Raw genomic sequence first — 63,328 nt, 5'->3', positions numbered from 1 at the left:
AAGTGCTTATATAAAAATAATAAAGGACCACATGCATAAATATTTCAACAACATTAAAGTTCTTCAATATATAAGCACTAATAACTTCGAAATTACCACTTTTTTTGTAAATCAAGCCTACCATTATTAGTATCTGCAAGAAGAAATCGATGGGGCAGTTCTCTCTGATGTCGTACCTAGCCACATTCCTACACTGTGGTATTAGGATCTTGTATGGACTTTCATACGTCCAACCTCATATGCAGGATCATGTCTTGACGACTCATATTGTGGGGCTCGCCATTGAGATAGTATTTCTAAATATATTTATATTGTACCCAGAGACAAACAGAAGTTTATGAAAATTTTCCTCATTTTTTTAGGTGAAGTCGTCTTCTTTATTTCACTTACCATTCTAGTGTCTGTGATTCATACTCACAAGAAACAGTCTGTTGGTTTGTATACCATTTCCATAGTGACGAACATTTTGATGTATGCTTCTCCTATGACTATCATGGTAATGTTTTACGCCATTCTTTTACTTAATTTCTTATTTTGGGGGAATAAGAATACAAAGTTTAATTTAAAAGTTTATTACATTGTGCCACTGCAAACTATGGTGATAAATATAAAGAGTGTGGTGACATGTCCTTCTCCCTCTCTTTCTTTTCCTTAGTATGTTGCTTCACCTAGGCTGCTTTTGCTCTCATCCGGTTTGATATTTACATTCTTGTATGTTTATTCCATAGCCTTCTCTTTTTCAACTTTTTATCTTGTTCATTTTATAAACTTTAGTTATTTGTTTCAGATACCTGCGATAATTGGAATAATTCTCAACCTCATTCAGTTGTTGCTCTATGCTATATAAAACAAGTCTACAAAGAGGCCAAAAGCAAAAAAAGAAAAGCTCAAGGAGAACAAGAATTGACACAAGCAATAATAATACTTGTACTTAACAGAATGTTTTTTCATGCATTCTGGTAATTTGGACATTTTCAATTGTTTAAGTGTCACGACTCTAAAACTGACCCAATCGTGATGGCGCCTATCGTAAAATTAGGCCAGCCGATACAAACCCAAAGCTAACCAGAAAATCATAAGAAGTCATTTTAAGCCATTAATTAACTAAAATCCCATAATATAAGTTTAAATAAGCAGTGCGGAAACATAACACAAGCCCGACATCAGGGTGTCACCAGTCATGAGCAACTACAAACTATTCTAGGAACAAGAAAGGCTAACATAGTACGAAAATAAAATACTAAGACAAGTTGAGAAGATAAGAAGGAGAAGTGCAGGGCTGCGAATGCCAAACAACTACCTAGCCAACTTCGGAAACCTGCTGGAAGACTGATCAGCACTCACAATCGCGTCCTGAGACTCCTGGATATGCACACAAGGTACAAAGAGTAATGTGAGTACGCCAACTCAGTAAGTAATAAAAGTAAAAGCAGTTGAGCAATAAGAAAACAGGTAATTCCACGTCATAGCACTACAGCAAAACAGTATATGTCCAAAACAATAAACTAAATCAATTAACTCGTAAAAACAACTCAGTTCAGTAAAACCTTTTTAAAACATCTTTCAATAGTTTCAAACGAGTGATGAAAACAGTAAGTAAAAGGATAGAAACGTAAACAGGCGCGCGGGCAATATATGTACCATAAACCGCCCTTCGGGCAAAATATCAACAGAACCAGCCCTTCGGGCTACCTCACAATCACTCGTAATCATCCCCTTGAGTAACAACATGAAACAACAATAGCCCATGGGGCGATGTTACATCTCTCACACTAGGTACCCGCGCTCATTGGGGGTGTTCAGACTCTGGAAGGGCTCCTACAGCCCAAACGCTATCACAATCCATCTCGTGGCATAACAAATCAGGCCCTCGGCCTCTCATATATCACAAATTAGTACACATGCTGCGGCGCGCAGCCCAATCCCATAATATCCTCACAACACAGGCCCTCGGTCTCACTCAGTCAAAAACCTCTCAAGCCACTCGGGCAATAGTAAAGCATGATGCTCACCTCAAAATATTATCTAAATTATCAAAACGGGGTAAATACGGTTGAAGTATGAAATCAGTAAGATACAGCATTACTAAGTACAGATATTAAGCCAAAACAGTATGGAACAATAGTAAAAAGCCCTTATGGTTCCAAACAGCTGGAACGAGGCCTAAATATAGTATTCAACCAAAAACATAGTAATATTTTCCTAACACACAATGATATCAAACAGTTTTCAATCAAATACGCAACTTAACAGTCGTACGGGATGGACCAAGTCACAATCTCCAACGGTGCACGACCCCACGCTCGACATCTAGCGGGTACGTCACCTCAAAGTAGTACAACGATTTGAAAATATGAAGTTTCATACCCTCAGGACAACATTTACAATCAATACGTACCTCAATCCAGTTCAAACTCTAGCATGCGATGCCCTTGCCTCTCGAATCGGCCTCCAAATGCTTCGAATCTAACCAAAACCAGATTCATATTATTAATACACACTAAAGGAACAAAGCCCAAGCGAAAATAATCAAATTATATCAAAAATCCTGAAATTGACCAAACTCGACCCTCGGGCCCACATCTCGGATTTCAGTAAAAATTACATCACTAGAATCTCATCCTCCCAAGAGTCTATGCATGCCAAGAACATCAAAATCGGACCCCAAATGGCCCCTCAAATCCCTAATGAAAACTCTCCCATACCAAGCCCTAATTCTCCAATTTTAACCCTTAATTTTCAATAATTTCAAGCCTAATCAGTAAGATAATGCCATATAATCGAGTATTGGGTTTAAAAATCTTACCCCCCCCCCCCCCAAGCGTTATCCCTTGAATCCCTCTTCAAATCCCCTCAAAAAGCTCCAAACACGTCTAAAAAATGGAGGAGATAAGCTGAAAATTGCAAAGGAATGCTTATATAGCTTCTGGCCCAGGGAATCTGCACCTGCAGCCTCAAACACGCACCTGCGGTCCAATAGGTCGCACCTGCGAAAGTCACTTATCCGCCCAAAATCGCATTTGCGGTCAATTATCTGCAGTTGCGCCATCGCAGGTGCGTTCAGTTAATCGCATCTGCGGCTACTGCCCTTCACCACCTTGGTCGCATCTGCAGCCCTTTTTTCGCTTCTGCGGGCCCGCACCTATGGTCCCCAATCCGCATGTGCGGTAATGACAGGAACAACAGCTGAAACTGCCCATACTCAATTCCAATCTTTTCGACAACCTTCCGAAATCATCCGGAGGCCCCCGGATCTCAACCAAAAATACGAACAAGTATATATCACCATTCAAACTCATACCAACCCTCGGAATACTCAAAACAACATCGATTCACCAAATCACCCTCGGATTCAAGCCTATGGATTCCAAAACTTCCGAATTCCGCAAATGATCAAAAAGTCTATCAAACCTCACCCGAATGACCTGAAATTTTACACACACGTCCCAAATGACACAATGGACCTACTCCAAATTTTTTGAATTCCATTCCGACCCCTGTATCAAAATTTTCACTACCAATCGAAAAATGCCAAAATTTCAATTTCGCCAATTCAAGCCTAAATCTACCACAGGCTTCCACAATATATTCTGATCATGCTCTTAAGTCCCAAATCACCAAGTGAAACTATCTAAACCATAAAAACTAAATTCTGAGATCATTTACTCTCAAGTCAACTTCCGGTTGACTTTTCCAACTAAAAGGTCAACTTAAGAGATTAAGTGTCTTATTCCTCTCCAAAATCACTCCGAATCCAAACTAACCAATCCAATACCACATAATACAAGTGAACAACATATAAAGAAGTAGAAATGGAGGAAATGGAGCGGTAACTCATGAAATGACCAGCCGCGTCGTTACATCCCCCCTAAACAAACGTTCATCCTTGAACGAGTCGTGAAACATACCTGAAGCCTCAAATAGGTGAGGATATCTACTCCACATCTCCCCCTCGGTCTCCCAGATAGCCTCCTCCACGGGCCGACCACTCCACTGCACTTTTACTAAAGCTATATCCTTTGATCTCAACTTTCGGACATGCCGCTCCAAAATGGCCACTGGCTCCATTCTCTCAGATTTTCCATAAGATTTTCTGAGTTTCTCCTCCTTCTTCTGCATACTTTTAACATCAAACAAAGCAACAGTAAGTGTAATTTGCTACCGAACTTTGTATTCGCTGAAACATTGGGTTTGAAGTACCACTACACTAGTGTGTAATTCGTTCTATCCTGGGAGGAAATAATTCATAACCTTGGGTACTACGAGGGAATTAAATTCCTTAGGGAAATACTGTGAATTCAGTGGGCTTGGATTAACTTTAGTTTCTTTACATTTTCTGTTTATATGTTATTCTATTTTTTCCAAAATTAGTTTACAAATACAGATTACTAACAAGCTTAAGGAATTTAATTTGTATTCTGTATTTGTGTTATAGTCACTGTTTTGGAGTTTAAAACCTTTGAGGTTAAAATCTACGTGATTTTAATGTTTGCTTGTGTCATTCTTTTACAGAAATGACTAATGATAACGGAAACTAGGCTATTCCAATGGTGACTGCCAATACATCAACAAGCCGAACACCGGTGTTAGCACCGGCGGAGAAACTTGGAAAAAATTTCGGGTTAGATTTCAAGTGGTGGCAGTAGAAGATGTTCTTCTCCTTGACTACTTTAAGTCTGCAGAAGTTCATCAAGGAAGATGTTCCTGTTCTGCCCAATGAAACTCTAGAGACTGCGCGCTTTCTCGTGATTGAGCCATGGAAACATTCTGATTTTTTGTGCAAAAATTATGTTCTTAGCAGACCGAAGGACGATTTTATAATGTCTATAGTGGCGTGGAGACGTCAAAATAATTGTGGATTGCGCTTGAAAAGAAATACAAAACAGAAGATATCGGGTCGAAGAAATTCGTTGCCGCCAAGTTTTTAGACTAAGAAATGGTAGATAGCAAGTCTGTTATTACCCAAGTCCAGGAATTGCAAGTGATTATTCATGATCTCCTTGTTGAAGGTATAAATCAAATTAATACTGATGTTGAAAGTAGTAATCTTAGTATTTTTACTAATAGAATTTTTATTGAAGGTCTTGCCATCAATGAAGCATTCCAAGTAGCAGCGATGATTGAGAAGTTGCCTCCTTTGTGGAAGGACTTCAAAAACTACTTGAAACACAAACGCAAGGAGATGTCCCTTGAAAATCTCATTGTACGGTTGAAATCGAAAAGGACAATAAAGCTGCTGAAAAGAGAGGTCGTGGAAACTCAACAATAATGGGAGCAAACATTGTTGAGGATACTTCTCAAAATAAGAGAAAGAGGAAGCACACTTTTGGACCGAAAAGCAACCCAAGCAAGAAGCGGTTCAATGAAAATTGCTAGAACTGTGGGAAAGTTGGACACAAATCTACGGAGTGTTGTGCTCCGAAGAAAGACAAGAAGAAGGGTCAAGCAAACATGGTTGAAAAGCATGAAGATCTTGATGACTTGTGTGCTATGCTTTCTAATGCAACTTGGTGGGAAATCCTAAGGAGTGGTGGATTGTTCTGGAGCCACTCACTAGGTTTGTGTTGTTAGGGAAGCCTTTGCAACATATGCTCCTGTTGGACCCGAAGAGACTCTTTTTATGAAAAATGTTGCAACCGCCAAGATTGAAGGATGTGGGAAGATCTTTCAAGCTATATTAATAATAAGGCCATTTCAGCTAAATGTAATGGTTGTTGAGAATAATAATAACATTTCAGCTTCATCTTACTTACTTGAGTCAAAGGAATTATGACATATGCATTTGGGTCATGTCAATTATAAAATCTTGCAGAAAATGATTAACTTAGAAGTATTGCCTAAATTTGAATGCGACAAACCAAAATGTCAAAAATGTGTAGAATATAAGTATGTTGGTGTTACGCCGCATGTTTTCATATGTGGAGGTATGCCACAAGTAAATTGATGTAAGATCGAAAATGAAATGTTAGATCCCGCATTTTCGTATGCTGAAGTTTCATCGTAAGTTAATCGATGTGAGTTCGGAAATGATATTTATTTTGAGATTATAAGTGTCACACCATTTCAAATAAGGGATAAGTAAATTCGTGAAGGTGAGAGGGTAAGCAAATCGAAAAAAATGAGTTTCGTCGAAGTTTGGCATTTTGGAATAAAATACGACCCGAGCTAAAATACCCGGTATTTATGGACTAGTACCATGTAAGGTACCATATGACCATGGTAGTATGATGTATAAAGTATATTAAAAATAAGTAGAATTTTAAGTAATTTGAGATAATTTTTAATTACGCAGGTAATTGATTAATTATCGAATAACGGGACATTACCTAACTAATAAAGGGATAAAGATTAATAATTTCAACGTGGCAGCAAAAAATCTTACCAAGCATATGACTAATTAAGTGGTATAAGGTTAAGGGTCACCTAGCATCTACGTGTAAAATATTAAATCACTGAAGGTGTATGTAAAGGTTTGGTTTCATTTAAAAAGTGCATCTCTTTTAAAAGTTTAATTCAACTTTGGGCAGAGATCAAAAAATTGAAATGAAAAGTCTTGCCTCCTCATTCTTGATATTCAATAGCAAGAACGCTAAGCTCATCCAAAAAGAAAAGGCTTCCAACGAAATTTTGCAAACAATTTCAACGAGAATTGTTAGAACCGTAGCAACATAAAAATTTTGCGGTTCTGAAGGAGTACGGTACAATCTTTTCCAAGAATATTATGCGGATTTTTCCCTATTTCAGGTATGTTACGGCTATCCCTTTTTTCTTTTTGGCATAATCTATACGACACGAACGAAACGACCGAGACGCACCAGTTTCAACCCTTTAGTAGGAAACATATTACATCCTGTAATAGTAGTGGTGTAGTTGGTGCTTCTGTAACACGTTTTTCATGTATTGGGGGTACTGAAGAAGCTATTCTAAAGCAGGCTCATTGAATTAGTGAAATTTAAGTCACATTAGAAGCAATATCCAAGTTTAAAGAGAACAACTCCACATCTTACTATGCAAGTTTGGAGACAATCTTGCATGTAATTTAGCTTTCTACAAAAAAAAAGAATCTTACATGTAATTTGGCTAATGACTATTTGATCGGTGGCATAAGGATTGCTCAATACCTTAAGATTTTAGGAGAAATCTTGTCTATTATTGCATATCAAATATAGTCACTCAAATGTAAAATCAAAGTTAAATGGCTTTTCACCATATTAACATTTCTCAGCATGGGTTTATTCCTGTGTAACTGATTGATCTTGAAATTCTTCCACCTTGTTCTTGATTAGCCTTATTTGGTGTCAATATTGCAATCAGCCTTAATCTTTCATACATGAAGTTTGCAAGCTCAATTTGCTTATTATCAAGACTAGTGGATCAAATTCCATAAATGACTCTATTCATAGAAGTATTAGGGATGTGTATGTTCCTGATTCCCCATATGTCCTACTACCATATTGTCTATTCATGGGTCTCATAACATTCCAAGAGATCATATTGTCTTACTTCATTATGCATTGCATTTATTTATACATGTCAATTTACCCACGACTCAAACGGTGTTATATACACATATATATGCATATGGGATATGAGATATGGGAAAAGGTTATATATATATATATATATATATATATATGGGATATGGGAAAAGGTTACGGCGTTAATATATGCACCACCACCTGATCAGCTAGTATATGATGATGATGTTGCCCACAGTGGCTGAAATATGACTCAGATAGCGTTATATATATATATATATATATATATATATATATATATATATATATGGGATATGGGAAAAGGTTATGGTGTTATATACGCACCACCACTTGATCAGCTGGTATACGATGATGATGTTGCCCACATTGGCTGAAATATGACTCAGATGGTGTTATATACGCGTATATATGTATATGAGATATGTGAAAAGGTTACGGCGTTATATACACACCACCACCTGATCAGCTGGTATACGATGATGATTTTGCCCACAGTGGCTAATATGATATGATGGGATGCCCTCAAAGGCTTTATGATGTTATGTACGTATAGAACTATGCATTACATGACACTTATACGTATATTCATGTTACTATAAATATTTCATGATTTACAAAGCTATCCAGACTTACCGGTCGAGTCCTTTACTCCATGTTTCTTCCATGTCCTTAATTAATGTTGACTTACTGTTATGTTTCAGTTCTGCCTTACATACTCAGTACATTATTCATACTGATGTCCTTTTGTTGGGGACGCTGCATTCATGTCTACAGGTATAGACAATCAGTTTGATGAGCCCTCATAGTAGACAAAGTTAGCATTCAGCGAAGGATCGGTAAGACTCCACCTCATTCAGAGTGCAGCCAAGTTTAAAAGTCATCGTGTCAAAGTTTGCTACAAACTTATGGGTAAGCCGGTACCCTGTCCCATTTGATGTCGAATAATCTTAGAGGCTTTGTAGACAGAGATTCAGATTGTGCAGTACGTCAGAGGCCTTGACGGCCCATATGTATTCATGTTTTATGAACGATAGTTCATTGACATAACGTTTGCCCACTTACAATTATACATTACGAGTTGTGGCCATGTTGGCCCATGATAGTTTCAAAATGAATGAATGAGTTACAAAGTGGTTCGCTCCGGCCACGACGGCACCGGGTGCCAGCCACGCCTCCCCAAGTTTGGGGCGTGACAGTTGGACATCCTTATAAGTCACTTGAAAGGAATTCAAATCCTTTAGACTTAATTCACACAGATATTTGTGACTTGATGTCATTACCATCTAGCAGTGGAAAGAAGTATTTCATAACTTTTATTGACGATAGTACTCGATAGTGCTATGTTTACTTATTTAATAGTAAAGATGAAGCAATAGACGCATTCAAGCAATACAAAAATGAAGTTGAAATGCAACTTAACAAGAAAATCAAAATGATAAGAAGTGATAGGGGTGGTGAATATGAATCTCCTTTTGAATAAATATGTTTAGAATATGGAATTATTCATCAAACAACAGCCCATTGCACGCCCCAATCCAATGGGATTGCAGAAAGAAAGAATCATTTGTTAAAGGAGATGATGAACGCATTATTGATAAGCTCTGGTTTGCCACAGAACTTGTAGGGGGAAGTCGTTCTTACGACTAACCGAATACTAAATCGAGTACCCCATAGCAAAACACAATCCATAATAAAATATGATTATCAACCCAAAATATCATTTAAAGTGTTAAAACAGAGTAAACATGGCCGAGTTATGAAAACAGTATAATATAGCATGAATGAGTGCAGATATAAAATTAAAATAGTGAGAAAATAACAGTAAAAATCCCCTAAGGTCCAAATAGTTGGCACGAGGCCCAAATATGGCCTTCAGCCTAAAACAGGATGATAACAAACAATTTTCAATTAAATACGCGGTAAACAGTCATTCGGGATGGACTAAGTCACAATCTCCAACGGTGCACGACCCCACACTCATCATCTAGCGTGTGCATCATCTCAATATAGCACAACGATGGGAAATCCGGGGTTTCATACCCTGAGGACAACATTTACAATCATTACTCACCTCAATCTGGTCCAAACTCTAGCCCGCGACGCCATTCCCCTCAAATCAGCCTCAACTCGCGTCGAATCTATCCAAAATCAGAATCACGACGTCAAAATATGCTAAGGGAACGAAACCCATGCGAAAATAATCAATTTGCAACATAAATCCCGAAATTAACCAAAACCCGACTCCCGGGCCCACGTCTCGGAATTCGATAAAATTTACATCAATAGATTCCTTATCTTCCCACGAGTTCATACATATCAAAAGTCCCAAAATTCGACCACAAATGGCCCCTCAAATCCTCAAATCAAAGTCTCCAATACCAAGCCCTAATACCCAATTTTTAACCCTTAACTTCCATTAATTTCAAGCAAAATCAGTGAAATAATGTCATAGGATCGATTATTACGTTCAAAAATCTTACCTCCGGACGTTATCACTTGAATCCCTCTTCAAAATGGCTTCCCCAAGCTCAAACCCGAATAAAAATGGTGAAGAACAACTCAAAATTCGTGAAGGGGAGTTTATATACTTTCTGGCCCAGAAAAATCACACCTGCGGCCAAAATCCCGCTCCTGCGGTCCCGCTTCTGCGATCTAGACTACTGCACCTGCGGTCAACACTTAATTGACGATTTTTGCATCTGTGGTTGAAAGCGCAGGTGCGCCTCCTCGATCGCTTCTGCTGTTCCAGCTAACCTTCTACCTGGCCGCATCTGCGGTTGCCTTCAACTTCTGCAGGCATCGCACCTGTGGCCTCCCAACCACAGGTGCGGTTATGACAACAACCAAAAATGCTTCAGCTCCCAAACTTAACTCCAAACCTTCCGCCAACCATCCGAAATCACCCCGAGGCCCCCGGGACTTCAACCAAAAGCACCAACAAGCCATATACCACTATTCTAACTTATACCAATCCTCAAAACACCTCGAACAATATCAAATCAACCAAAACACATTGGATTCAAGCCTAAGGTTCTAAAATCTTCCGAATTACACTTTTGATCAAAATTCTACCAAACCACGTCCGAATGACCTGAAATTTTGCACTCACATCCCAAATGACACAACGGAACTACTGCAACTCTTGGAATTCCATTCCGACCCCTATATCAAAATCTCACCTATCAACCGGAAAATGCCAAAATACCAATTTCGCCAATTCAAGCCTAAACCTACTACGGACCTCCAAAACACATTCCGATCACACTCCTAAGCCCCAAATCACCTCCCGAAGCTATTCGAATCATCTAAATTCACATTCGAGCCCTTTTTCACACAAGTCAACATCCGGTTGACTTTTTCAAGTTAAGCTTACTCAAAAGAGACTAAGTGTCTCAAACCTTACCAAAACCTCTCCGAACCCCAGCCAACCAACACGATCACACATGGTACCGATAAACAAAGCAATAAGAAGCAGAAATGGGGGAAACGGGCGGTAACTCATGAAACGACCGGCCGGTTCATTACAATTAATCCCAACGAGGCAGCTATATAAAGTTCCATTCTTGGGTACATTTTTTAGACTGGACAGTACAAGAATAGAATTTTTGCTTACACTTTCTTTCTACGGGTTGGCTTACCTTGTATTTGAAGAGTGAATACTTCAATCAATCAATATCTGTTCTTCAAAGATGGTCGTTCAAAGTGGAAACTCCACCACTAAGCCTATCCAAAATCCAGAATGCATCACCAGTTCACCAACACCTAGAAAAATTGCACTTATCACAGGCATCACATGCCAGGATAGGTCATATCTTAGGTGAAGTCGTCTTCATAATTTCACTTGCCATTCCAACCTCAACAGTGGTTCATACTCACAAAAATGGTAGTCTAGAATTGTGGATAGTATTCCTGTAGTGAAAAATATTTTGATGTATGCTTCCCCTATTCTTTGAATACTTGGATTGTTTACATTTGACTAGCTAGTCCTAAAGAAATAGAGGAAGGAGTTCAGGTATTCTATTATATTTGGACTTCTTAAAATTATGTTAAGGAGAAATATATTTAACAATAATTAATATATTAAGAATAATATTTAAAGGAAACAAAGAAGGACAAGAAGAGAACTGATTTAAAACCTAAAGGGTGTATTTATTCATTGAAGTCTAAAGGGTGTGTCCACTCTGTTTAGTAACTAACATTTCTAAAAGTTTTTGTTCAATATGGCTTTAAAGAATTGAAACAAAGCCTTGTAGTTAACTTGTCTGTTGTTTTCCTTGCAACATCGTCTGCTTTTTTTCCTTTTAGGAAAATATTTTGAGTGTATAATTAATAGTGGACCTAAAGTTTGATAGTCTTCATCTCCGGTCAAGATATCAACTTTAGGTCCAAAAAATGCTGAAAATATTCTTCATTGTGGTGCAATATGTATGGGTCTGATTTTGATCGACCATGACCTATGGTGGGTACGACAAACGACCAAAAACCTATGAGTCGACAAAGGGATACAACCCTGTAAAGGGAGGAGAGATACCACCACAACGGTAGTAGATTCGGCATGTTAGGTGACCTAGGGAATATTCATTAGATATTTCTTAATTTGTTGTCCATACGATTATGGGAAAACCCCTCAGTATATAAGAATGGTGAAAGTCTTGTAAAAGGGGGATTTGGGAGAAAGAACCACTGGCCTTGAACTATTATCATCTCTCTACTATTGTCATCCTAGAGTTTATTATCTTCGGCTACGATTTATCCCTTCATCATTGATTGATTTGATTAAAAACAGTTCGAAATCTTTTGAGTCAAATAATTTGGCGTCGTCTGTGGGGATTTCCATAGCTGAAATCATAGTTATCATCTAGGTTCTTGAGCACGACAATCACTGTTCTTCAAACCCCATAAAAACCAACAATGGCGGAGAAAGAAGCGAGGTCGAAGATGATAGCAGATGTCTCAAACAACCTCCTGAACTCCCTTAATGAAGCTGGTAGAGAAGACATCGAGAATACAACACCAGGGGTTGCACCGGAGGGGGAGATCTCACCTTATCCACACGGGGATCTAATGATCATGCACGAAAGGAGAGCCGCCACATCCACGATAGGAGAAACTCCACCAGCAGTCAAAAAACTTCTAGAGGAAAGGTTGACAAGTGCTCTGAGCGACATGCTCGAAAAAACCCTCAGGGAAATGTCGAAGACCTACCACCTATGGAAATCACAGTTACTGTCAGCGAACCAAGCACTACACGAACGGGCAGCACCCGTACTATAGATGATGCAGGTGGTGATGCAGTCGTAACCATCTTAAAGAAAATGGAAGAGATGGAAAACAAGAACAAGACGCTCTGAGATCAAATGAAGGAGCATCAGGAAAGAGTTGACAAAATACCAGGTGCCCCTAAGCTATTGCCAAAATGTGATGTGGGCCGATTCGTCGAACAGCCATACAGCGAAGGGGATGCCCCTCATCCTATTCCAAAAACATTCAAGATGCCGCCATACCTGAAAATATACGACGGGACCATAGACCCGGAGGATCATCTAATCCATTATATTACTGCGGTAAAAGGCAATGACCTGTCAAAGGAGCAAGTACCATCTGTGTTGTTAAAAATGTTTGGCGAGACTTTGACGGGGGAGCACTGGCATGGTATTCCCAGCTACCAGCACGATCAATATCAACATTTGAAGAGATGGCGGATAAGTTCGCCACCGTTCATGCAGGGGTGAAGAAGGCTGAAGCTAGGGTCAATGATATCTTCGCGATCAAGCAAACGACGGGCGAAGGACTTCGGGATTTCTTGGCTCGATTCAACAGAGTAAGGATGAGCCTCCCAAACGTATTAGAAGGAATGGCAATGGCAGCCTTTCAGAATGGGTTAAACAGGAACAGATTGAAGGCAATCAAAAAATTGCTTAGCAGACTCATGAAGTATCCCCCACCATGTGGGAAGAGATCCATAATGCCTATTGTGCTGAGGTAAGAGCAGATGAGGATGATCTGAATGGCCCAATTCAGCGATTAACGTCAGTTCAGACCGAGGTAAGGAGAGATCGACGTAATGACGGGCGAAGAGACCAACCACCACGCTTCAACCGAGAAAGGAATCAGCCCTATATTCGAACATCCAACGTGCCCCCTCCACGACACGCAGAAGCCTTGCAACGGCACACTGCGTGCCTCCAAAATGAAAGAGGTATGCCTCCACTACTATCTGCTCATAATTTTTGTGTTTTCCCTTTAGAGATAGTGTATGCACTGGAGAAGCTGGGCACGAAGGTACAATGGCCACAAAAGATGAAATCGGACCCGAGCACCAGAAGGTCCAATGTTCTCTGCGAATTCCACCAAGAAAGAGGAAATAAGACCGAGGATTGCATAGTTCTACGCCAAGAAGTAGTTAGGATGTTGAACCAGGGGTACCTGAAAGAACTACTCAGTGACAAAGGAAGGGCCAACTTTGCCAGAGGACGTGATCCATCTTAAAGACCTCCAAAGCCACCATCGCCAGCACGCACCATATAGATGATCATTGGAGGCGGCAACGACACGGTAATGAACCATGTAAAGTTCACAACCACGCACAAACTCAAATGGACGGTTGCCTACGAACGATATGACGACTTCGAAGACAGTATCATCTTTGATAAGTCCGATGCTGACGGTTTATCTTTCCCTCACTATGACGCTTTGGTTATAACTTTATGCATCGCTAATACCGATGTAAAAAGAATCATGGTAGAAGACGGAAGCGGCGCATGTATCGTTCACCTGAGAGTTCTCATACAAATGAGGCTCGAGGATAAAATAATACCGTGTTGCATAACACTAATGGGTTTTAACAATGCAGTAGAGCGGACGTCCGGGAAAATAATGCTACCTGTCCTAGCAGGGGGAGCCACGCTGGAAACAACATTCCACGTCATGAACTAGGAAACAGTCTATAACGCCATCATAGGGCGCCCATGGATACACACCATACGAGTCGTCCCCTCAAGCTTCTATCAAGTGGTCAAATTTCCCACCCCGTGGGGAATATTCAGCATCCGAGGCGAGCCACGCACCGTCCGGGAATGCTATCGGATCACCCAAGATTGCACGCACACCAAACAACTGAAAGGTGCAAGTGCGCAGGCATAACAATCAGCCATGTCGAGAACCAAACCCGACCCACCAATAGAGGCCATCAAAGACCCAGACATCGTAGAAACTTGCAAGGCAACTATAGAGGACCTCGACCCAGTCCAATTGGACAACGCCGACAACACAAAAAAGGCTTACATAGGGCATAACCTCTCAGAGCCAGGTAAGTATCGTGAATTTTTAACTAACAATGCCGATCTATTTGCCTTTTTTCATTCAGATATGCCAGGAATCCCAAAGGACATCACCACTCATAGGCTGAATGTCGATCTACTTTATCCATCGGTACGACAGATGAGGAGAAAGTTCAATGCTGCAATCAATGAAGCGGTCAGCGAGGAGGTGGATAAATTACTCGCCAACGGTTCCATCAGAGAATTAAAATTACCCTAATGAGTCACCAATGTAGTCATGGTCAAAACAAAGGACGAGAAATGGCGAATGTGTGTGGACTTCACCGATCGGAACAAAGCATGCCCTAAAGACTCCTTCCCGTTACCCCATATCAACCAGCTGATCGATGCGACGGCGGGGCATGAACTGCTGAGTTTCTTGGATGCCTACTCCGGATACAACCAAATTCTAATGGCCGAAGAGGATCAATAAAAAACGACGTCCATCACTCACCAAGGGACTTATTGCTATAAAGTGATGCCGTTCGGACTCAAGAACGTAGAGGCCACTTACCAGAGGTTAGTTACCAAAATGTTCAAAGAATATCTCGGCAAGACCATGGAGGTCTATGTCAACGATATGCTAGTAAAGTCGACCAAGAAGGAAGATCACATTAGCCATTTAAAAGAAGCCTTCGAGATATTGAGGCAGCAAGGGATGAAATTGAATCCGGAGAAGTGCGCCTTCGGCGTGGCCTCAGGAAAATTCCTAGGTTTCCTTGTGTCACAGAGAGGAATCGAAATCAACCCGAATCAAATCAAAGCCATTGACGCGATACTAGAGGTACTGACCAGCAAAAAGTAGGTGCAGAAATTAACGGGGAAAATAGCCGCCTTATCAAGGTTCATTTCACGATCCTCGGATAGATGCCACAAGTTCTTCAATGTGCTGAGAAAAGACCACGGGCTGCAATGGAACGAGGATTGTGTCGACGCCCTGAGAAAATTAAAAGCATATCTGTTTTCGCCGTCATTGCTCATCAAAACGGATCCAGGTGAGTGTCTGCTCATGTACTTGGCAGTCTCCGAAGTTGCGGTAAGTGCAGTCTTGGTCCGTGAAAATAAAGGTACGCAATCTCCAATTTATTATATCAGTAAAACTCTCATCGATGTCGAGACAAGGTACCTTCACCTTGAAAAGTTAGCTCTGGCGCTGGCCGTAGCTTCGCGAAAGCTTAGACCGTATTTTCAATGCCACCCCATAAAAGTAGTAACGACCTTCCCCCTAAGAGGTATCCTGCACAAACCCGAACTATCGGATAGACTCACCAAATGGGCCATAGAATTAAGCGAGCAAGATATAACATATCAACTGCGAATTGCCATTAAGTCGCAGGTGCTCGCAGACTTTTTCATTGATTTCAGCACGGAGATATTGCCCGAGGCAGAACAAGAAGCGCTCTTGCCTCCACACACACCGACCTCTGGGTCCTCTACACCAATAGCGCCTCCAATGCCTCGGGATCGGGACTGGGACTCGTCCTCGAGGTCCCTACGGGCGAATTGATTCGCCAGTCCATACGATGCCCCAAGATGACTAACAACAAGGCCGAGTACGAAGCTATGATTGCAAGATTGAAGCTGCCTCTCAAATATGGTTCCCGATGAATTGTCCTCCACTGCGACTCCCAACTCGTGGTGAACCAGGTCATCGGGACTTTCCAGATCAAAGAATAGAGGCTACAAAGGTACCAGTCAGAAATCCACAAGCTACTACCAGAGTTTGACGAGTGTCGCCTCGACCAGATACCCAAGGCACAGAACATCGAAGCAGATGGCCTTGATAAACTGGCTGCGGCCACCAAGAATATCAACAAAGAGAATGTGGTCACACTCCTTCATTCTGCAATCGACCACGTTGAGGTACATTCTATAAATTTAACTTAGGACTGGCATAACCGCTTCGTAGCATATTTGCAGGATGGAACACTTCTACAAGACAAGAAGGAGGCCAAAAAACTCCGGGTACAGGAAGCCCGATATAGCCTAATAAACAATGATCTCTACAAAAGAACGTTCGGCGGCCCTCTGGCTAAATGTCTTGGACCACATCAAATGAGATGGGTACTATAAGAAGTACACGAAGGGCACTATGGTGCCCACACGGGAAACCGCACCCTCGTTCGATGCCTCATCCGCGCTGATTATTACTGGCCCACCATGAAAAAAGAAGCCGCAAATTATGTCCAAAGATGAGAGCAATGTCAACACTACACCCCCATGATACATCAAGTAGGAGAACTCCTCCATTCCGTCATTTCGCCCTGGCCATTCATAAAATGGGGAATGGACATTGTCGGCCCCCTCCCAGCAGGACGCGGCAAGGTACGCTTCCTTTTGGTTTTAACTGACTACTTCTCTAAATGGGTGGAAGCAGGTACATACACTAAGATACGTGAGCAGGAAGTCATCGCCTTCATTTGAAAAAATATTATATGTCGTTTCGGCATCCCCAAGGAAATCAGTTGCGACAACGGACCTCAATTCATTGGAAAAAGAACGACTGAATTCTTCAAAAAATGGCACATCAAACAGATACTCTCCACGCCATATCATCCTCCCACCAACGGCCAAGCCAAATCCTCCAACAAAGTGATACTCAACATATTGAAAAAGAAGTTCGAGAAAGCTAAAGGGCCATGGCCCGAACTACTACCTGAAGTGTTATAGGCATACCGTACTATGCCGAAATCCAACATGGGAGAAACGCCATACTTACTGGTCTACAGGACCGACGTAGTCATACCCGTTAAGGTCGGGGAACCTAGCCTGAGATACTCCAACGTAAGTTGGGAAAATAATGATGAAAGTAGGCTACAAGACTTAGACGAAGTAGAAAAACGAAGAGACATAGCCCACATAAGAATGGTAGCCCAGAAGCAGCAAGTAGAAAGATACTACAACAAGAAAGCCAAGGTACGATCACTCAAAGTGGCGATTACGTCCTCAAGGACAAAACACAGGCATCAAAGAATCCAAATGAAGGAAAGTTAGGAACAAACTGGGACAAACCGTATAAAATCATAGCAGTAGCAAACAAAGGGGCATTCCAACTAGAAACAATGGAGGGAAAACTACTCTAAAATAACTGGAACGTCGCCCACCTCAAGTATTTTCACTTCTGAAAGGCGTCACCTAAGTTGTACTCTTTTTCCCTCACCCGGGTTTTGTCCCAATCGGGTTTTCCCGAGGAGGTTTTTAACGAGGAGGCAAAGGGGATGCCCCGTGGATCAGAACGTTGTTCATCACCTCGGCCCATCGATACAATCTCCGGGGCGAAGTGATAAAGGGACTACACAATCAAATCGCCATCGTATGTATGAAATCAAATCGCCATCGTATGTATGAAATCAAATCGCCATTGTAATCGCCATCGTATGTATGAAATCAAATCGCCATTGTAATCTCCATCGTATGTATGAAATCAAATCGCCATTGTATGTACAGAATCAAATCTCCACTAATCGACATTAGTTCGACCTCGTTCGAACCACGACGGGATTCTACTTCGACAGTCGAAGCAACATCCTAATGGCCAAGGCCATCAACATTAGTTCAACCTCGTTCGAACCACGACGGGATACTACTTCGACAATCGAAGCAACATCCTAATAGCCCAGGCCATCAACATTAGTTCGACCTCGTTCGAACCACGGATACTACTTCGACAATCGAAGCAACATCCTAATGGCCAAGGCCATCGACATTAGTTCGAACCATGACAGGATACCACTTCGATGACAGTCGAAGCAACATCCTAAAGGCCAAGGCCATCGACATTAGTTCGACCTCGTTCGAACCACGACGGGATACTACTTCGACAGTCGAAGCAACATCCTAATGGCCAAGGCCATCGACATTAGTTCGACCTCGTTCGAACCACGACGGGATATTACTCCGACTAGTCGAAGCAACACCCCAATAGCCAAGACCATCGACATTAGTTCGACTCATTCGAACCTCGACGGGATACCACTTCGACGACAGTCGAAGCAACATCCTAATGGCCAAGTCCATCGACATTAGTTCGACCTCATTCGAACCACGATGGGATACTACATCGACAGTCGAAGCAACATCCTAATGGCCAAGTCCATCGATATTAGTTCGACCTCGTTCGAACCACGACGGGATACCCCAATAGCCAAGGCGATCGACATTAGTTCGACCTCATTCGAACCACGACGGGATATTACTCCGACAAGTTGAAGCAACACCCCAATGGCCAAGACCATCGACATTAGTTCGACTCGTTCGAACCTCGACGGGATACCACTTCGACGATAGTCAAAGCAACATCCTAATGGCTAAGTCCATCGACATTAGTTCGACCTCATTCGAACCACGATAGGATACTACATCGATAGTCGAAGCAACATCCTAATGGCAAAGTCCATCGACATTAGTTCGACCTCGTTCGAACCACGACGGGATACCCCAAAGGCCAAGGCCATCGACATTAGTTCGACCTCGTTCGAACCACGACGGGATATTACTCCGACAAGTCGAAGCAACACCCCAATGGCTAAGACCATCGACATTAGTTCGACTTGTTCGAACCTCGACAGGATACCACTTCGACGACAGTCGAAGCAACATCCTAATGGCCAAGTCCATCGATATTAGTTCGACCTTATTCGAACCACGACGGGATACTACATCGACAGTCGAAGCAACATCCTAATGGCCAAGTCCATCGACATTAGTTCGACCTCGTTCGAACTACGATGGGATATTACTCCGACAAGTCGAAGTAACACCCCAATGGCCAAGGCCATCGTAAACATCAGTTCGACCTCGACCGAGCTATGATGGGATTCTACTTCGATGATAATCGAAGCAACATCCCAATAGATGCCCAAGTGTCATGCAACAAACAAAAAAAGAAACGACAAACAGAAAAACTGACAAAAATTAAAGTTTATATTACCACAAAAATATCATTTACATTTGCCCCTACGAACAGGTCCTAGCACGGCCCGTGCCAAAATTCTCAAGCAAAATATGTAGTACAAACTAAAACTACATATCATCCCCAGCGGGGTAGGCATATTCATACCACGAATTTGAAGTAAGGTGATTTGCATCATCAGAATTGACACCTTCCCCGTCGGGAGTAAGAGGGTCGCACCCATACGACTCACGGGCTACACGCACTTCAACATGCACCGCCTGAACCTCCGCTTCCGTCGCCCGGCCCTCGGTATGAAAAGCCTTATACACATCGAGCCGAGCCTCTGCATGGACCCATAACTTGTACAAGCGACGAGGTGAGCTCTAACCAGCTAAAGGACGAGACGTTGAGGGCTGGGAACGACGGTTTACCTCCTTCGACCTCAGCGAAGCCATCTGCCCTTGCAATGCGGCTAAGTCCACCTCTAACTCCCTAACACTCCCTTCAAATCCCGCAATTTGACGACCGGAGTTTTCCCTCTCCCTCGTAAGTTCCAACCTAGATAGGCGGAGGGCATCCTCCAAAAAGACCGTCTCAGAAATGGCAGCGACCAACTTATCGGCACTGGCGTTCAACTCGCCCTTAAGTCCGTTGGCCTCCACTGCCTTAGCATCTAACTCAGCGGTCAAGCTAGCCATCTTCAGCTGTAAATCGGCGTTCTCAGCCGTTACCCCCTAACTCAACTCAATCTCGTCCTCCTTCGCCTTAAGAAGGGCCTCTAATTCACTATTACGGGCGATAGCCCTCTCAAGCTCCTCGTCCCTCTCCTTCAGCTCCTCTACCCTGCGCTTCAATTGGTCATCCCGTTGCTTAAGTCCCTCACGGAACACCTGGAACTCGGGATCCTGATGATAGATATCGGACATCGCCCAATGCTTAGCACGATATTGATGGTATTTCGACGACAACTTCTTATAGAGGCACGTCCTTCTCCATTCACGACGCTCTCTCTCCACCTCCATGACGAGGGTCTAACAAAAGAGAGGAGTTGAGTTAAGAGTAAATAGATAACATTGCCACACCAACTCTACGACACAAGGAAAAGAAGAAACATACCTGCAAGGCCATACCGGCGACCCTCCGAGATAATTCCGCATCACTCATCGTCCCAAGCATCTCATTTTCAGGAGCGGCGCATAAAAGAGCAAGGGCCGACGCAACCTGCTTGCTATTAGCAGCAAGTTGTAACTCCCCGAAATTACCACATGATGGTCGGATCCGTCCATCCTCACCTTCACATAGGTATGGCGACCCAAAAATTCATCGACGTCCTCCGGAACGACATCTGAGCCCGATCTGTCCTCCTCGACACGAGGTCCTCAGACATTGGACAACGCGCCCCCTTCAGCGGAACGCACTGAACCGGCTCTCGGGCCAACTCTCTCCATTCGAGGAGACCTCCCTAAAAACTAGCATCGGCCATAAACATGGGCACCGGGGCCATCTGAGATGCCCCACTTCCATCGGCCTCAGTGGCCACGCCCTTTCCCAGCTCCAACCTTCTCCTTTTTCTCTCTAACGGCTCGTCGCCATTAGAAGATTCATCAACAGGATACGGGGCCGGTGCCAACGAGGCCTTTTCCCTTATGGCCTCAGTCTGAGACGAGTCTCCCTGTTGAAGAAGTTGAGGATGACCTCCCCGAAAAGACTCACACAAAATGAATCGCGTGTCCGTGGTAGCAATGAATCGTCTGAAAGCAGGGACTAGCGCCCTTCGCCTGGAAGCCCCCCGACCTGTCGTCACAGAGGGCCATACAGTTAGGCAGGGTCACACGACCTATGAGTTAGTAAGGCAGAAATTTACCTGAAGAAACCCTGGGGCCATAACGTTGTATGAAGGCAGACCAAGTCCGAGTTTCCTCTGCATGGGGCAGCAGGTTAGTGACCCAATTCCTGAGACCCATAATAGGGTAGGGCGGATGACCCATAGCTGCAGAACAACAAGTAACCAAAAGTTACGCTAATTACAGAGGACCGGGGGGAAGGTACATAATGAACAACGATACTTACGAGTTTTATTCCACCGCTCTGGAAATCCGGCAAGGTTAGAGGCAATGTGCTCGGTCTTGATGAAAAAGTACTTGTGCCAAAATTTACGGCTCGCATGGTCGTCCGTCCCGACCACCAGCTCTTTTGCACCACGAAGTCTCAAGTGCACCATGGTACCCCTAAGGAAACCAGGTGAAAATAAATGCAAGAGATGATGAACAGAGACGTCGCATTCTCCTAATTCCGCGTACTTGGTCAGCAGCAGAAGCACCTTGAGCGTGTACGGCAAAAGTTGAGCCGGGAAAATATGATAGAATCTGCAGAATTCATCCGCTAGAGGGAAGAGAGAAGGCTGTAGCCGATCATAGAGGGATATTCATAAAAGGCACAGTACCCAGGCTTGTGAACGTCAACATAATCCCCCTCCGCCAGAGTCATTTCTACGTGGGCAGTGATACCATATTTTATGCGGAGGGCATCAAGGGGAGTCTGACTCATCTCAGAGAGTATGGGGTTTGGAGTAAGGGGCGGGTCTTTGAGGAAGTCACTTCGAGATAGGGGATGCCTCAGTAGTAGCGCCTCCACTGTGAGAGGACTATCACCCTCTTCTCTCTCCACCTCTCTACTGCCGGAAAGAGGTTCTGCGTTCGATGGAGCGGCTCAGGAACCTCCTCATCAATGCGACGAGACCTTGGCATGATTTTGTTTAAGAAGGGGTAGTTACACAAATGGAGTAAAAGAGAAGGAAATTTCCGGCAAGGAACGGAAACAAAGAAATGTAAAAACAGAAAAGAAGATTGAAGAATTATCAAGAATGGCCAAAGTTTTTCAAAGGAATCGAACCCTTCACCTATTTATAGGGTTGGGTGGCGCCAGAATCGAGGCAACAGGTTTCAAATCAGCGCGGGAAACTAAGCATCAAACTGTCAGTCTTTACTTCGGAAATCCGCGTAATGATGATGCATGTGGAAGCTAACGTCACCCCGGGTGGCGTGTACTCTTCGATATTATGCCCAATATGACAACCACATCTCGCTGGCCACATCATAATATCTCGACGAGTCAAATTCCTCCTAAGGGAGGCATCGAGTCCGCTCATCGAGGACACATCCCCGTTGCGACCTCGACAAGCGGAGGGACTAACTGTATGGGTCCGAATTTGATCGATCACGACCTATGGCGGGTACGGCAAACGACCAAAAACCTATGATTCGACAAAGGGATACGACCCTATGAAGGGAGGAGAGATACCACCGCATCGGCAGTAGATTCGGCATGTTAGGTGACCTAGGGAATATTCATTAGATATTTCTTAATTTGTCGTCCATACGATTATGGGAAAACCCCTCAGTATATAAGAAGGGTGAAAGTCTTGTAAAAGGGGGGATTTTTGGAAAAAGAACCACTGGCCTTGAACTATTATCATCTCTCTATTATTGTCATCCTAGAGTTTATTATCTTCGGCTACGATTTATCCCTTCATCATTGATTGATTTGATTAAAAAGAGTTCGAAATCTTTTGAGTCAAACACAATAGCTTATCGGTTTTCGTCAACTCAATAGCTTTTGCCCAAACCATATATTTAATATAAATATTTGACTGTGAACTCAATTATTATTGTGTGTATATATCTATATATATTACTCAAGGTCGTCATAGGAACCCATAAAACTTCAAACTCTTGTAAAGTTTAGATATATGTCTGTATGGGAAACAAAATAAGGTATATATGTTACTCCATCTAATTCAATTTTATTCCAGTTTATGTCATATTAATTTCATTATTTAGATCGTTTCGAAAAGAATTGGCACATTATTTTCTATATTTTTGAAAAGTAATAAGTTTTTTAATTTACTTTTGATGAATACCATAAATTTTAAAATCTTATAACCACAAAAATATTATGATATATTTAAGATTACAAATTTTACAAGTCATAATTTCATACTTAAATTTTGTGATAGAGTCAAGTTACTAAGGTAAATACTTACAACGTAGTATAGAATTGCAACCTTTTGGCACGTCTACTAATTAACACATTTTCTAAATCGAAATGAAAAAAAAGTCAAAAAGTCATCCTCTACATGCCCGACACGTGGTCAGAAAAATAAGAAAAGGCTTAGATCATCCCAGCACAAGATCGATTTTCATTGGTGCAATAACTCCGCCACAAATTCTTATTGGTCCACGTCATTAGTAATGACGCCAACAAAGCAAACTAACTAAACGGGTTGACCCGAAGACCCACGGGTCACTATCACGTTCCAACACTATAAATACCTCCTCATCTGGCGGGGGCCTCAATCAAATCTTTCTCATTCAACAACTGTTCTCAGACTATATAATTTTTTTTTCACTAAATTGTATAAAAAGAGTGAAGAAGTTGTTAATTAGAGTTTGTATAATAGAGTTGAAGCCATGGGTGGCGGCTACTGGAGGCGGAGCAGTTCTCTGGCGGTGCTAGCTATCGTTTTATTCGGTAAAAATGCACCATTCATCGTATTTAGATCTAGATCTGTTAATTTATTTGCTTTTTTAAGCTTAGAATGGAATTATCATGTTATTTTCTGTTTGTTAACATGCTAAATTGTCATTATGTGTCGTAATTTGGATCCGTTATGTTTATTATTAGCTGAGCTCAACTACTTTGGATCAGATTGCTATCATTCTCAAAAAAAACCGAAAAACAAAGCAAAAAAACTAATTTGGAATAGGAGTACTTGATTGAGATATTGTAATGGATTTATTCTTAGATTTGTAGGTTTTATATTAGTTTTTAGATCTGGTGAATGTCCTAATCTTATGCTCTTTATGTGACATAAATTGACGCAATACAGAGAACAAACTCGGCATAGAGGTGATATGTATATATAAAAAAAAGGAAAACCTTTAAAACTTGTGGTATTAAACATGTTTTAACCTATGTTTAGCTATTGATACTACTAATTAAGGGGTTAAATGAGAAGTTTAAAGTGAAATAACGGACTAATAAGGAAATAGTGTTGCATAAATTGGAAGGGAGGAAGTAATTGATATCAGTTTCTAGAGTAGGTTTTGTACATTCGGTGCCTACTATATCATGTTCTCTCCTTCATTAATTTGTAAACTGAGACTACTTTTGTACTCTTTCATGATACCTCGAGGTCGAGGTGAATATAGTTTCCAGGGAATATAGTACTTGCAACGGCATTTTAACGATTAGATGCTTTCTCGTTTGTGATCCATCTGCTCTTTGAGAGGGATGTTTAACAAAATTTTGATGAACATTCTGCCAATGTGCATTTAACTTTTTGTTTCTAGGAACCATTTTAAATCAAGTAGTTGATTTTCTTGTATATGCCATCCCATATCCTATATTGATTTCATAATTTCAAGAGCTTTTAGGATATTAATTAGACAGGTTTACTTCAAAGGCAAGTTTAGTTGCATATAACTCCAAATTTGTAGGAGCGATTTAATGATGGCAAGGATTATTATCAGTTCCTAACTAGCTCATGCTACCAAGGTATACCTGGCGAAATCTGCTATTTGATTTTTGTGGACATGTGGCCTGTAGTTACGTCAACGTGATGCACATATAATTAGGGTATTTTGATATCTTTTCTTTAATCTATTATATAATCACAAGGATGTACACAGCTGAGTGAGCATCACATGTGCAAAAAGTAGTTGGCTTTATGTGTTATCTTATCTATGTCGATGACCCTCTTTAGTTATAATTTCTTCTGCCTTGTCGGGTGTGGTTTTTCAAAGAGAAGTCAAATCTGTTTAGTGTTACTAATGGCATACGCTTGCCTGCAACAGGTTGTCTTTCTGCACTTTCGATTGCCAAAGAGGAGGCAACCAAACTAAGAACAGTTATTGGAATAGACCTTGGGACTACCTATTCCTGTGTTGGAGTTTATAAGAATGGTCATGTTGAGATTATAGCAAATGACCAGGGAAACCGTATTACGCCATCATGGGTTGGATTCACCGATGGTGAGAGGTTGATTGGTGAGGCTGCAAAGAACCAGGCGGCTGTCAACCCCGAAAGAACCATCTTTGACGTTAAGAGGCTCATTGGAAGAAAGTAATGGACAGCTCTCAGTTAGTTTAAATGATTTATTTTTCCTAGTTTAAATGATTCATTAGTCTTGTGCTTTATATTGTGCTTATAGATGCTCTTTCTTACCTTTAGGTTTGAGGACAAGGAAGTTCAGAGGGATATGAAGCTTGTCCCATACAAGATCGTGAACAAGGATGGGAAGCCTTACATTCAAGTCAAAATCAAGGACGGAGAAGTTAAGGTATTTAGTCCTGAGGAAATCAGTGCGATGATTCTGATAAAGATGAAGGAGACAGCTGAAGCTTTCCTTGGAAAGAAAATTAAGGATGCTGTAGTAACTGTTCCTGGTATGTTGCGATCTGAAAAATCTGTGTGTTCTGACATTCTTTTCCAATTGACTTATTCCATTTGTACTTTGCAGCTTATTTCAATGACGCACAAAGGCAGGCTACTAAGGATGCAGGTGTTATTGCTGGCTTAAATGTTGCAAGAATTATTAATGAACCAACAGCAGCAGCCATTGCTTATGGATTGGACAAGAAAGGTGGTGAGAAGAACATTCTCGTCTTTGACCTTGGTGGTGGGACATTTGATGTCAGTGTCCTGACTATTGATAATGGTGTGTTTGAGGTTCTGTCAACAAATGGAGACACCCATCTTGGAGGTAAGGATCTTGCACTATGTGGTCTACGACATTATTATCAACACAAATCTTACTTCTAAACATATTCTTATTCTACTATTTGCTGGATTTGGCTCATCTTAACAAACAACTTGATACTAGTAAATGGAATGATGATTTTGTAATTGGGCTGCTTTCATTTAACTGTTACGTTAGCTTGAGCTCTCATATTGGGTTCATGAACTGTGCTAACACGTGAATGAAATAACATTGGTCATCATTTCAATGAGAAAGGATTAGAACTGTCATTTATGAGTCAGCTTGTTTGCAAGATTTGGTTTGATCAATCTGTTTTTTCTTGCAGGTGAGGACTTTGATCAAAGAATTATGGAATACTTTATCAAATTGATTAAAAAGAAGCATGGGAAGGACATCAGCAAGGACAACCGAGCTCTTGGTAAGCTAAGAAGAGAAGCTGAGCGTGCCAAAAGGGCACTGAGTAGCCAACACCAGGTCCGAGTTGAGATTGAATCTCTTTTCGATGGTACTGACTTCTCTGAACCACTAACCCGTGCTCGCTTTGAGGAGTTGAACAATGATCTGTTCAGAAAGACAATGGGACCTGTGAAGAAGGCAATGGAGGATGCTGGGCTGGAGAAGAACCAAATTGATGAGATAGTTCTTGTTGGTGGAAGCACTAGAATTCCAAAAGTGCAACAACTCCTGAAGGACTATTTTGAAGGGAAGGAGCCTAACAAGGGTGTGAATCCTGATGAGGCAGTTGCTTATGGTGCTGCTGTCCAAGGTGGTATCTTAAGTGGAGAGGGCGGTGACGAAACTAAAGGTACTTTCTTCAATAGATTTTAATGCCATAGACTGTTTAGTGATTAGATATGATCAATTAATAATTCCTTTAGTAATTGACATATGCTTTTAAATTTGTGCAGATATCCTTCTCCTGGATGTTGCTCCTCTTACCCTTGGTATTGAAACTGTTGGTGGCGTGATGACCAAATTGATTCCTAGGAACACTGTCATCCCAACCAAGAAGTCTCAAGTCTTCACTACTTACCAAGACCAGCAGACCACCGTCACCATTTCGGTAATGTCTTTGCCACAAATTCTGATAATTTCGCTATCAACCTTTTAAGGGATGTTGTTTAATATATGCTTCCGATGCTCAGAATCTAACAGGTTAAGTACCATATTTTGCTGACAGGTCTATGAAGGCGAAAGGAGTCTTACCAAGGACTGCAGGCTCCTCGGAAATTTTGATCTGACTGGAATTCCTCCAGCTCCAAGGTTTGTAGCATACCATCTTTTTGCATGTTCTTTATTCATTAGTGAGTTTTTGCACTTTGATGGGGTGATCTGATTTGGTATTCTGATTATTGTTCGAACAGGGGAACACCTCAGATTGAGGTTACCTTTGAAGTTGATGCAAACGGTATTTTGAATGTCAAAGCAGAAGACAAGGGTACTGGTAAATCAGAGAAGATTACCATTACAAATGACAAGGGCCGCTTAAGCCAAGAAGAGATTGAAAGAATGGTTCGTGAGGCAGAAGAGTTTGCCGAAGAAGACAAGAAGGTGAAGGAGAGGATTGACGCCCGTAACGGTCTTGAAACCTATGTGTACAACATGAAAAACCAGATTAACGACAAGGACAAGCTTGCTGACAAGCTCGAGTCCGATGAGAAGGAGAAAATTGAGACAGCCGTAAAGGAAGCCCTCGAGTGGCTGGATGACAACCAGAGCGCTGAGAAAGAGGACTATGAGGAGAAGCTGAAAGAGGTCGAGGCAGTATGCAACCCAATCATCACAGCTGTTTATCAAAGATCAGGCGGAGCCTCAGGTGGTTCATCATCATCAGAAGAAGATGGACATGATGAACTGTAGGTTTAACTTAACACTGCCATTGACACCACTGAAAAGAGGCAAAACATGAGGATACAGGATAGACCAAGACGAGTTTAGTGTAAGTTGCAAGTTTTGTCATTGTTTAAGTACGAGGGAAGAGGTATCCCTTCGCTTGGTCTTTTGAGGTGAAAATACTTATGAAAGGATGTTTCCTCTTTTAAACTTGTATTCTGCTTCGATCTGTTTTAGAACTTCTGAGATTAGTTTATTTTAACGGAATCAAATTCAGAATGAAGTTTAACATGACATGTTTCCATTTTGCTATTAGTTGTAATGTCCTTTTTCCATCAGTTGATTTTATAATAACAACTCTTATCAGCATCAAGCTCATTTCACTAGTTGCTTATCCCACAAAATTGATGGAAGGCCGTTCAAAACTTTGTACAGGAACTGATGAAGAAACCTATTGTAAGAGGCAAAAACTTGTTAAGGACTCCTTTTAGTCCTTTGTACTGGCTTTCAGAAACTGAAAATCCCTCTTTATGATATCAAAACTTCTAGCACTTTAGTTAGCTGGCCACTTATGTTGTTTTTTTTACTCCATATATAACACTGGAACGATAACAACAAAAAACCTAGTGGAATCTCACAAGTGAAGTATGGGGAAAATAGTATGTACGCTGATTTTACCCCTACCTTATGCAAGTAGAGAGGTTGTTTCTTGATAGACTCCCGACTCAACATAGTCGCAATAACAAAGCAAAAGGGAAATAAAGGAATGAAAAAGACATGGAAAAAGCAGTAACAAGAAACCCAATGGAATCCCACAAGTCGGGTCTAGAGAGGGTAGTGTGTACGCCGATCTTATCCCTACCTTGTGCATGTAGAGAAACAATGTCCAAGAGGCCCCTGGCTCAACATAGTCGCAATAGCAAAGCAAAGGGAAATAAAGGAATGAAAAAACAGTAACAACATCAAGATAGTAACAGAAATATTTGGTGTTTCAAATTCATAGGACAATGAGAAGCAAACAAAATCAAAATAATGCAAACAAAATCAAAATAATGCAAACAAAATGCGCATCCAGGGAATCGAACCCCGGTCAGTACCGTGGGAGGGTACTATGATACCACTACACCAGATGCGCTTCCGGTGTCCAACAATCGAGAAGTTAATTAAATATCAAAGTGTTTCCTAATAGGATATTTTATATTCTACGGCTTGAAACTGAAATATTTGATAAAGATTATTGCTAGGTAATGATTCTATTATAATTTACTGATCTTATTGATCTCATTCTCATTTTCTTTATTCTTCATGACAAATAATAAGAGTCAAATATAGTAGGCTCTAAAGATTAGTGGAGATCGAAGTCAAGATTTTCTTGAATAACACAAGTGTATTACTTTATAAAATCCATGGCTGCATCTAGAAATTTGAAACAAAATAATACGGGCTAACCCGTTTTCAAATCGGTAGTTGAAAAATAATCAGCGCTTGCAAAGTCATTAAAAAATAGCCATTATTTTGCTGCAACAATAAAAGTTACAGCATAATATACTGGAAATTGGTGCACCTGTGTATGAACTTCCAGCATATTATGCTGGAACTCCAGCACACAGAAAGTTCCAGCATAATATACTGGAGATTAGTGCACCTGTGTATGAACTTCCAGCATATTATGTTGAAACTATATTATATTATGCTAGAAGTTCACATGTAAAAAATTTGAACCCCAGCATATTATGCTGGAATATTTTTCGGATTTTGAACAATATTTTGTTCAAATTTATCTTTACATGAAAAGTAGCTAAATTTTAATTACTTTTAAAATTATGGCTAAATTTCAATTATCACTTATAAATCTGACTATTTTTTAATTTCACCTTTGAAAAGAAGATATAGATCTCAAACTGCGAAAGGCATACTTTCTCACCGCTATTTAAATACTCCTCCGTTTTAATTTATGTGAACATGTTTGACTGAACACGATATTTAAGAAAAAATGAAGACTTTTGGAATTTGTGGGTCTAAACAAGTCAAAAAGGGGTTCAGAGTATTTGTGTGGTTATAAAAGCTTCTCATTAACAGTAGAATTGTAAGTTTAAGCTAAATTGTGTCCAAATTTAGAAAGGGGTCATTCTTTTTTAAACGGACCAAAAATGAAATAGGTTCACATAAACTGAAACATGTACTATTTTTAGTTTTTCATATCTGTGCAAAACTGATTCAATAAAAAAGTGTTGAACTAAGGTGCCCTTAATTTGTTGACACGCAGAGATGGTAAAAAGACGATGACTTCATGCTATATTCAACGTAGCTGTCATGTTAAAAACTATCTATGTTTCAAATTAGTTAAGGTATTTTTTTAGTCTGTTCTAAATTAAATGACATATTTTTAAATTTTGAAATAATTCAAAAACTCTTCATTTTACTTATTTTACCCAATGAATAGTTTTTATAACCACACAAATTTTATGACCCCACAAAGTTTTACCCCTTAAGCTTTTAAGATCACATATTTTAAAATCTTTTTTTTTTAAATTTCGTACCGAGTCAAAATACCTTATCTAAATTGAAACGAAAAGGGTATATATGTTTTAGTTAAAACTTCCCCCATGTGCTGTTGCTATAGAAAATCTTGTTGAATATCTCTAGCATCAAACCCTATATGTTTAGTTTTCCCACTCTTCTCTACGCTTAATCTAATAACTTTTCTAACTTTATTTGGTCATAAAATAATGTAGTAATATAATATAACAAAAATATAGGGTTAAGTAATAACCTTTCAAACTTATGCACTGTGAGTAATAAAATTATGATTACCGTCAAATCGGCATTTTTGTTAAAGAAATTTGACCGGTATGCTATGCACGTACGTGTGTTGAGACAAAGGTTATGGTGGAGATTTGGAGATGCGACCTGTTGAAGGCTATATGAAGAAGGTGGATCAAGTTTATTTTGTCAGAAAATTCAGGCGAAGGGGAAAAATTGTTAGGTGTTTGTCTATATTTTCTTACCATAATTAGTTTTCCTATCTCATGAAAGAAAAGACAACATATTTACCATAGTTGGGTTTTTCTTTTCCTAGAACAAAAATATAATTCTTCCATATTTGGCTAGTCCTTTTTCTTGTAGGAAAGGTTTGGAGTTTTATAAATTGAAGATCCGTCCTTCTCATTCAGTAGCGTCCATAATGTAGCCATAGGGAGCTTTGAGAGTCGTATTTAGGGGGAGACTTTACGGGACAAGTGTTAGTGTGTCACTTGTGTTTGCCTCTTCGTGAGGTTGTTCTCTCGATATTTTGTACTTTTTGTTATAGTGGATTGCTCATCTCCATTGTGGACGTAGGTCAGTTGACAGAACCACGTCAAATGTTTGTGTCTCTTTTGGTATATTTCTCTTGTTGTATGATTTATCGTCGTTCAAGGTTTGCTTTGCTAGATTCCGCATGACACCTAATTATTTCGGTCCTAACTATCTAGACGGCAATAACTTCTTATGCATGCATATATATATATATATATATCCAAAATTTCAAGTTTATAGGTTTAGAATTCTGATCATTTTAAGTTACTGGGCTCTAAATTAATAATTTATGAATATTCAATGAATTTTTAAGAGAAATACATGAGTTCGAACCAAAGCTACTGGGTTCGGCCGAACTTGTTCCCGACACTCTAGGTCCGCCCATATATATATATATATAGGGGGTGAGGGCTAGAGAGCTGGGAACGAGTTCGGCCGAAATATATATATGCGGAGCCAGGATTTAAAGCTTACAACAACAACAACAACGACCCAGTATAATCCCACAAGTGGAGTCTGGGGAGGGTAATATGTACGCAGACCTTACCCCTACCTCGAAGGGTAGAGAGGTTGTTTCCAGGAGACCCTCGACTAAAAAAAAGCTTATGGTTCGGATTTAAAGCTTATGGTTTGGAATTCTAATCATTTTAAGTTATTGGATTCTAAATTAATAATTTATGCATATTCAACGAATTTTTAAGACAAATATAGGGGTTCGAACCAAAGCTACTGGGTTCGACCGAACTCGTTCCCGGCACTCTTGCTCCTCCCCTATATATATACTCCCTCCATCTCATAATATGTCTCGTGATTCTCTTGTGCACGCCCCTTAAGAAAGAATAGTTTTTAACTAATGTACCCTTATTAAATATTTTCTCAATTTATGTGTCATCTCTATCAATGACATTATTCATATTTTTACCAAGTGTGAATGCAATTGATTATTAAGGGTAAAAAAGGAAAAATATAATCAATTTTATCTTGAACTTCTAAAATGACAAATAATTTGAGATAATTATTTTTAGTAACCACGACACATATTATGAGACGGAGGGAGTATGTATATATATATATATATATATAGTAAGAGAGAGAGTTCAAATTAGAGGTATGAGTGTGGTCACACCTGAACCCTGAGGGGTAGCTCGGCTGGTAAAGGCTTGAGGACAAAGTCCTTCAGGTCGCCGGTTCGAGCCCCAGCAGGGCCACTGGAGGCATTACAAACCGGTCGCGTCTCCAGGGCCCCGTGGAACTAACCGTGGTGGACCTGCCTTGAAACAGCGGGACCCGGTGGGTACAGCTAGTCGGGTTCGCAAAGCGATCGCCCGGAAACCACGGCAAAAAAAAAAAAAAGTGTGGTCACACCTGGCTACTACATCTGCCTCTAGCTGTCTGCATTGAGTTACAAATTTATGGGTGCGTGGATCATATAGTACCACTCAAACTTGATTCATTAAGATTTGGATTAAGGTCCTTTTCTGAACCTTTTGTAAAGATGTGATGTTATTCAACTGTTGCAAAAATAGCCATTCTCTTAACAGTTTGTTTGAATTGAAAATAGCTGCTATAGCCTATAGGTTTCTTTGAATTGAGGGAACATGAGACAAAGTAAAGTAGAAGAATAGGTGGAATAAAAGATTTTAACTTTGGATTTAATTGTAAGATGAGAACGTATATGATAGATAATGACTACCACCAAAGATTGTGATGAATTAATGGATTATATTCCTCTATACTTAATCAGAGGACTTAACTTCGAGCATTGGAAGTAAAAAAAATTCTAGTATCGAACGCTTTTCATTTTAATGGATCTTGCGCAACACGAATTAATAGGACGTCAATGCGACTATCGAATACTGGGAAAAAATAAAAAATAATGGCAGAATAATTTGAAACAAAAATATTGAGGGGTAAATATTTTTCTTTTACTTTATAAATGATCTAATTAAGTAAATAATTTTACATAATCAATGCATAAAATTTAAAGTTTTTTTAATCCTATGTTATTTCGGGTTGGTGTAGCAGTCATACTCCCTTCGGTCCATAATAAATGATTTTTTGATCTTTTTATTTTGGTCCAAAATAAATATTCTTTTACCTAATCAAGAAGGAATTAATTTTATTTTTTCAAGATTTGCCCTTATTTATATATCTCAATGTGTCACAATAACAATTAATTAAGGGTAATTTAGTGAATACATTTTCTTTTTCTTTGGAAGTTCGTATTTTCATAAGGGGTATGCGAAAGATAAAAAAGTCACTTGTTATGGACCAAAAAGAGTTGTAATTCTCACATCTCTCTCTTCTTCTATCTCACATTCTTCATTTTTCCTCTATTTTGGAAATTCCCAACAACTTGAAATTCAACATTTCCATTAAAATAAAGAAAAGTACATATTTTTAGTGGTCTCAAACCTATAAATGATCTGTAACTTTCTTGAAAGGGAAATGGCTACTGAAAAGTATATTCCATCCACTATTCTAGAACTAGGTTGCACTTAATTTTCTTCGACTGAACCCCAAGTGCAATTATTGTACAATATTACTTTATTTAATTTCGAAGACAATACATGTGATTAATTATTTTTGCAGACACACGACCAGTGCAAAATGTGTTTGATTGGTAGATTTTTGGCTAACTGCAGGTGTTCAATCCAAACAACACCTAGTTAAGTTGTCTAAATAAAAAATACTGGTAGCTATAGACGTCCTCGTATGTATTCAGCCTTAATGTTATGTCGAGAAAGAGACAAACACGAAAATAAAGAAGATAAAAGATACCAAATTTTAAGGTGAAAATCCCTTCAAATTGAAGGTAAAAATCATGGGATCAGAAAGATCCAAAAAATTTCACTATAGTAATAAGAGGGGTATAAAAGTTCTCTAAATTGGCTACACAACAAGTGCCAAACACGAAGCAACAATAACAACAAGAGCACCGTCAAATCAATTGAAGAAAAAGGAGAAGCCACAAAACTAGAGCTGTTGTTTGGGGCTCGAAATCAGATGCTACGGGCCCAAAAATCCGATCTCTACCGTTCAAATCAAAGATTAAGATGTTACAAAAACTTAGTCAAAATTTCAGCTCAATCCAACGGTTAACGAATTAAAAAAGAGATTTAAAGTTGGCTAATCGGAATAAAAATCTGCAGCAAAATAAATATTTTTCTTCTCTCTTCTCTCTTGACGAAAGCTCTCTCAAAAACCACTCTTATGTGCTTAAGTCTTTCAAAAACTTGTACTAATGAGCATAGAACAGTTCTCAAAGGTTGTCATATTTATAGAAAATAAGTTGTGCTTTCTCTTAAAGCCAAAACCAGTACTAAATAAGAATAAAAACCAAATCCAATTCCGCATAGGAATGGAAACCAAAAGAGAATAGTATTAGGCCACTAGGCCTTTGACTGGACATCATGGGCATGGACCCAACAAATACACCATAATATTTATATAAATAAAAAACTTTTAAAACCTGTCGTCTTAATACCATCCTTGTGGAAAAAGAAAATTGTTTCACTCCTAGAATAATCATAGTGTTACATGAGGTGGGGAAAAATGCAATACTTTTCTACACAACAAAAAAATAGAGGCAAAAGACTATCACACTAATACTTTCACTGGCTAAACTACATTACATTTGAAAAAAAAGAAAACTACATTAACATTGAATGATCAAAGACATTTCCAGCCAAAAGATCATCATCTAATTGATTATCCTGAAGATAACATTTTTCAGAAAGAAGTTGAAGATACTCTTCATACACCTTCTCCAACATGTTTTCATCCAATGGAACTTCATCAAATAAATTTGAAGCACAAGGAATGAATGAAACCTCTGCTATTTTACCCTCATCGGTAAGGCCGCGTACATATGACCCAATGTGGTTTGACTCGTCTGAGGACCCCGCGCATAGCGGGAGCTTAGTGCAGCGGTCTGCCCTTTTATCGGCTTCTTCAGAACTGTTTGAGGAAGAAGTACTCAATAATGCAACATCTTTAACACTATGATTCCTACAAGAGGAAATTCTTATTGGTTTTGGGATAAACAGAGGAGAGTCACTAATATTTTGTACTAAAGATTGGTCTTTTTTCTTCTTATTTTTCTTCTTGTCTTGTTTTTTTCTTGGTTTCTCTATTTTGGGGTGTTTCTTGGGTTCTTTTTTGGGACAATATTTGGAGAAAATCGTGTTAACTTTAGGCTCAATTCCAGCACTTTTGAGCTTCTTGATGAGATGTGTGTTCCAATAATTCTTGATTTCATTGTCAGTTCGACCTGGTAATCTTCCGGCTATGAGTGACCAACGATTACCCAAAAGGGAATGAAGTCTTAATATAAGATCTTCTTCATCTTGGCTAAAATTTCCTCTCTTGATCCCTGGCCTCAGATAGTTCATCCATCTTAATCTACAACTCTTTCCACATCTAAGTAACCCTGAATTTTGAATAAAATAGTTGGAAAACAAATTAATACAAGCATCTCATCTTAATAGTTTAAGCTTTTAAGTAAGTAATTCACGTAATTCAATATGGTATCGGACAACGATTTGTTAGGTATGCGAACAAAGTACCACATTAGAAGTTGATAAGGAAAAAAAACAACATACATGGTAATTTTGGGTATATGACGGAAGTCATATTCCTAACCAAAAATTTAGTGTTTGGTTGAGGAATAGAAAACACTGTTCAGAAAGAATTTTATATTAAAAGATAATAATAATTATATTGGCAAATAGGAGTGTTTTGATGAAATTTTCGAGTGGTAAAAATTAATACTAATAATTTTCAATTGTTAGCTAGCAAGTAATATAACTTGTTTTACGGAAATTGACTTCTACCATAAGTGAGGGAGGACAGACTAAACATGACTTTCTCGTGGAAAATATTTTCTTGAAAAATAACTTTCGTTATAAATATACGCATCATAGTAATACATTATGAAACCGATCTTTATGCGAGCTTGACAAAAAACGGATAATATCACTATATCTAGAGTCTTTAGAACAAGAAGATTGTAGGTTCTATGCACATTGAGTAAAGCATATTTTCAACTATTTGACCGATAAATAATCAAGCTAGCTTTATTTGAGGATTTGTTGAAGACCTTTACAATATCTAATTATAGTATAGTCAACTTTAGGAATATCTATAACATTGAATCACACCAAAAAATGTGGTGCAGTGGATGAGACTGCTCTTCCCTTAACTAGAGGACTCGAGTTCGAGCCCTAGGTATCGAAAAATTCTTGGCAGGGAGCGCTTCTCCCCGAATGGTTCCCTACGCGGCGCGAATCCGAATATAGTCAGGCTCTAACGCGGGTATCGAACACCGGGCGAGAAACAAAAAAAATCTACAACATTGAATGAAAATAGAAATGCATACCAGCTTTCTTGGGCAAGTTTCTCCATTGGCCTTCACCATTTTCCTTAATATAATTACTAAGTAATAAATCTTCTTTTGTAGACCAAGGACCTTTACGTAAACCCTCTTTAGCACAACACGGCGCTCTCCCCATTTCTCTTTGTAGTTGGACAAAACAAGAACACTACTTTTGTAATATATAATGTGAGAATAAAGCAAGAAATTAAGAGGGGTTCTCACTCTAAGACAGTAACAGTAATTTGAAAAAGCGATAGACATCTAACGCATTTACTCATTTGTTTTCTTAAATAATAAAATGCAAAAGAGTATTAGCGGTCTTGTTTGTCACACATGAATATACTCTAAGTTTATGACTATGAAAAAAAGAAGACGACGACGACACATAGCTTTTGAGTTTGGGGAAAGTCGTGCCCTTTTAGAAGCCACGAGATCTATTACAGGAACATTAAATACTGATGGGACAAAAAAGAGAACAATGGACAATATGATGTAGTTGTTCTTTACTATACTTTATATATTAGTTGGAAATATTCAGACCTAGTGTATTTCATTTATATTCCACTTGGTGTATGTTTGTTTATTGAGTTTAACTTTTGTATACAGAAGTGGATCCAGAATTTGAACGTCGCGGTTGTACTTTGCCGTTCAGCCAAGTTTTGTATATAGAATGTTAAACTAGTACTCCCTCCGTTCCAATTTATGTGAACCTGTTTGATTGGATATGGAGTTTAAGAAAAAATAAAGACTTTTGGAATTTGTAGTCCTAAATAAGTTAAAAAGGACCCCAAATAATTTGTGTGGTTATAAAAACTTCTCATTAAGGGTAGAATTATAAGTTTAAGCTAAATTGTTTCCAAATTTAGAGAGAGTTCATTCTTTTTGGAACGGATCAAAAAGGAAATATGTTCACATAAATTGAAACGGAGGGAGTACTATATTACTATTTTCTTAAGATAAATATACGTATACATGGAAGGGTAGCTAGCCTTGGCGTAACTCGTAAAAGTTGTTGTCATGTGACTAGGAGGTCACGAGATCGAGCCGTAGAAACAGTCTCTTGTAGAAATATAGGATACGCCTGCATATAATAGACCTTTGTGGTCCGGCCCTTTCCCGGACCCCAAGCATATATAGCGGGAGCTTAGTGCACCCGGCTCCTTGGTGTAACTAGTAAAGTTACTGTCATGTGATCAGGAGGTCATAATTTTGAGCCGTAGAAACGGTCTATTGCAGAAATGCAGGGTAAGACTGCGTTTAATAGATTTTTGTGGTCCAGTCCCTCCCCAGACAACGAGCATAGCTAGCTTAGTGCATCGCGCTGTCATTTTTTTTTCTTTATATACATTTATGCATGAAATTTTTGCCAAACTTTTCGGATGCCCATGACCTATCTCGCTATAACATAGGACAATTCCTCGGCTTGTATACATTGATGATGATGATAGTGTGAATTTTTTTTACAATATTATGTTATCGTTATATGTTATAGCGGATAATTTTACTTATTTAAAAACATTACAAATCAAACCATACTTCTTAGAAGTCGAGTAACTTTTAATTTAGGTACTTTTTAGAAAACATTAAAAAATTCTTTATATATTACTTTGAGTATCATTGATTGGGACCCCTCCATATGATTATGTCTTATTCATACATTCATTTATTCCTTTTGTTTTATAGAGGCAAATCATCGGGCAGAGATTGAATCCAATATAAGAATTAATATAAATTAATGTGCCTCTTCACCACTTGCATAAGGACTCTACATTTCTCTGACTGGAAGCTTTTTTTATTTATATTATATATTAGTATTAGTACCCCGCGATGCGCGGACAAATTATTTCAAATTGCGATGTATATTGTTTGAATCATGTACAAATAATCTTAAAATATATATCTCGCAGATAAAAATTATATAACGTGAGAATTTAGTTATGAAACGGGATATGAAATTATTGATCAAATCCCGCAGTAGACAACCAATCTTTTTAACATATATTTGTAGCAACCTAACTCCTTGATTTTAGTACTTGCATTTCGTTCCGTTGTCGATATTAAAGAATACTAAACATGTCATATTGTGATCTGTCTTTTTCGAGCACATTAGATCATATTATTTTAACAAAATTCTTACAATCACTTTATTTTTATTAGGAAGTCAAATATGTCTTATTCATCGCATCATTTTTACGTAAATTCTTTTTTTGTTTGTTCTTTTCTTATAGTTATTGTATTATTTAATATTTCATATTATTATATCATCATATAATTTTTTGTTAGCTTATAATTAAATTAATGTCTTGCTTATTATCCTTTTAATAGTATGCGATAAAAATAAATATTTTATTCTCAAAATTTGATATATTTTTATGCTTTTATCCTCTTATTCATAATATTTTAATCATTTAAATTTGTCAGTAATATTTTTAAATATAATTAACTATTTTATTTTATCTATATTAAAATTAATTTAAAGTATAAATATCCTCACACTACCTCTATTTTTTTTAATATACATTCTCTTTCCTACTATAAATGTTAATTAGTTTTATATTAATATTTTACCTATAACAAAAATAATGTCATATTTTATTTTAAATTGTAACTTTTAGTTAGTCTAAAATATTAATACATAAGTTATTTGATTGTCATGTTCCAAATGTATTGAGTTCTCTTATAATTAATTTTGTATTAGATGCAGTTAAATTTTCTTTTTTTTAGCTATAAGATACAATTTAATTTTTAATTTTAATTTTCATTATTAAGATTAAGAAATTTATTTTGAATTTTTAAAAATTTATTTAATCATAGAAAAAAATTTCTTAATTTTATGAACACATTATTTCTAAATATTATAATAATATTTTTACTATCATTTTAATTCTTTACGTAATATTATTTTTAAAAAAATTTCATATCAAACTCAAATAATTCTTATCATTTTAGTTTCTAAACTGGACCACATTTTCAAAAAATTATGCTATGCATTCAAATTCAAACTAATTGCACTCGATTCAAATATTAATCATAAGTCTAAAATATTAATACATAAATTATTTGATTATCATGTTCCAAATGAATTGAGTTCTCTTATAATTAATTTTGTATTAGATGTAGTTAAATTCTTGTTCTTTTTTAGCTATAAGATAAAATTTAATTTTTAATTTTTATTATTAATATTACCAATATTAGAAATTTATTTTGTATTTTTAAAAATTTATTTAATCATAGAAAAAAGATTGTTAATATTTTGATCACATTATTTCTAAATATTATAACAATATTTTTACTGTCATTTTAATTCTTTACTTAATATTTTCAAAAAAAAATTCTCATCTCAAACTCAAATAATTCTTATCATTTTATTTTCTAAACTGAACCGCATTTTCAAATAATTATGTTATGCATTTAAACTCAAACTAACTGCACTCGATTCAGATATTAATCACAGAAAAATATTGTCTTAATTGTTTGAACATATTATACCTAAATGTTGTAGTAATTAATCAAATCTTTCATCATAAAGAAAATGATACAACTTATTCAAATTTGAGATGAGAAAATTATTATTTATCTATTATGATAAGAAATATCATATTGTGGATAATACCACGCAACTTATGTCTAACAGATAAAATAAGAACTTAAAAATATTTAAAATAAATTAGAAATAGCGTGAGAATATTTATGCAAAGAATTAGTTTAGAAAATAAAATAAAGTGAAATAAAATACTTAAAAATATTATTGATAAATTTAAATAACTTAAGAATTCAAGAAATATTTTTAAAGTAAAATAGATATTTATTTTAAGATTAAAAAATTTCTAGACTATCTATATTATATTAAAGGATAGTAATGGATAATAATACTAAATAAAGTGGCACCAAAAATTAAAGTCTTACTAGATATAGAATTAAAATTTAAAAATATAAAATAAATATCTAATATAAGTAATTTTATTAACTAAAATTAAAAGTCAAATTTTGTATGTTGAAACTAAAAGAGAATTTTTTTATTGCATGTAATACAAAAAATAAATATAAGAATACTTAATAGATTTGGAATATAATAATCAAAGAACTTATATATTAATATTTTATACTAATCAAAGTTACAACTTAAAGTCAAATATGATATTATTTTGATTACGGGGTAAAATACTAATTAAAAATTTCTTAATAGGGAAGACTGTATAAAGAAAAAAATAGATACAATGTGAGAATATTTATATTTTAAATTAATTTAAAATAAAGTAAATAATTGAATTATTTTCAAAAATATTATTGATAGATTTACATAGTAAAATAGTTTTGAGTAAGAGGATAAAAGCGTACATATATTAAATTTCAAGAATAAAAAATATATTATAATTATTAAAAGGATAATAAGCAAAATATAAAGTCAATTAGTAATCCGAAAAAATCACATGAAAGTATAATAATATTAAATAATAAATAATATAATAATTATAAGCAAAGAACAAAAAATATTGTGTAAAATTTAAAAGAATAAGACTTATTAAAGCTTGAGATAAAAAAATAAACTATACTGAGAATTTTATTAAAATAATATAATTTAATATGTTCAAACAAAACAAATCACCACATGACATAGTTAGTAATTTTTAATATTGTTAACGAAACGAAATTCAAGTACTAAAATTAACCTATTGGATTATATAAATATAGAAAAAGAAAACAGGTTATCCACTATGAGATTTGCGAAATGGTTTCATGTTTTGCTTCTTAATTAATATCTAATGATTATCAATAAATTTTATCTGGAAGGTTTATATTTTAAAGTTATTTATACATAATTCAAATAATCCAAATCACAACTCGACATAATTTGTGTCCGCGCATCGCGTAGGTACTAATACTAGTATATATAATAAGATTATATTTTAATTTTTAACAACCCCTTTTGTAAAAAACGACGTCTCTTTTTATTCAAATATGTATATACTAACTTGATTTTAGTTCTTAAGATTTATTATGAAGGTGCATGAAATCTCTTGTCATAAAGAGTACTGAGATTTCACGATTTTATTATCCACTGCTTCCCGAAAAATTAGGATCTTTATGACAAACAGATAGGATAATAATCAATATAAAATTTGTGGTCGAGAAAGAGAGTTTAACTTATATGAATTGTCACTATAATAAATTTTTATCATATCATCTAAAGCAGATTCAGAATTTGAAAGTGTCGGGGTCACTAATATTGTCGAATAAAAATTTGAGCAATATTTGAGTTAGATTCGAACCCAGGCAGAGCACTAAAAGTCAAATTGTGTCCTTCCTCCAAAAAAAAAACGATCAATGCAGTTGCCGAATATTTGACTCTTAGAGTATCCGTCAAAATATACACATGCTATTTAAGGTATATACACAAAAAAAAATTAAGTTAACGAGGGGTGATGACCCCTCTACCCAAAGGGTAGGTCTGCCTCTGATCTACAGATGAGGAGACTTTTAATATTGAAAATAAGACAGTTACTTGCTACAACAGGTACAATATTAAACTGAACTCTAAGGAAAAAATGGAAATTTGATGATTGGATCCAGTCTAAAGGAATCTTTGAACAAGAAAATAAAATGCTAGAATCATTTTTGGCATCTTTTTCTTTGGAAATTTCTCGAGGCCACATTAATTTAGTGCAATTGATAAGGATTGCAGTCTGCAATCAACTTTTTCACCTGTTTGATTAATTTTCTTATTTACCACAGCCCACTTAGGTGTTACCTCTCCACCACTAGCACAAGTGAATAAGAAAATAAAAATTATATCGTTATACGTAACGGCACCACCGTCTATATGTTGAGTCATGAGACCTAAAGTGTAAATACTTGATGTTGTGAATCAAGAAAGTCCGGTGATATACATACGAAGGCGTTGGCCCATCGGTGCCTTAGGGAAAATTATCTGCGCCAGTGTAAAAAAAATATTTTTACGGTAGCGAGAAAAAGGAAAGAAAAAGGATGAATTAGTTAAAAGAGCTACTTTTTCGAACTGAGTGGGATCGCACCTGTCATTATTTTCCTTACTTATCGCTCATCATGTTTACTGCTGAGTAATAATACTTTGGTCCATATTATTTGTTTTATAAAGCTTTGGCACACTCCTTAAGAAATTAAAAAAAAATATTTCATAACATTAATCATAAGAGTATTTTTTTTTCTAAATTACTCTTTATCTCTTCTTAAACGTATCACCTAATTAATATTCCACCAGTTCGAATAATAAATGTGGATTAATTTGGAAATTTGGGCAGTTCGGTGCACAAAGCATCTCGCATTCACGGTCTGGGGAAGGGCCGCACCCAAGGTGGTGTGATGTAGGCAGCCTATCCTAATGCAAGCATCAGTGGCTAATTCCACGGCTCGAACAATAACCTGTAGGTTACACGGAAACAACTTGATCGTTGCTCCGAGGCTCCCCTTCAAAAAATGAAAACGGAGATCCTAAACTGTTCAAGAAAAAGAAAAAAAAAAAAGATAAAGAAGAGATCATGTGGGTTAATCATTTTCAAGGAAGGGAACATTTGATTTGGGAGATTCTGAAATCTTTTGCCAGAAAAGAAATATTAAAAGAATAAATGAAAATGAAGAAATCAAAGATTATACAAAACATGAGGGGGCAGGGGAATCATCAACATGTAGTCCCAAATGTAACTGATACATGTGAATTTAATACTTCATGTAATACTAGAGAAAAGCAAAAGCACCATTGCAACATCGGACTTACTACATGCTGAACTATTAGCTTTATTAACTTGCTTTCACTATGTAAATTATTTCTTACACAAACTAATCGCTACTCACAAATTATTTCGTAAAAATAGCACGACCTAGCTAATTTTCGGATTGGTCATTTAAAAATAGTCAGTGTTTACAAAGTCATTGAAAAATAGTCATTATTTTGCTGCAACACGAAAAGTTCCAGCATAATATACTGGACATTGGAGTACATGTGTATGAACTTCCAGCATATTATGTTGGATCAGTATATTATACTGGAATTCCAGTATATTATGCTGGAGTATTTTTCGGATTTTGAACAGTTTTTTCGTTCAGATTTATCTTTACATGAAAAGTGGCTAAATTTCGATTACTTTTGAAACTGTGGCTATTTTTGAATGACTACTTGTAAATCTCGCTATTTTTAAATTTCTCCCAATTATTCTCTCATTGCAGTTTTCTTCTTGATGTTGTGGAGCTGGACAAGATATTCCACATATTCAGGGAGGGGAATAATGTAGCTGATGCACTAGCTAGACATGGAAGAATTTCGATTCCACTATATGGAAGCAGACAATATAGTTGACATACGATAATATCAGAGGCAGAACCAAGATTTTAAGTTTATGGGTTCGGGATTCTAATTATAGCTCGTCTTAGATATTGGGTTCGTAATTAAATATTTATATATATTTAATGAATTTTCTAATATAAATACAATGTTTAAGCAAAAGTGATGGGTTAATCCGAACATGTAGCCAATAGTCTACCTCTACCCCTGCACCTCCCTTTTTTTTTAAATGCTTTCAATAAGGATCAAGCTGGAATTAATGGTCGTTGTGCGATCCATTTCTCTTGTTTGTAATGACTAATGTCACGTCCTTAGTCGTTAACTAAGTATATGTGCGACACTTGACAACTTGCTCACGATTTTTCACAACTTGCTCACGTTCTTGCTATACCAAGTCAGCCTTTCTACACTCAAGATCGCTAAGAGAATGGTAGAAAGAACACTAGAGAATTGTTAAATGAAGCTTTGTATTAGAGAGAACTTGAATTGTTTGCTTGGTTGATGAATTACAAATGAATGCGCCCTATTTATACTAATCACCTAGGGGCTAGTATGTAAATAATAATTATTCTACAAGTCCTTCCGTATTTACAAATAAGTCCATTCTCTAGAATATTCTACATAGCTAGAAGGGTCTTCCTAAGGAAATCTCTATATTTCTCTAGAACCTTCCTACAAGTGCATAAATATCTAGAACATTTCCAAGGAAATTCTCCATAGTTCTAGAATATTCCACCAAGATCTAGTCCCTAACTTATGTAACCATTCCATATGGCAAAAATTTATGCCAAGTGGCACCTACGTGGCATGATGATGTGGCGGGTCATGACACTCTCCTCCACCTAATTTTGTGCCACCCTCGGCACAAAGCATCGACACATAAGCACGCACATCGCCTTGGCATCGTCGGAAATCTTTGTCCATTAGCCATGATGCCCTACGAAGCAGTTCGACTTCCCATGTTACAAAGTACTGGTCACCTTTCTTTTTGCCTCGTTTGCACTTTGGACGGCTAGCCATGATGGTCTCGATCCTCCGCCCATCTGATGCCTCCCCTTTCTCTTGGTCTGAATCTCCCCATTACTCAACCAAGTCCAGAAACTTCTCAAGCATCGGGTCTATGCTTTCACTCCCTATTTGGCTGCCCTCCGTGATCCCATCCTTGCTAGCAAACTTGACCCCTCTGCTTGGTGCATCATCTAAGTCTGATAGTGTGCCATCATTTTGTAAATTACCATCCTCTTCAACTATGTCCGCTCAACTTTTCTTGCCACCACCATGTTCTATTTGCATGGCACCAAGATAGGCTTCGGAATCCCCTACTTTCGGCTTAGGTTCCAAGCGCATCCCTCCAATGCAGGCGGTCTCTCGTGTGTCACCCTTGTGTCCCTGAGTAAAATTCCCGATCATTGTTGCAAGATTACCCAACTCTGGGCATTCACTTGCCCGATGTGATCCTTTACAAAAGTAGCACCCTCTCTTAGACACGTACTCACTATTGTTTTCCGACCCCTTACCGTTTCTCTTGGACCCCTGTCCATTATATGATGGCCCTTTGCCATTGCCCTTGTATACATCGGCTATGCCTTTCCCATTGTCCTTGTCATGATCTCCCTCACCCCTCTCGAAGTTGCCTTCTTTGGACTTGGCAGACTCCATCTTGAAGTCAACAAGTGACTCGGTTACCGCTATGGCCTCGTCCACATTGGCTACTTGATGTCTTCTTAACTCCTGCTTTGCCCAATTTTGCAACCCTTCCATGAAGTGAAAAAGTGAATCTTCCTCGGATAATGACGGGATTTGCAGTATTAAGGTAGTGAACTCGTGCACATACTCCCGAATTGTGGTCGTTTGTCGGAGCTCCCCTAGCTTCTGCCTAGCCTCATACATTACATTCACCGGGTAGAATTGCTTCTTCAACTCCTTCTTGAACTGCTCCCATATCTCAATGTTGCATAGCCCCTTTTCCATGTCAGCACACTTTCGACGCCACCACAGCGCAACAATCTCTGAGAGGTACAACACAACAATGTTGATCTTGGCCTCGTCATCCCTCACTTTGCCGTGCCTGAAGTAGTTCTCCAAGTGCCAAAGGAAGTTTCCACTTCTTGTGCATCACGAGCACCTTTGAACACCGGGGGTTTGGGAGCCTCGATCTTGGCCTCCCTCGTCGCCACAACATTGCTGGCTGCCTCGGTCACGCTAGCGTCAGCATGCTCCTCGAGTGACTCTATCTTTGCCTTCATGGCATCGATAATGCTCAATGCCTCTATAAGTCTGCACTCCAAGGTAGTGATGGTTTTCCTTAGCTCCATCTCAACCTGCGTATGCCCCTGCAAGTCATTTCAGATGCTCTCAATTTCTTCAAGAGTGTGTCCCTCAAGAACTCTATGGGTGACTTCTACCTTCCCCAAGCGTTGGCCAAAGATCTCGACGGCGTCCATCCCCACATTCACCTTCATCACCCACTCTTTACCGAGCGAGACGTCCTCCGATAGGGCCTCCACTTCATCCTCGCTCGCCTTAGTGGCAGATGGTTCTTGGGATGTAAGCCTCTCGTTTGGCACAACCTCAGGTGGCACCTCCTGGCTCTTGTTGGTTGTATTCCTCTTTTTGTTACGGTTGCTCTTGCCAGCAGCATCCTGGATGACGTTGGCTTGGGTATTGGTAGCACTAACTTCTCCGATGTTCGTCATTCCCTTAGTTTCTACCTTTGCTCTGATACCACGTTCTCACATCCTTAGTTGTTAACTAAGTACACATGCGGCACTTGGCAACTTGCTCACGATCTTGCACAACTTGCTCACGTTCTTGCTATACCAAGTCAGCCTTTCTACACTCAAGATTTCTAAGAGAATGGTAGAAAGAACACTAGAGAATTGTTAAAGGAAGCCTTGTATTAGAGAGAACTTGAATTGTTTGCTTGGTTGATGAATTACAAATGAATGCCCCCTATTTATACTAATCACCTAGGGGCTAGTATATAAATAATAATTATTCTACAAGTCCTTCCGTATTTACAAATAAATCCCTTCTCTAGAATATTCTACATAGCTAGAATATTCTATGGACTTTCCTAACAATTCTATAGGGTTCTAGAGTCTTCCTAAGGAAATCTCTATATTTCTCTAGAACCTTCCTACAAGTGCATAAATATCTAGAACATTTCCAAGGAAATTCTCCATAGTTCTAGAATATTCCACTAAGATTTAGTCCCTAACTTTTGTAACAATTCCATATGGCAAAAATATATGCCAAGTGGCACCTACGTGGCATGATGATGTGGCGGGTCATGACATTAATGACTATATTTCTTCTACTTTTCAGTAATGAAGTACTTTCCATTGCTCAGGATTGGAACTTGCTTTTACCAAAAAATCTATTCCCTACAATTAGGGGTGACAAACGGTGGGTCGAGTCAGATATGAGCGTGTCAAAATAGGTAATTTAAAAAAATGGATAAATTATCCGACCAGACCTGTATTTGAGACGGATAAAAACGAGTCTATCCGACGGATAATATGGATATCCATATTATCCATGGCTTCTTAAATATGATCACTTATGAGAGAATTCTTAGTATTCCAAACTTGGAACTCCAATTTAAGGCTTTACAAATGTAAAAGTTAAACACATTAGTTATCCATTGGTTATCCATTTTCTAAGTGGATAATATGATTCTTTATCCATATTCGACCCGTTTTTAAATAGTTCATTATCCAACTCATTTTTGATGGATAATATGGGTGGATAACTGTTTTCTTTTAACCATTTTATCACCTCTACCTACAATAATGAAAGCAGACTTCCAGGTACTATATATATATTATCTCTTAGCTACTCACAAATTATTTCTGATTGTAGTTTTCTTCTTGATGCTGTGGAGCTTGACGAGATATACCACATATTCCGAGAAGAAAATATTGTGGCTGATGCACTAGCTAGACATGGAAGAAGTTCGATTCCACTATCTATGGAAGCGGACAATACAGTGTTCGGTGACGTACCTTTCCCTTTGTTTTAAATACTTTCAATAATGATCAAGCTCAAATGGTCACTACGCTATCCATTTCTCTTGTTTGTAATGACTAACGACCCGTTTGTCCATAGATTTTTTTTCCTTTTTTTTCGAATCTTTTTTTTTTTCAAAATGTGTTTGTCCATGAAATTTTATAAGTTTTTGGATATTCTCCGAAAATGAGTTTTTCAAAAATCAAAAAGTGGTTTTGACCACTTTCTCAAATTTTTCGAGAATTTTTTTTTCATCAATCACAAAATTGCAAAAAAAAAAAAAAAAAAAATTGGTAATTAAGTAATTTTATTTACCAAGGAAAATATATGTACAAGCAAAACAAAACCCATAAAGTTAGACATCCCCAACTTTTTACATTCATCTTCTCTTCCTCCCTATCCCCTTAATTACAAAAATAGACAGAATTTAACTAAGGAAAGAAGTTCATCCTTCTCAGCTGCCCCGCAAGTTTTTGATCCCACTGTCTCCTACAATGAACATCTTGTATTATTTTTTCAAGTGAAATGCATGTCTAAATATAATTTCAAATCCAAATCATTTTTCAACTTTACTTCAAATGCTATTTCTTTTTTCAAAAATTATAATTTTTATGTCCAAACGCCTACTAAATACGCTTTTACTTTTCAGTAAGGAAGTACTTTCCATTTTCTCAGCCAAAAATAAAAAAACGAACTTTAGAATCGAAAGCTCGTAAATGAAATTGCAACCATGTAAAAGAAAAGATACATATGAAAACACAAGAATAGGCTTTCCAGGTAAAAATAGCACGGTATAGCCAGTTTTCGGACTGGTCATTCAAAAATAGTCAACGTTTACCAAGTCAATAAAATTTAGCCACTATTTTGCTGCAACAGGGACCGGTCCAGCATAATATACTGGAGTTCGGTGCACCTGTGTATGAACTCCAGCATATTATGCTGGACCGGTATACTTTGTTGGCTCCAGTATAATATACTGGAGACTGGAGCACCGGTGCTCCAAACTCCAGTATATTATGCTGGACCGGTATACTTGCTGGAACTCCAGTATATTATGCTGGAGTTCTAGTGTACTTATGCTGGAACTCCATCATATTATGTTGGAGTTCTAGCATATCCTGGAACTCCAGTATAATATGCTGGAGTTCAAGTATACTTATGATGGAACTCCAACATAATATACTGGCGTATTTTTCGGGTTTTGAACAGTGTTTTCGCTCAAATTTATCTTTATATGAAAAGTGGCTAAATTTCGATTACTTTTGAAACTGAGCTATTTTTGAACGACCAGTTTGTAAATCCTATTTTTGAATTTCTCCCGCTTTCCAGTAAGGGATTCTTGTGGCCAAAATTTGTACCAAACCAGTTGGTTCATCATTGTTGAATTTGTCATTATACTCCCAAGTTTTAAATGGTCCGCATAATTTAGGAAAGTTATATGTTAGGACAATTTACTTTTACAGATTTGACATACAACCAAATCATTTTGCTATCTCATAAAAGAAATTGGTATTTCTGACATAAATTTCTCATAAAAAATATACCAACTGAACAAATGAAATAATGTTTGTACTTTAATACTATGAATTTATGTGTGAGAATAATGACAACTTCTAAAAATCCAGCTCCTATGAGACATTTGGCTAGATTTTAGATATATCTACTAGTATACCCTTTGCATAGTCTAATTTAGTAACCTATTTGATACAATATATTTTTTGTAAAAAAAAAAATGATTGGTCACAAAGCCAAGAATTGATAAAACTTTACAAACAAGAAAAGGGAAAAGCTCAGAATCATGAGGCTCCAGCTGTGCATGGTTCGTAACTAGGTGGATAATACCAGGCTTTTGTCTGCGACATGGTTCAAACTCGTGATTTGCGCCTATCCACTAGACCGAATCTCTGGTGGCAAGAATCTCATAAACGAATCGGCAACCCATAGTTGAGGAATGTTCTAATGCATCCGTCCCATCCGGCTGTGACAACCACAAGACCCCACAAATGGCTCGAACTCAATGCACTTTGCCAAGCACTCTTCAAGATCTTGTATTCGGATTTAGATATAGAAGGGGACGCATTTGCTGGACTTGAATCGGGCAATTTCTCCTCCGGCCACGTTGGAGAACCCTTTAATATTGAATCCAAGAAAGACGCACGTCCCAAGGAGAAGCAATCTTGTAAAGATGAAGTCTTTGGCTGCGAGTTCTCGTTGACATCACCATTTGCTAAAACACTTCCTGGTGGTAGTGTCCCGGGATTGGTTTTAAAGCCACACCATGGTATTGTAACTGATGCATTTTGGGAAAGGAAACTCTCAGATGACCGAACTTTCTTTGCTTGGCCAGTTGTCCCGTCCTCATTACTATAGTTCCAGATATAAACATTTGAATCCTCAGTAACCGCGAGAATGTGTTTCCCATCAGAAGTGAATGATGCAGGACATTGACTACCCAGATTTTGAGTTCCTGGACATGCAGCAGATAACACTTTGAGAAAATCTACCGACTATTAAATTAGAACGGGAATAACTGCAAACACCTTATGCTTGGAGTTAACCAACACACCTTTGAATTTACAGATGATGTTGGATCCAGAAAGTATTCGAACTTGTGAATCAGCAGAAGTAACCATGACTTTGCTTGAGTCGTTTGGGCAGTACTGTATGATGAAAGTTTACGTTAGTTCTCACGCGCATAAAATCAGTACAAAAGATCATTCTTGTGAAAAATAAGGTAAGGAAATAAATAGTTACCTGAAATCCGGTTACTCGCTTGTTAGTAAGCTTCTTCTTTCCTTGTAGGCTTACATGCGAGCCCATCTGCAAACGATTACCTAACCCAAAGAAATGATAATCCATTAACGTGAAAAGTATCAACTGCTTACAACTGACACAGCTGTGGCGTAAAAAGGAAAATGCGTCCAGCATTTCCAAATGTGATTTCTTTTGTTAAGTAGTATGCACGCATGTATGTTTAATGCACAAGGTTGGTTAAAACTTGTAATAAAGGAAGATAATACTTTTCATCTCATAACCTATAGTTTGGACAGTTTGTAGTCCGTGCCAAATCTTCTACTACCATGGAATGAGAGAGACAGATAACACATATGTCTAAAACCATGAAACACAAGCCGGAGATGACTTCAAGTCGTATGATTTACCAACATTCTCAACCCCTCCTCCCAACCTTACGCCCAACCAATAGACTAACAGAAAACCGCAATACCAATCTGCATTAATGCTCTTTCCAGTAACTTCGTGTTATCCATATATCATAGCAGAATATTAAGACTACACAGAGGTGGAGCTAGGATTTGAAGCTTATGAGTTCAGAATTCTAATCTTTTTAAGTTATTGGGTTCTAAATTAATGATTTATGCCTCTCCCCCTGCCCCCGCAAGAGAGAAAGGGCGGGGGTAATAATTAAGAGATGGAATGTGCTCGCTAGGAATTAAGCTTGTCCCAAAAAAACAAAACCAAAAGAGGTTCTATTCTTCGAGGCAGACAATTAAACTGCATGATTATATGCTTTTCTACCATGATAACCTACTCCGCAATTCAGCATAATCAATTCCCAGAATTGTTCTATTCTTCGAGTTAATATAGAAAACATTTATCTGAACGACAACGAGAAACATGAAAAGGACCAGAAAAAGGGATAAGAAAACAGACAAGCTTCCGTACCTACTACATCATAAAATCGGCAATTTCCATCCATGTATCCCACAACACCCCCCTGCAGCAGTCACAAGCAACAAACTTAAATAAGTTCCATTTAAAATCAAGTACCATCTTTAAAAAGGTTAAAAAAAACAAGGCAATCAAACCTTTCCATCAGGACAATAACAAACAGCAGTCACTATTTCTTTTACATCAGTCCAATCAATTACTCGACAACCGTGCACGTCCCATAGTCGTATTTTCCCATCTATCGATCCACTAATGAAATAATTATCATCCATAGGATTGAATTCTACACAAGTGACTGCATCAGAAATATGAAATTAACACATGTATGAGGTGACCAACCAGTAAACTCAGAAAAATACTTCGGTAAGAAGAGTAGAAGCGTAGAAATCGGCTCACCATAATTATTATGCGAGTAAACACCAAGGCATTTATCATGTCCTGCTTGCCAGAGACGAGCTGTTTTATCAACAGAAGATGACAGCAGATACTGCAGAAAACGATGTTGCACATGAATTACAGCTTATTTAAAAGATATGTCACAAATATGCTTAAACCAGCGAGATATTATACTGACCCCATTTTTGGACCATGAAAGGGCCAAGACTTCACCCGTATGCCCATGGAACTCGTGCAGTGGTTTCTCCATTATCCGGAATAACTTTGGTGGGAGGACAACACAAGCAGATTCGGATGATTTTCTCATCATTTTCATCCCACTGATCTTTTCTTTATAGTCATTGAGAGAAACTAATTTGGACAAATGATTTAGTGAGAAGTATAAACAAGAGGGGTCAATATCTTGAGCATTGAAATCTTCAGGAATGTCATCTTCGGTCACTCTCCAAATGCGCACCGTGCCATCTTTGCCCGCACTTGCCAAGTATTGGCCACAAGGACTGAACTTCATTGTTATGATAGATCCTTTGTGTGCTAGGAACTCTTGGCCCGTGTAAAGAGAGGACAGTTCTTTTGACTCCTTCTTGCTGGAGTGGACCCGAACTCTTTGAGTACGAACCCCTGACTTTAAATTGAACTCACTGGTAGTAGATTGGACTTCCTTTGTCCTCTCTTTATGTCGGGTGGAAATTGTGAGTTTTTGAAGCAAACTTCTGATTTTCGACTTTGTATCAACCATATTAAATCCCTTAATATCTCTGTGCAGCAATTGCTGAATCAAAGCCGATGAGCCAAGATTTCTCTGAAACTCTTGAATAGTGAATAGCCTGTTTGTACCTACTTCACGTAATCGGCTAAGCATCCCATCTTGGCCCAACTCATCCGCAACAAACTCTGATCCGTTGTCTAGATTCCTAATTTTCCAACACATTGGATCCTCTACGGAATCCTTCTCCAATTCCAAAGCTTCATTTGATTGGGAAGATCGACCAGAGAAAAAATTTCCTTCAGAATCTGAGTTTGCGAGCACAGTCTCATTGACATCCCTAATTCTATCGGCGTTCGTCTTGCTTTCATTAGAGTATATCTCGGCCATTTCAAGTCCATTGCGTCTGTCACGGTTCGAGTTCAAACCCATCCATTTCAAGAATCTATTGCGGCGTTCATCAACACTTTCAGGATCCTGAGTCCAAACTTCATATCCTAAAGCGCATTTGGCAATCTCAGAACCATCCGAACCCAAATCAGAGAGAGAACTAATCTCATCGTGTATATCAAAGAAACTATCTTCTTCAGTCTCACAGTAAGTTCCCATATTTATTCAAATTCAACCCTCAAAGTACTCCTTCGAAACGAACATAAAAACATATCAGAAGCAGACTTCAAAAGCAATATAATTTTTATATTGTCAATCAAACAGGAAATATCACTTCAAAAATCAGACCACTTCTTCAATTCACACCACCAACCCCACAAGAAATCCCCATCAACAACAAAAAGGAAAAAACTTTAAAGTCTAAAAACCGATATTTTAGCATTCACTAGATGAAATGGAGACAGAGAACCAAGTGAACTGAAGTCAAGCAATTCCCAAATCAGAAATAAACTTCAAAAGCAAGGGGAAAAAATCAATCAAACAGGAAAGAGCACTTAAAAAACCAACCCATTTCTCCAATACACACCACCAACCCCACAAGAAATTCCCATCAACAACAAAAAGGAGAAAACTTTGAAGTCTAAAATCCCAGATTATCAAGAATTAAAAGGCAGCCTGGTGCACTAAACTCCCGTTATGCCCGGGGTTTGACGAAGGGCCGGACTATAAGGGTCTATTGTACGCGGTCTTACCCTATATTTCTGCAAGAGTCTGCTTCCACGGCTCGAACCCATGACATTCTGGTCACAAACAATCAAGAATTGAGCATCAAAACCCCCCCAATTAACAAAAAGGTGGAAACTTTAAGGTCCAAAATTTCCATATGATCAAGAATTGAGCATCAAAAAACTCCAATTAACAAAAAGGTGGAAACTTTAAGGTCCAAAATTTCCATATGATCAAGAATTGAGCATCAAAAAACCCCAATTAACAAAAAGGAGGAAACTTTTAGGTCCAAATTCCCATATGATAAAGTATTGAGTATCAAAAACCCCTCAATTAACATAAAGGAGGAAACTTTAAACTCAAAAATTCCAATATGATCAAGAACTGAGCATAAAAATCCCCAATTATGAAAAAAATAATACAGATCTTTCAAAAGGGTAATTAAGCAACCAAGTTAATATAAAAAAGAACAGTAATCAATTGTACATAATCAACAGAAAAACTTAAATAAACATGCTTATACAGTTATACAAATTCAAACAATAATAATTCACTATTTTCAGTTAAAAAAGAAAAGATTTTGCTTACCTTAATTAATTTCCATGAAATTATGAAAGAACCCCAGAAATTATTTCACAAAAAAATGATCTTTAGCATCCAATAAATGAAATGGAGAATTGAGAACAAAGTGGACTAAAGTCAAACAATTCCAAAAATAAAAATGGATTAAAACTAAATATACTAAGATAAAAAGACAAAATCCCAAGAAAAATGGGAGATGATCCCAAAGATGAGAAGTGAAAAAAAATTGAAAATTTCGAAGAAAATGCTTAATGTCTGAAAATTCTGGCTTTCACTTTCGACGGAGGGGACAGACAAATTTTGTAATTTATGTTGACGGTTTTACCCTTCCCCGCCTTTGTTGTGTGTGTCCGTCCAACTAACGGTTGTAACGATTCGTGTCATGTCTGTTAATTTCCACCAAATTAAATGCTCCTTTTTTCGTTTTATTTTTCGTAATTTATATATATCTAAATTTTAATTTATATTATTGCGTTTAATTTGGTTTCAGATTTTCAAGGACATGATCTTTGATAGAAGGTGTGGATATCGAGCATTATGGTTGTAGGTTAGAAGATAGTAGTACTCTTTTCTACTTTGTATCGGGTGAGAGACTAGTCTGATGAAATTGTGTCCTAGACTGCTAGTGGTTATTGTTATGTCCACACTATTCTTCCACTTTTCATAATATCGAGCTTTACTTACGTTTTATTGTTACTGTTTTTCATCTATTTTCTGGTACTTATGATGTTGTTATTATTTCTAAGATTTCTGTTGATGTACTGATATATTGTCTTTTTCGTCTCCTTGAGCCAAGGGTCTATCAGAAACACGCTTTCTACACCCTTGGGATAGGGGTAAGGTCTGCGTACTCTCTATCTTCTCGAGACCCCACTTATAAGATTTTATTGGGTTGTTGTTATTGTTGTTGCGTTTAATTGAACAAAGTGTCTAAGAAAAAAAAATAGACTCTTCGTATCAAAATTTACATTAGTTTAAGATTATAATTTAAAAAAAAATATAAATAGATATTTTTTTAAATGATTAAAAAAATAAGAGTGACTGCATAAATTAAAATGGAAAAAGTACATAATAATTGCTCTGTTATACGAGAACTATGATGCTAATAAAAAAAGATGATAATATTCGTGTAACTATACAAGGATTAAACTATCATTTTTATGACATCTCAAATTATTTAATTATTAGTGTTGATATATACGTGCAGAAAAAAATGTTAATTTATATGTTGGTTCTTACATTTCTTAAAGTAAAATCCGCATTTTTAAAAATTGTATTAAGAATACCACATTTTATAATTAAATATGTTTGGTAGGATTTGGTGTATCCAACCTTTTGTCTCATACCTACTTTCTGACAAATTAATCAATTGGATTGTAGATTTATTGTACATTAATTGTATAGGTGTAATTGAAATAAATTTGTATAAGTAAGAATTGGCATCAATAAATTAAAATTCAAGCACTTAATCATGAAGTTTTCTATAAAGACATGAAGTTTTAGTTGTAAAAAATAAAGTCTATGCTGTCATGCTCAGTGTTTTAAAAGGCGTGTGCGTAAGGCGACGCGTTTTGCATATGTCTCAACGAGGCGTAACCCGAGGCACGGGGCGTAAGCTCCATAGGTATTTAATTTTTAATATTTTATAAAATACAGTAAATATTTATAAACAGGTAAAATTTCATAAAAATTGAAGAAAACTATATATATATATATATATATATATATATATATATATATATATATATATATATATATATATATGTGTGTGTGTGTGTGTGTGTGTGTGTGTGTGTGTGTGTGTGTGTGTGTGTGTCCATAAAAAATTAGTCAAAACAATTTATTATACGCTACTTAGAAGCACAAGTAACTTGAGTCGAAAAAAATAAAGTTTTCTACATGTAGGAATAAAAAGGATGACTAACCTGCTGTTTGCAACAAATTTATGTAGAGAAAATAAAACTGCAATCACAAACAACTATAAAGAAAAAAGGATTTATTGATAAACATTTCAAGTTACAACTCTGTTTATCCCTTGATTCTTCTCTCCGATTTATTCTACGTGATTTGAGGGCCTTAGCGACATATTTCTCGAACATAGGACTTTAAGCAAGACATATTTGACATGTCTTGGATCTTGTAACGAATATTCCAAGAGTTTCATGGAATTTCGGAGATCTCATATTTGATCTCTTTGTGCATATTCCGAGAGTTTATGGAATTGCTGAGATCCTCTTTGAAGGACATATGTAACCTTATTTATAGGAATGAATTAGGGTTTGTGTGGAGTAGCCACCAAGTAACCCTAATAGACTGCTAATATTTCAAGAGTTGTCTTGAATTTAGGATTTATCTTGATCTATTAAAATTTTAGTGTCTACACCTGCAATTTGAACTTTGAACTTGTTGCTATGATGTATAATGTAGTTGTCTTTGTATTTGTAAAGAAAAAAATTAAATATTCGTTGCTTTTGACAGATATTAGCACACTAACGGGCAAGATAAAGAATTGGAAAAGACAATGAATTAGGGCTTCAATCATTAAAAAAGGTCTTGACTTTTAAATTTAATATATTTCACTTCCTTTTTAAAACTTTTGAGTAATTATCAAGCTGACTTTTGAGAATTTCGGTATTATATGAATGGCTTATTCAACAAATTTTGTTTTAATTTGAAAAAGTCTCTAGGACTTTAGCCTTACTAAAAAAATATGTCTTAAACGCCCGGGCGTACGCCGGGACGTATGCCTCTTGAGACTTTCGCCCCACACCATTGCCTCGGGACGTTTTTGGTGCGCCCCGCCCCACGGCTCGCCTCAAAAACGCCTTTTAAAACACGTCATGTTGAAGATGGAAGTTATTTCCTCTTTATAAACTTCTAAAAACTCCGATTGGAAAATGTCTGTGAACTTTTCATCCGAATATATTTTTTAAAACTTGTCATGCATACAAAAATTATAAATTGAAAAGTAATATATTTATCATGTGTTCGAGCCAACTTACACGCATATTAAATATTTTATTAAATTTTTGATATTTTCACCAACATAAATATTGGATAATATAATTTTGTCTATCACAATTCAGCTAGATGGAAAAAAATATATCTAGTAATATAAATGTCAAAACATTGAAAATTAGCTTAACAGTAATCCAAGCAAAGTTAACTTTTGACCAAACAATAAAAGGACGTAACAGTAATGTCATATTCTTCCATTCTGTACATCGTTTTCGTTCTTCTTTTTTCTTTTTTTTTGTTTTCATATTGTTATTTGTTAGGACGGTATTCCTTAAGAAAATTCCAGAGAAAAAAAAATGAAATTGTGGCCCCTATAATTCGTCAAAATAATGCATATTATGACCTTTCATTTGTCAGCTGCTTTGTATCAAGGGAGATTGATTTATTCTTAATTTGATTTTTTTTTAAAAAAAAAAAACGAGAGAGAGAGATTTACCGTATGATAATTGATATAATATAATAAACCTACCAATTATCCAGTGGCGGATATACATCGACACATATTACTTTTGACCCGATTTAATAAATTTGTATACGTAATTATAAAAATATTTAGATAAATATTGAGTAAACACCCACAACTAAACTCTCTTTTCCTCTTTTTCGGATTTTTTATGGGCGAGCATTCATAACTTTAAAATCCTGAATCCGTCATAGCAATTGTCCACCCTGATAACATGTTAATGAGTTTGAATATAAAACTCAAAATTTTAAATTAAAAGGTGAAAGGCGAGTTCAAAACTCTAGTAAAAACTTATCTAACAAAAACTTATCTGATATTTATTCCAAATAAATCTAAGTAAGACATGTGTATATATATTTGGCCAAAACCAGAGGCAGATTTAGGATTTCTGAAAAATGGGTGCATCATTCCGGGATGGGAAAATCGAGTAAACTCTAAGCGTATGGGAACGGAAAAGTTGGGAATTGATTGCTTTAGTGATTTAAAGAAGGGTTTCATCAAATATGCATATGTATTCTTGTCAAATTATGTACATCATATATATACTTTAATCAAGAAACACGGGTTCACGAAAGGATGATAAAGATGAACCATATTTTATACCATGGATCCATCTTGGCCGAAACCTTTTGTTAAAAATGAAGGAATGACATCCGTTACGCCATAATTATTATATGTACATATAAGTACACACATCATAGGTTTAATTATTCGTTATCCGAATTTTACTAATTGAATTAATTTTGATTAAAATCCTATAATAGGAAACCATTTCTCGCAATTATATTTCCATGATTTTGACAAATTAACACGAACTCTTGACTTTGGCTGATTATACTAAAAAATTGCCACCGGCAGAAGCACACCACACACGGACACAATATTTTTTAAAAAATAAAATAAAAAATATGACCGGTAATTAAGGAAAAAAAGGTTTTAAATTAATGAAAGAATTGCCTTTGACTGGGTTTTGCTTTAATGTGTCTTGTTGGTATGTCATTTTCAATAGTTAAAGGCGTAATTGGTTGCGTAAAAGGCTAAAAAAAAGTGGTGTAGTAGCATTAGAATTTAGAACCCACACATTGACCATGGAATAGTGTAATGTTTTTTATATCATTAAATTATGACAACCTCCACTTCCAACCAAGAGGTTGTGAGTTCGAGTCTCCCCAAGAGCAAGGTGGGAAGTTCTTGGAGGGAAGGATGCCGGGGTCTATTTGGAAACAGCCTCTCTACCTCAGGGTAGGGGTAAAGTCTGCGTACACACTACCCTCCCCAGACCCCACTAAGTGGGATTATACTGGGTTGTTGTTGTTGTCTGTTTTTGTTGTAAATTATGATGACCTAAAATAACATATTAGCTACTTATAATTAATTATTCAAATTTAATAATTAACTAGAAATGCAATGTTACGTTATAACTAGTTAAACTACGAAGAAATGTTGTGAGGATAGATATGATCCCTCCACTCTTAACTAAAGATTTCGGATTCGAACCCTGAAAATAAAAAAAAAACTCCTAATAAGAAGTATTTTCCACGTTAATTAATTTTATACGTGCAACGCGAGTCCGAATTAGTCGAGGCTACCTTTGATCAGATGGGAAATCGGAAAAAAAAAAAAGAACTAGCTAAACACTGATGTATATGAAAAATTTTCAGTATCAAATTATATAATTTGATGGCATTATTGAGTGCATAAAACAACAAGTATTGCTATACTTGAGCACTAGAATCCATGCATTGACCAAGGATTCTATATTTAGCTTTATCCATTCGAGAAGACTACTCATTCCTCAGTATTTTGGGTGCATATCCTTTCCTAAATTTTCATTTTATATTTGCATATATATATATATATATATATATATGTGGTCAAACAAACCTTTGTATACTAATTATTATACAAAAATTAGATGGTCAGCAATCCACCTCTAGAAACCTGTTAAAATATTTATCTACTATCCCCTCCTCGCTTCTAATATTATTTATTCAGACTCATTACTACAAAAATGTCAATACTATCCTACTATTCTTATAACTCTTTCCCTTCAAGACAATTTTCAAGGATTGAAATTTATAGTTTTGAATTGCTTTGCGATTTTCTTGTTGTGGCTCCCTCGATAGTGTATATCTTAACTATTAGCCTGCTAAAATTGTCAACATTGCTTCTTCTTCCTTGAAATATTCTCTGGTTTAAATTTCAAATTTTCTTGGATTGAACATAATTCAAAGCATGCATTTGAGCCTTTTTGTTTGAAGAACAACAACAACTATCCAGTAAAATCCCATATAGTGAGATCTGGGGAGGGTAATGTGTACGCAGACCTTACCCCTGCCCTATTACCAAACTAATACCTATTCCGTTTAGTACTTCAGGTGCTTATGTTGCGTATAATTTTAATCCCGTAGCGGATCAATTCCAACGAGCCTTTCAAACTAGTACTATTAGTAATCGACGTGAACATGTAGCTAAATTTAGTTAAAGCAACAACAACAACAACAACAACAACAACAACAACAACAACAACAACAACAACAACCCAGTATAATCCCACACGTGGGGTCTGGGGAGGGTAATATGTACGCAGACCTTACCCCTACCCCGAAGGGTAGAGAGACTGTTTCCAGGAGACCCTCGGCTCAAAAAACAACAGAAGCCGATATATTAGTACCATAAAAATGCATAATAAAATAACAGCGATACAATAGATATGAAATACAGAATACGAAATACGAAAAAGATGGTTGGTATAGTAAAACTAGCAGGTAAAGCCCTGCATCAATAGACGACCAATGACCTTCTTAGTCTAACTCCTAACTGGCTAGTCTCACTCTATTGTGTTGTAGGAATATTCACAACTCTCCCCTAACCTACAACCTTAATACTCGACCTCCATAATTCCCTGTCAAGGGCCGTAGTGTTTTAACTACAGAAACAAGGCTCTTAATAAGTTCAATGTTGCCGTAGTGTTTTATTTTCTCTCCATCCCAAATTGTTTGATGATCTTTGATCGAGTTGTAGCTTTAAATTTTTTTTGGCAAACACGATAAAGATAGGAGTAAGGCTACGCACTCAAGAGAAATTCAAAAATAGTCAGATTTACAACTGGTCGTTCAAAAATAGTCCAGTTTCAAAAGTAATCGAAATTTAGCCACTTTTCATGTAAAGATAAATTTGAGTGAAAACGCTGTTCAAACCCTGAAAAATACGCCAGTATATTATACTGGAGTTCCATCATAAGTATGCTTGAACTCCAGCATATTATACTGGAGTTCCAGGATAAGTATATTGAAACTCTAGCATAATATACTGGAGTTCCAGCAAGTATAATTGTCCAGTATAATATACTGGAGTTTGAAGCACCAGTGCTCCAGTCTCCAGTATATTATACTGGAGTCAGCAAAATATACCGGTCCAGCATAATATGCTGGAGTTCATACACAGGTGCAACGAACTCCAATATATTATGCTGGACCCGATCTCTGTTACAGCAAAATAGTAGCTATTTTTCATTGACTTCGTAAACGCTGGCTATTTTTGAATGACCAGTCCGAAAACTGGCTATACTGTGCTATTTTTACAGATTTTACAGGCCCCAAAATTTATAAATAAAATTATACATAACAGTAATATAATAGTGAAATTCCATATTTGATTTTCTTGAATTTGAATTTAATTCTTTTTGGCCATATCTTGATATACATAAATTTGGAACTGAATACATACATACATTATTTATATTGTCAATCTACAATCCATTTAATATATCTTCACTAAAATATATGTATATCATCCATTTTATATTAATAAATCATGGCTAATATAAATTGAGACGGATAGAATATTTGGCAAAAATGTTTATGTTTCACCATGTACTTAAAAGTTGAAAGACATTGGGCCCAGGCCCATGTCCATTCCAAGTGGGCTCCATCATTTTATAGGAATTAGAAAGATCATACATGTGGTGTGGGTGGTGGGTGAGGGGCCTTTCTATAAACTTAAGAATAATTGTTTGGAAATGTTACATCAACGTGGCAACTTTTGGAACAAATTAGACCCCTTCTTAGATTTCCTTCTGATATTGTGGTCCTTTATGAAATCTATAACACACACTAGAGGAAACACTTAGATTTTATTTAAAAATGATTGCAAATCATATTTTTTCGACAGTGGAAGAAGCTTATCATCTCGACAAAAGAAACTTTACATGTGACCACCAAAAAATACGGTGGGATGGATGCGATCCTTTAATTTTATCTGAAGGTTTCATGTTTAAAGTATGATATTGGATAATCTTATAATAGGGAGCGAAGGACGTACCAGTTATCGTGACTACGATAAATGCTGAAAAACTAAGTACAGAACAGATAACTGATGAAAAGATTTAAGTTGTAAGCTCATCCCAAGATGAATGCTCTCCTTTTCCGACTTCCCAGAGCCTCCGGTAGCACCGCCGAGACAACGACCATCTCATTTACATCGTTAACATGGATGGAATGCAATGTTACAAAGATCATTGAAATTCAAACTCCGTAACACTATGATTTAAATTGTGACCCCTTAGTTCTTTGGTACTAAACTGTTCGAGAAAGTGAGTTTTTTGAGTTAAAGAATGAAAATTAAATAATTTATTTTATATCGTCTGGGCCTTTATCACGACTCCATTTAGGATTTTGACCGGCGCTTAGGAGCAAGTGCTCCCAAGTAAGCCTCATCGGTAATTTTACAGAAAATCGGACAGAATTTCCCCTGATTTTGGACCATCCAAAAAAAAAAATTCCTGTCTCAAATCAGCAACCAAACACCCTAATAGCAATCCAACAATCGACAACTTATTAATTAACCAAAATAGTCTTCACCATTGCTAATCAACACACTAACAACCTGAAATACTAATTTATCTCCGATCTTGATAATAACGAACGATACTCGGCATAAGACTAATAGCAAAATAATACTCATGACACTAAAAGAATGACTATGGAGCAACTCTAAGAATTCAAAGAAAAAACCATAACAATTGATAAAAATCTCCGCCCACGCGAACAA

At 37.3% G+C, this 63,328-nt stretch overlaps 3 protein-coding genes, 1 long non-coding RNA gene and 1 other non-coding gene across 6 annotated transcripts in view; 1 reads left to right on the top strand and 4 right to left on the bottom strand.

Annotated features, from left to right (window-relative positions):
• Positions 1–24,066: 24,066 nt before the first annotated feature.
• On the top strand, positions 24,067–28,599 carry LOC107799921 (luminal-binding protein 4-like). The gene is made up of 8 exons (NM_001425892.1): positions 24,067–24,242; positions 25,568–25,835; positions 25,944–26,158; positions 26,233–26,475; positions 26,798–27,277; positions 27,381–27,535; positions 27,653–27,735; positions 27,837–28,599. The coding sequence occupies exons 1-8, from the start codon at positions 24,182–24,184 to the stop codon at positions 28,330–28,332; spliced, it is 2,001 nt and encodes a 666-aa protein (NP_001412821.1). The 5' UTR covers positions 24,067–24,181; the 3' UTR covers positions 28,333–28,599.
• Positions 28,600–29,369: 770 nt separating this feature from the next.
• TRNAG-CCC (transfer RNA glycine (anticodon CCC)) lies at positions 29,370–29,440 on the bottom strand. Its single transcript has one exon. It is a non-coding gene; the product is annotated as a tRNA-Gly (tRNA).
• Positions 29,441–35,099: 5,659 nt separating this feature from the next.
• Positions 35,100–37,344, bottom strand: LOC107799919 (uncharacterized). The gene is made up of 2 exons (XM_016623058.2): positions 36,983–37,344; positions 35,100–36,034 (listed from the first exon to the last, which is right to left on the bottom strand). The coding sequence occupies exons 1-2, from the start codon at positions 37,113–37,115 to the stop codon at positions 35,256–35,258; spliced, it is 912 nt and encodes a 303-aa protein (XP_016478544.1). The 5' UTR covers positions 37,116–37,344; the 3' UTR covers positions 35,100–35,255.
• A 12,509-nt stretch (positions 37,345–49,853) lies between these two features.
• On the bottom strand, positions 49,854–55,159 carry LOC107799922 (uncharacterized). 2 transcript variants are annotated; one of them, XM_016623061.2, is made up of 9 exons: positions 54,802–55,012; positions 54,240–54,287; positions 52,570–53,736; positions 52,392–52,482; positions 52,133–52,290; positions 51,990–52,041; positions 51,060–51,139; positions 50,872–50,965; positions 49,854–50,772 (listed from the first exon to the last, which is right to left on the bottom strand). In XM_016623061.2, the coding sequence occupies exons 3-9, from the start codon at positions 53,704–53,706 to the stop codon at positions 50,225–50,227; spliced, it is 2,160 nt and encodes a 719-aa protein (XP_016478547.1). In that variant the 5' UTR covers positions 53,707–53,736; positions 54,240–54,287; positions 54,802–55,012; the 3' UTR covers positions 49,854–50,224. The 2 variants fall into 2 exon arrangements, with proteins under 2 accessions (XP_016478547.1, XP_016478546.1); XM_016623060.2 differs by lacking the exon at positions 54,240–54,287 and having other exon boundaries at positions 54,802–55,159.
• A 7,859-nt stretch (positions 55,160–63,018) lies between these two features.
• The window catches only part of LOC142180571 (uncharacterized), a 1,585-nt gene continuing 1,275 nt past the window's right edge, over positions 63,019–63,328 (bottom strand). Inside the window, exon 3 of the long non-coding RNA XR_012709184.1 lies at positions 63,019–63,328. This exon is cut by the window's right edge and continues 74 nt beyond it. This is a non-coding gene — a long non-coding RNA (uncharacterized LOC142180571).

This window comes from Nicotiana tabacum, chromosome 5 (assembly GCF_000715075.1).
Source record: "Nicotiana tabacum cultivar K326 chromosome 5, ASM71507v2, whole genome shotgun sequence".
NCBI lineage: Eukaryota > Viridiplantae > Streptophyta > Magnoliopsida > Solanales > Solanaceae > Nicotiana > Nicotiana tabacum.
The sequence above is the reverse complement of the archived record's forward strand: the minus strand, read 5'-3'. Positions and strand labels throughout refer to the sequence as shown.

Excerpts from the sequence above, each read along its gene's own strand:
- LOC107799922 (XM_016623060.2), bottom strand. The coding sequence starts at position 53,706 with ATGGGAACTTACTGTGAGACTGAAGAAGATAGTTTCTTTGATATACAC. Across the intron at positions 52,291-52,391 it reads TTACTCGCATAATAATTATG|TCACTTGTGTAGAATTCAAT; the intron begins GTGAGCCGATTT and ends TTTCTGATGCAG. Across the intron at positions 50,966-51,059 it reads AGCGAGTAACCGGATTTCAG|TACTGCCCAAACGACTCAAG; the intron begins GTAACTATTTAT and ends TTCATCATACAG.
- LOC107799919 (XM_016623058.2), bottom strand. The coding sequence starts at position 37,115 with ATGGGGAGAGCGCCGTGTTGTGCTAAAGAGGGTTTACGTAAAGGTCCT. Across the intron at positions 36,035-36,982 it reads AAACTTGCCCAAGAAAGCTG|GGTTACTTAGATGTGGAAAG; the intron begins GTATGCATTTCT and ends TTCAAAATTCAG.
- LOC107799921 (NM_001425892.1), top strand. The coding sequence starts at position 24,182 with ATGGGTGGCGGCTACTGGAGGCGGAGCAGTTCTCTGGCGGTGCTAGCT. Across the intron at positions 26,159-26,232 it reads TGCTGTAGTAACTGTTCCTG|CTTATTTCAATGACGCACAA; the intron begins GTATGTTGCGAT and ends TGTACTTTGCAG. Across the intron at positions 27,736-27,836 it reads GGAATTCCTCCAGCTCCAAG|GGGAACACCTCAGATTGAGG; the intron begins GTTTGTAGCATA and ends TTGTTCGAACAG.